Source organism: Quercus robur, chromosome 1 (genome assembly GCF_932294415.1).
Source record: "Quercus robur chromosome 1, dhQueRobu3.1, whole genome shotgun sequence".
Lineage (NCBI taxonomy): Eukaryota > Viridiplantae > Streptophyta > Magnoliopsida > Fagales > Fagaceae > Quercus > Quercus robur.
In genome coordinates, this window is record NC_065534.1 from 13,172,335 (window position 1) to 13,244,423 (window position 72,089).

At 34.4% G+C, this 72,089-nt stretch overlaps 1 protein-coding gene and 1 pseudogene across 1 annotated transcript; one reads left to right on the forward strand and one right to left on the reverse strand.

Moving 5' to 3' along the window:
- Positions 1 to 18,254: 18,254 nt before the first annotated feature.
- LOC126721954 (fatty acyl-CoA reductase 3-like) lies at positions 18,255 to 25,340 on the forward strand. Its single transcript, XM_050425099.1, has 10 exons — positions 18,255 to 18,383; positions 18,630 to 18,733; positions 19,734 to 19,936; positions 22,950 to 23,050; positions 23,170 to 23,362; positions 23,526 to 23,687; positions 24,022 to 24,103; positions 24,236 to 24,502; positions 24,714 to 24,841; positions 24,926 to 25,340. The coding sequence occupies exons 1-10, from the start codon at positions 18,305 to 18,307 to the stop codon at positions 25,077 to 25,079; spliced, it is 1,473 nt and encodes a 490-aa protein (XP_050281056.1). The 5' UTR covers positions 18,255 to 18,304; the 3' UTR covers positions 25,080 to 25,340.
- A 1,893-nt stretch (positions 25,341 to 27,233) lies between these two features.
- Positions 27,234 to 43,821, reverse strand: LOC126720090 (proteinaceous RNase P 2-like; annotated as a pseudogene).
- Between the last annotated feature and the right edge of the window lie 28,268 nt (positions 43,822 to 72,089).

Below are 72,089 nucleotides of genomic sequence, written 5' to 3' on the forward strand. Positions count from 1 at the left end.
CACAATGGTAATTGTATTTTTAGCCAAAAAAAAAAAAACTATTTTACCACAAAAGAAGAAAAAAAAATCATGTGTTATTGTAGAAGTTAAAGGCTAAAGCTAAAGTTTTTGCAATTACAGGAAACTCGTATAAATACCAGTTGATTGTAATAAGTTGTTAAAAATAAAATACAATATTTTATTAAGATTATATTTATTTCTTCTTTTAAAAACCTCAAATTCTCTCTCTTATTATTTTAATGAGTTGTTTATATTATTTTAAATGAAGTGATAAAAAAATAGAACATTTGATATTGAGTGTATTGTAAAGTGAGGTGGTAAAATAGATAAAATAGTTTTTTTTAGCACCACTACTGTAAATGTTCTAACTTAAAAAAAAAAAAACAAAATCCTAGCCAAGCCTTATATTTAAAAAAAAAAAATTTATTTTATTTTTATTTTTGTTTTTGTTGGTAAATGATTGCATCTTAATGTATTTAGAAACAATAATTTTATGTATATATAATTTTTTTAATACTATATGGATGTCTATTTGAATTTTTTTTTCTTTATACACTGGCCCCTGCTACCTTAAAATCCTAGGTTTGTATTTTAGACAATGTTTGGGGTCCTGCTAGATGAGCTCTATACTCTAGTAACCATATGGTTTGGGGTCAAGCTAGCTCTCTACTTGAGTAGGGTGATTTAGGAATGAAAACTGTCCTTGCATAGGGCTCTAGGCTAATGATATGAATTTTCAGGATAGAGAAATACTATGTTCACAATAAATTTTAAATGGTAGGTTGTTATTGATTATTATAGGTGAGCAAAAAAATAATTTTAGTTGTAGATTCAAATTAGAATCAATAACAATTAATCACATATGATTTGTTGTAAAAATGTTGTAGAGATACACTTATCTTTAACATAACAAGGCCACATTGGTTTTTTCTTTTCTTTTCCTTCTTTAAGTTGTGTTTGGATGAAAGATTGAATATATATAGGTAATGGAAAAAAAGGACATAAAAAGAAATGAATGGAATAAAATTAAATAATCTTATTTGGATGTTTTAAAATAAATGATTGGATTTAATGAAATGTAACTCATCTTGTTTGAGAGTGGCATAAAAAAATGGAATGAAATCATATTATACCAATATTACTATTATACCTATATTTGAAAATAAATGGTTGAATGTATAGAAGACTAGGCGTATTTTGGAAGTTTAAATCAAAATTTTTCATAAATTCAAATTCTATTCCTTTCGATTTCTCCCAATTTTGGCATGATGAAAATTTGAGGTTTTGAGGGAAAATGGAGGTATGAGCATGCCCTCTAACCCATTCTATACTCTCCCACTTAATCTACATAGTAATATCAATCTTGGGTCTTCTTCAAAGTTGATAAAAGTTATTCTTTGATTACATTATATTTGTATTTTCAGAGTAGCAAAGCAATTGGAGAAAAATAGTTTAAAAGAGAAAGCTTCAACTCCAATTCCAATTGCGACTAAAGCACTTAATGAAGATCAAAATCAAGTTGCACCCTCCTCCTCCTCCTCCAACCAATTAATTAATACCAATCTCTCTCTCTCTCAATTTTTTTTAAAAAAAAAAAAAAAAAATTGGGTTTAACTTTAATTGTAATTTTTCTATTTTTTTTATCCTATAAGGGTAAATTGCAAATTACACTCCTAAAGTTTCGAGGTGTTTGAATTTTACACTTTGAAGTTTTAGAATTTAGGTTTCACTCCCTAAAGTTTGGGGGTATTTGGATTTTATACCTTTAAATTTTGAAATTTTAGGGTGTAAAATCCAAACATCCTTAAATTTTGGGGAGTAAAGTCCAAACACCTATAAAATTTAGGGGGTAAAATCCAAAATTTGAAATGTTAGGGTGTAAAATCCAAACACCCCAAAACTTCAGGGGTGATGGTGGGTCTATATGGAGACACCCTTCTACTAATCACAACTTGTCACATGGACGAGTTCTGACAAAAGTTGTGCCACAATTTATGGCACCAGCATTAGTCCTCCATTTTTTTGCCTTTTCTTTGCTTCTTTCTCATTTGTCTTTTCTTTACTCTCTCTCTTACGTAGCAATGTTCTATTTTTTATATTTGTTTTCTCTTTCTCTAAAAATTAAAAGCTGAAGAAATGTATCAAGTTATCATTCATTTTCCTCTCCAGGCACTATAGTTTATTTTATTTTATTTTAAATATATTTTGACTATAAAATATATAAGATATTCTATTAATTGATACTGAACTGATATATATAATAAATAATACGGTATATATATATATATATATATTTTTTTTTTTTTTTAAAGAAATGGTATACATTTGGTTATCAATTTTGAATTTTGATTTTGAGTAATTTTTTAAAAATGTTGTTTGACACTTTGTGATATGTGGATTTGTGTTTAATTTATAATTTATACAATTAAACGGTGTCTTTTCTTTGAATTGATGATTTTATGTTGTATGAGAATATATATATACACACACACACATAGTTTTTTAAGAAACCTGAAATACCTTGAAACAGTACATCGAAATAGGTCGATACTGAAATATTTCATTCTATTGGACAAACCGAAACGAGATACGGAACAGTATTCATAACATTGCTATTGAGAGCTTCCTATCCTACAAGCGGTGTAGGCTTGAAGGATAATTAGCGAAGGTGGCTTGGTTGTTGTATCTCAAAGGCGGCACACACAATGTTTAGTCTACTGTATCGGAAACCCTGTAGACACTTGTATCATCTTATGACAGTGATTTGGTCCACATCTCAACCCCACTATCTAAAACATTTATGAATTGATGGTAATTTGCTTCTAATGTTATGAGATTAATTTAAAGCATCATCGAGGTAATATTTCTCTACTATTCTCTAATTTTATGGTATATTCTAATTTATGTGAATTTTATCATTTTTTTTTTTTTTTTTGCTGAATGTGAATTTTATCATTTATATGATATCTTGAATGTAATGAAATTCAATTTATTTATTAATTATTGTTATTAGGAACAACATAATGTATACCTATACATATACAATAGAGAAGCTCTCAAACAATTGGCAAGGCATTAATGGTTACATATACATATACAATACAATATTTGTTTAAATTTCAACCTTTATAGGCATTAATACCTATACATATACAATCCAGTTACTCAAACGAATTTCTCGCAAGGCATTAATGGTTACATATACATATACAATACCATATTTGTTTGAATTTCAACCTTTATAGGCCTTAATACCTATACATATACAATCCAGTTACTCAAATGAATTTCTCTTCTCAAACGAATTACAGTACGTAGCCACCTTTGTAACTATTAATGCCTTGCTTATTGTTTATAAAGCAACCTTTATGGATAAACAAATTTTTGTTCTCACAGTATGTAGCTACCTTGGTAGGGTTTGGCTTAATTACCTCCGGTATTTTTTTTAATTGGAATATCTTTTTGTTTTAATGAGAAACAGTCACATCACCTACTAACGAAATAAAATGTGGAGATTAGAACCCACTATCACTTGCCATTGTGTATTTAAAACAAAAGGAAACTTTTAGTTAAACAAAAAATACTGAAAGTAAGCCAAATTTACATTTGTAGCCATTAATGCCTTGTCAATTGCCATAACCATAAGCCAAACCCACATTTTTTATTTTTATTTCTTATTCTTGGCCACATACGCCTTGAAATCTAACTTTTTTTTTTTTGAGAATCCAGTCAAAGCATTTTATTTAGGTAGGCTAGTCATGTCAGCCTCAAAGATGGGTACAAGGTCTGGTGGCACTTCGTCCATCCAGACAGTCATAGAGGGTAAAAATTTGGCCTTACGAGCTAAAGAATGGGCCAACTTATTGCACTGTCTACGTACAAAGGACACATTAAAAGTTGAGCAATATGAGCTAAGAACTAAAATATCCTTTATGATGTGACCATGTTGCGCCAAGCTGTTGTCTCCAGTCTTCAAGGCTTTAAACAGAGTCTCGTTGTCACCTTCTAATATGATATTTGCAAGGCCGATTTCTAATGTATACTCCGTCACTCTTCGTGCTGCGAGTGCTTCAGTCTCAATCACAGTGGTTGGCAGTGGGATCTGTTGTGTCAATGAGGCCATTACGAGACCTTCACTATTTTAGATTACAACTCCTAGTCCAACCTTACCATCTTCGGCGAAGGTTGCCGAGTCATAATTAATCTTGTATCTTGGAGCTTCTGGCAGAGCCCAGGCCACCTGTCGTTGACCTCGATGCAGAGAAGGGATTGCTGGGGGGTCCAGTGCTTCAAACCGCCGGTCCCGAGCATGCTCTATTATTTTGTCTAGTGGCAGAGCAGTCTTGCCAAGTCGGAGGTTGTTACATCGATTCCACAGATTCCAAATAACAAGGGAAAATAACTCCGGCTCCTTATTACCTACAAAAACAAAATCCATAATATCAGTAAAAGTCCTGCTGCCTTTGAGTGTGTCGTGAACCCATATTGGAGTTTGACTCCATAGTGGGTTCAGCATAGGGCAGCAGTACAGGGCATGGTTCGTGTCTTCCTAGTGCAATCTGCAAATATCACACAAGCTGTCAGAGATAATTTTGCGTCGAACAAGGTTCACTTTGGTGGGTAAGGAGTTTGTGCACGCACGCTAGACCAGGTTTTTAACCTTGTTTGGCACTTCCAGGCCCCATATTTTTTTCCATAGAGGCTTCATGGCTTTAGTGTTAGAGGGTCCCGGTTGTTGGAGTGTGGATGCTTCTTGTAAGAATCTATAGCCCGACTTTACAGAGTACACCCCATCTGGATTAAAAGGCCAAATCAGAACATCTTCTTGAATGGAGCGACACAGAGGAATGTTTTTAATGATAGCTGCCTCAAAATCATAGAAGACCTGGTCCACCACATCCTCTTTCCATGTTCTATTCACTGGGTCGATCAAATCACTCACCCATATTGTACTCTCCACATCTGGCTGAGGTGATAAAACTCTGGGCTTGTTTTTCATAGGGAGTTAGTTGTCCCCTCACACCCTAATTGAATTTCCCAGTACCTATTCTCCATACCGCTCCACGGTTTATTACCTCTCTTCCCTTTATTATGCTTTTCCAGGCGTATGAAGTATTATTCGGGGATCGTGCTTCCATCACAGAGGTATTTGGAAAAAATTTGGCTTTGAAGATTTTGTAGAACAGTGATTGGGTATCATGTAGCAGTCTCCATGTTTGTTTAGCCAAAAGTGCATCATTGAACATGGCTAAATTTTTGAACCCCATGCCCCCTTGTGTTTTAGGCTTGCACAGATCCGACCATTTCACCCAATGGATTTTTCGGTTGTCACCTCTTTGGCCCCAAAAAAATTTCCGGATTAAAGCCTCAATCTCATTGCACAGAGTGGTTGGTAGTTTAAAACAAGACATTGTGAAGGTGGGGAGAGCTTGAGCAATAGCTTTAATAAGAATTTCTCTACCTGCCTGAGACAAGAGTTTTGATTCCCAGCCTTGTAGTTTCTTCCAAATCTGTTGCTTAATATGAGTGAAGCTCTCTTTCTTGTTTCTACCAACCAAAGAAGGAAGACCCAAGTACTTCTCATATTGCTGAACCATCGTAACTCCCAGCATATCTTTGATCCTATTTTGCATATCAATTTTGGTGGATTTACTAAAGAAGAGTGTGGTTTTTGCTCTGTTTATTTGTTGGTCAGAGGCACTCTCATAATTAGCAAGAATGTTCAACAAAGTTTGGCATTCATTCTCCGTAGCCCTGCAAAATATTAAGCTATCATATGCAAAAAGCAAGTGGGTTAGTTTAGGCCCATTGTGATAGATTGACACGCCTCTAATTTCACCATTATCTGCTGCTTTACTTATCAATCCATGCAGCCCTTTTGTGCACATGAGAAAAAGATATGGAGATAGGGGGTCTCCTTGTCGAAGTCCCCTTGATGGTGTGATGTGGCTGTGGGGTTCCCCATTTATCAAAACCGAGTATGAAGCCGTGGTAATGCATGCCATCATCAGTTTCACCCATCTATCTTCAAAACCCATCTTCACCAAGACTTTCTCCATAAAAGACCATTCCACCCTGTCATATGCCTTGCTCATATCCAACTTCAATGCCATAAAACCAATCTTACCCTTATTATGATTCCTCATGTAGTGCAGTGTTTCAAAAGCCACCAGGATATTATCTGAAATCAAATGATCAGACATAAAAGCACTTTGGTGTTCCGAAATGAGTTGAGGCATAATAAGTTTCAATCTGTTAGCCAAAACTTTTGAGAAAATTCTATAAAGCACATTACTCAAACTTATTGGTCTAAATTGAGCCACATATTCTAGGTTTTTAACCTTAGGAATTAGTGTGATGAAAGAGTGACAAAGTGACTATGGTAACACACCACTGTTGAGATAATGCAAAATGGAGTGAGTAACATCAGACCCAATCAAAGACCAATAGTTTTGGTAGAACAAAGGGGGAATACCATCGGGGCTAGGAGATTTCAGGGGGGCCATCTGCTTGATTGCCACCTCCACCTCTTCAATAGTAAACTCTCTATCAAGCTACACATTCATGTCGAGTGTAATCACATGTGGAATAACTTCAATCACTTTGGTCAGACCACTCGGTTCAGCAGATGAAAATAAATTCTGGTAAAAGTGTAAAATAGTGTCATTCACATTCACATGCCCATCACACCAATTACCCGTGGCATCCCGTATCTTGGTGATGTAATTTCTTTGGTGTCGTTGGGAGGCTTTACTGTGGAATAATTTTGTATTACGATCACCGTCTCTAAAACATTGTATTCTTGAGCACTGGCCCCACATCTTGGATTCTTTATCTAGCAACTGATTTATTTCCCTTTCAAGCAATTTCATACTGATCGAGTTTCCAAACCAAGCTGCCATCTTTTCTGCTTGTTTTAATTGCTTCTGTTTATTTTCCAGTTCTCTTTTGACACTGCCAAAACATTTCTTACTCCACCGAGTCAGTTCTCTACCACACTTGTCTATTTTGTTGAGAACTCTAATGTCCCACGGGTCTACAACTCTCTCCCTCCACACGGCTTCAACTGTATTAGTGCACCTTTCATCCGTTAGCCACATCTACTTAAATCTAAATGGTTTATGAAAGCTGGAGTCCATCTCTTCCGGAGTTATCCGCAACGGTTTATGATTAGAGGTAGTTACGTCTAGGTGATGGATTTTGGTACCTGGGAACCTTGTGAACCACTCAGCTGTGGCAAAACCTCTGTCAAGTCTCTCAAAAATTGTGTAGTCAACAAAATGCTTATGCCAAGTGTAAGGAAAACCCATGTATCCCAAGTCTATGAAGCTACAATCATCCAAGGCGTCCGTAAAAAGTTGCATCTGTGAATGTGGCCTGGTTCTTCCTCCTATTTTTTCGGACTGGCGAGTGATCTCATTGAAGTCTCCAGCACATAACCATGGTGAAGTGTTCCTACTTCTCAAGTTTCTTAACTTATCCCACGATTCATGTCTTTTTTGGGTGTTTGGTTCACCATAAAAACCGGTGAATCTCCATTCATCAGGTCTATGCTTGTTAATTGTGGTGTCTATATGGTTCGGGGAGAAAGTTTCAATGTCTAAGCTGAAATCTTCCTTCCAAAAAATTGCCAGACCACCTGCTTTATTTCTTCTTGGAACCTCAAACAGATTCTTGAATTGAATTTGTCTTTTCACCCATTCTAGCCTAGCTTTATTTGCTCATGTTTTGGCTATAAACACAACAGAGGGATCTTTTGCCCACACCAAATCTGCAAGCTGATCTTCTGTCAATGGGTTCCCAAGCCCATGACAGTTCCATACAAGGAGACTCATTGCTTCTGGTAGGGCTGATAAACAGCCTCTGCCAATATCTGAACATTTTCGTTACCACTCTGAGAAACCACAATTTTCTTATTGGGTAACCCAGTATGGTGTGTAGGGTTGCTAGCTGGCCTTTTCTGACCTAGAACTTCAAAGTTATCAGAGGTTGGTTCTCCTCCAGGTCTGTGTAAACTTTTCCAGGTTGTGGGGTTGGCTTTGTTTTGTGAAGGCTCTTTGAAATTTGAAATATCAGAGAGGGGGTTGGGTGGTGTTGGTGGCGTGATAGTATTTTTGGAGGGAATAGTAGGGCAATGAGTTGACGTTGTATTATGGGCTAATGTGGTAGTAATTTTGGAGGGAATAGTAGGGTAGAGGGTTGATGTGTTATATGGGTTAACGTGGAGTTGGCTATGTTTTGTGGGGTCACCGTTAAGTTGGAAATATTAGAGAGAGGGTTGGTTGGAGAGTGTGACGTGGTATTATTTTTGGATGGAGTGGAATAGTGTTTTTGTGTGATATTTTGGGTTAGCGTGGGGTGGGCTATGTTTTGTGGGGTCACCATTAAGTTGGAAATATTAGAGAGAGGGTTGGTTGGTGAGTGTGACGTGGTATTATTTTTGGATGGAGTGGAATAGTGTTTTTGTGTGATATTTTGGGTTAGCGTGGGGTAGGCTTTTTTTTGTGGGGGCACTGTCAAGATAGGAGTTTTAGAGAAAGAGTTAGGTGGTGTTGATGGCATGGTAGAACACTTGGGTTGAATAATGGGGTGATGTGTTGCAGGGATGGTATGGTGTGACATGGGTGGAGAGTTATTTTGAGGTAAAGTGCTGTGGGAGTTGATATCTGTCAGAGGTAATTCAAATTTGCTTAGATCATGGTCAATATCATCAATAACCTTTTGGAAAGAATCCCCATCAGTAAATTTATGCATAAAATCCGTGTGTGAATGAGGCAGGTCATTTGTGGACTTACCAACAAGGAAAGTATCCTGATCCTGCGGATTCGGAGTCTTTCCCGATTTAGTACCTTCCATCTCGGGCTGGGTTGCCGTTTCAAACTGGTTTGACTCAGCTGTCACTGGTGAGTGATGGGTGGGCCCTAGGAAACGTTCTGCAGTTCGTGTAAAAACTAGGGACTGATACCACGGATTTGTTTTTTCCGTTAAACGGCGGCGCTTTAATCCATGACCCGTATTGCTTCTCCGTTTCAGCTAAGGTGCCTTCGCTCTTGATCCACAGATCACAGTCCTTGTCGCTATGTGTCAAACAACCGCACCAGTAGCACAAGTTAGGTAGCCGTTCATAATTGAACGAGACCCACTGTTCCCTATTATCTTCAAAAACAATCACACATCCTCTACAGAGAGGTTGTGAGATATTCACTAAGACGCGGGCCCTCATAAAACTACCCCATCCTCTGTTGGAGCAATTGGTAAGCGGCACACTTGCCCCACTGTTTCACATAAGCCTTCCACCACCTTCTTGTTCATAAACCGAACCGGAATACCATGTACTTGAACCCAAAAATGGGTAAGGTCAAAGGAGAGCTTCTTTACGTCTGAATCCGCTTCAAACCGTTGCAGCACCATAAGGTTTTTATCATAGCTCCACGGTTCATTAGCAAGTATATTATCTACATCATCCTTACTATCAAAAATGAATAGCACTATATGGTTACCAAGATTCTTCAGCCTAAAACCATTTTTGGATCGCCACAAAGCTTGGAAAGTCACTGCAATGGCATCCATATTCAAAGCTCGTTTCGTTAGGAATTTGGCTGCGATAATGTACTCCGTTGTAGCCAAATCTAATCTCATTTAGAACTTAGGGCCTTCCCTTTGAGAAAGAGAGAGTCCCTTCCATTGCTTCGTGAGATCGTCCATGGAGGTGTAGTGTAGTGTTTCCCTAAACCCCAGGAAGAAAAAAGACCCAACAAACCTTAGTGTAACCTTGTTATTTTAGGGGACAAAGACACCTCCAGTGAGGGACGACGATTCTACAACCTAGGAGAAGTTAGGGTTCCTAACTTTCACTAGCGACAGAGAAACGAATTCTACACGCCTTGAAATCTAACTTGTGTTAACGACTAGATTATAACAATTAAGAAGCATTGGTGGGCACCGATTTCTCTATCCATATGTAAGTAATGTAGTCCAACTACTACTAGCTTCCACCTTATTTCTTTATTTCATTCTTCTTTTTTGTTTTCTTCTTTTTATTTTTAATTATCAGAACTAGCGAGTTAGCAATGAAGTTTTGGTAAACCCCACATTGGGCTAATCTCCTTGGCGGTAATATTTAACATATAGTTTTATATATGAGTTCTAATGGCAATTAGCTTAACTTGTAAAGTTTTTTGTAAAAGATCTTGATAGTTTTTAGACCCCTTACAAACACAATTGGAATAACCTAGGTAATTAGCCAAGTTGTTACTTAGTCCAATTTAACAAATACTAGGTTATCACAATCAAAACAATCATATCATGCAAAGTAGCGGAAAGATAAATAACACAAAGATATGATCACCTAGGAAACCAAACCGGTAAAAACCTGGGGAGGATTTGACCTAGCTATCCTTAAGGTAAACTTGAATCCACTATCTTGAAAGAATCGAAGTTCATACAATAAGACTTACAAGCCCCCACACTCGACTTCTTATTGCTACCCACCAGTAGAACTTACTGACACGACCACGTGCAAGCTTCGAATCCACAGACTCCTTTCTTGGATTCACCACTAGATACAAGCACACCCGCTTGTGTTTTCTTTAACCTTCAATGGCAGCAAAAGAGTTGATCATCAAGGTGTAGATAAAATCTTCTCCTTGAAAACCCTAAGTTTGTGTAAAGGAAAGCTCTTCTAGATCTCACAAGAGATTTACACAAATAGTAATATGAGTAACACTAAAACGTGGCTAGGGTGCCTTTTATACTTAGGACAAATTAGAAAACCCTAAATGTTTTAAACCACTAGGGCTAAGGTGGAAATCTGCAGAAAAACGCATTCTGCCCGAGATTCGATCGATTGAGCCTAATTTTCGATTGATCGAGCCAGGCCAAAATGCATAGTAACTTCTGCATTAGCTCGATTCCAACTTTACATAAAATATATAGCTTTGAGCAAGACTAAAACACTTCTAAACACATTGTTTTGATTATGGTTTGCCAACAATGCACATTAGAGTTCTAAATACATAAATACCTAAGTCTTTAGAACCTAACAAACTCTCCCTTTGGCAATCCATGACAAAACACAACTAGAAGCTCAAAGTTTACAAAATAAAAGCCCTTTACACAAATAATGCTCATAAAACAAATTCAATCCTAACTACTATCCATCAGTTGCAAGTGTAGACAGTAGCTCAATTAAATCAACCTGTATATTTCCTGAAATACTAAACAAAATGCATAACCGCATGTGTGGGAAAAATACAAGTAAATAAGGTAAATTCTTGATTTCAAACAACACACAATAAAGACATATATCAATGAAAAAACTCATAAATATAAATCAATAAACAGTTTAAAACAAGAAACATATAAAGCAATAAAAATAGCACTCTCCCTAACATGAATATCCCATCAAAAATATGGCAAAAGCTAAAAAGATAAAATACAATGTGAAGCACCTAGATACAATCTAAACTCCACAAGCTCCAACCAACAAAAAATACTCTCCCCCTGAAAAAAAAAAACTCTACAATGTACTCCCCCTTTTTGTGACGGAATGCCAAAGGGCAAACAAAATCCATCATCAAAAGGGAGGTGGCGGTGAAGAACGTTTAAACTGTGCCAACTCCGCACGCAAAGCACGGATCTCATCGAGCACGTCTACCAAAATCTGTCCATGAGCCGCCTGAGCGGTCAAGACATGATCCAACGTATGTCAAATGTCTGAATCATCCGAAGTAGTCGGTGGAGGAACATCAGCATCAGCAGCATCAACACCTGTAGAAGAGGGAGGAGGGGGAACAATACTAGATAACACACCCCTAGGACGCGAAGGAGCAACTCTCAAGTGAGCAACCCTCTGTCTAAGAAAGGTGGCACCTATGGGAGCAACAACATGAACAGGCTCACCAGAAGGGAAACCATCTTGACCCAGAAAGAGCAGAATCCTATGAATGAAAATAGGATGAATAAACGCATGCCCTACGGCAGAGCTCCTATGAACCTCGTTCAAAGAACGAAGGAATAGATGTGGGAAATTGATAGACGCACCAGAAATGAACGCATACAAAAACACATATCGCTTTAGAGGGATGGTGTGGAGATGAGAAATAGGCCACAACGAATGACACGCTATCCTAAAGAAAAGATAGGTAGTCTCGGTAAGCTCAGCGGACGTGATTTGAGGATCAGAACCCCACTAGATAGATGACCCAGTGATGTATGACATGACAACATCTAAGGGAGGAGACTCATCATAGGGATAGTCAGGCTCCCGAACAACCGGAACCCCAAGAGCCTCAGCCACTACCCGAGGGGTAATGGTGAACTCAACACCTCGTATCCAACTCCGAACAAGGGTGTTGGAATCATAGACGTGGCAAGAGAGATTCGAGAAGAACTCTCTAATCAAGGCGGTCGGGGGTGGATGATCTATCTCTAAGAGAGACAACCAACCTCTAGACTCAAAGTTAACCTTAATGGCCGGATCAATCTCATCTAAAATCACAGCACGCTCAGCCCAAATCTTACGCTTACAGTTCAAAGTCTCAAAGGCCTCTCTGCTTTTATCATTCCTAAACATCTCACTCCTAGAGGGAGACTCAGAGGAAGTGGAAGGAGTCCTATGGGCTCTAGTTTTCCTTGGCATGGTGCTAGGATAAGGACCAAAACACAAAGCAAAAAAAAAAAAAAACACCAAGGGTAGACTGCAAGTTAGCACACAAAAAAAATATAGAACAAAAAATCTATATGATGCATGAACAAATTCAATAACATGAAGCATGGCCTAATGCAGTGCAATTAAGTTCAAATAGGTTCAAATTCACAAAATTGGCTTGAGCATAGAGTTTCTAACACAAAAACCCCAAAATTTTTGAAAAACCACTTGATAAATTTGAAAGATATTGACTAATTGATCATCATACAAGATAGATTTCAGAAAATAATGACCAATTACATCAAATCAACAAGCCAATTTCATCAATTTAGCCAAATTTGAACAAAATTCCCAATTCGGGTTAATTACAAGCCCTAGAATTTTCAATTCCTCAAAAACCACAAAATTGATCAAATTAAACCACAAGGATCATGATTATAACATTCTAGAACAAAAACCCAATGATCAATTTCACAAAATATGATTTGAATCATCAAAAACCCCAAAATATTGCTAAGACCGAAAATAACCCTTCAATGCATGAAAAAATGCATGTAATTTAGAAAATAAATGAAAAAGAGAGGGTACAATGGACATACCGGCTTAAGGAGAGAAAAACCTTGCAAAAAGATTGGTCGAAAATGACAAAAAATCTCAGTGGAGCCTTGCCAAGTCGGAGAGAGAGGAAAGTTTGAAAAAGTTTTGAAAAAGTAGTTTGAACAAGTCAAATCTGAGTTTTTAAAAAACCTGATTCACGAGTTTCGATTGATTGAAAAACAGTTTCGATTGATCGAAACAGATAGAGACTCGTTAAAAAAAATTTTAAAAAATTTCGATTGATCGAAAAATAGAATGGATCAATCGAAACTGGTAGAGGCTTACTTAATTTGAGGAAAAACACAGTTTTTGAAAAAAACATTTAGGAACAACTCAAAGCATTGAAATTGAGGAACAAAATGCATGAGTATGTGATGATATGATTTTCAAATACAAGAATTTAAGCCCAAAAATCCAAAAATTTAAAATTTCTTGCATTCTCCATAAATTTTCAAGCATCAAATTAATTTTACACAAAATTCATAGTATTTGCAAAACATGGTTGGTCAGACCATAAATACACACAATAACATGTACAATGTTTAGCAAGGAGTAACTTGTGTAGTGTGTGCAACTAGCAAAAACTTGAGATACATGTGAGGTGATATGTGAATAACAATCAATCACAAAGTCTACAAAATTCATCACATAGAATTTAAAAGAGACTATCACCTAAAGAGTTACATCATATAACTCCTACATCTCCTAGATCATAAGCTTGCAATCACGTAAGTTTCTTGAATTTATGCTTCATAATATACACACCAATTTTAATTCATTCAGAAACTTATTAAAAAGCCAGGATAATGTACACACCATTTTTAATTATGTGAGTTTGGCATCAAGCCTAATAGTACACACCAATTTTAAGTATTAAGCAATTAAACCGAGGCTTCACCTTATGTTCTTTTTGTGCATGTGCTACACTTTCTCAAGCACGAAATCTTATGATATGCACTAAGGTGTTCATGATTGGCTAGTGAACAGTGATGAGATGGTTATTTATGCATTTCTCTAAAAATTCAAGTCTGACAGTCAAAAACATGTGACTTCAAGATCAAGACAAAGTGATCAAAAATCATACACATCTTTCCCACACAACATGCACTCCAAAGCTTCAACTAGTAAAGTGCAATAAGTAAGCTCATCAAAGCTAAACAAGGTAAAAAAGACATGTTATGTGAACATAAATTGACCAATCTTGTTCTCAAAAACCAAGAAAATAGAACAAAGCACAATTTGCTTCCTTTTTCTTCCCTTTATTTATTTATTTATTATTATTATTTAACAAAAAACATCTAGAATGAAATTCATGAATGTTATGCAATGCAATTCCTAGAAAAGAAAAAAAAAAAAAAAAAACAGAACCAAAGAACAAAGGTCACAAAGGGTAGAGTAATGAAGCGCAAGGACCATGTCAAGAAGACTCAATTAGTTCGAGTCTTTTGCATCCAAAACCTTTTAGATGCACCATGAGCATTGGAGTTCTTATTCACATGGGAATGATTACCAACTCCAGGATTGGAATAAAGGTTTAAAGCCTTTACCAATTCACCAATGAGTACCATAGGATCTTGTGCTTGAGGCACAGATACTTTTGGTTTGTTTGCTCTCTTTGCGGCTTGCAGCTTGTAACAGTTTGGACGTATGTGTCCAGACTTTCCACAAAAATGACAAACCCATGTAGGTTTATCAAGTGTCTTGTCCTTAGATAGGGTAGTCTTCTTAGGCTTAGATTCTTTCAAATTAACCCTAATCTTCCTAGATGATGAAACTTCTATGAGTTTGACAACCTCACTCACAGAGGGTTTGGCAGTTTCACTCACAGAAGGTTCAGAAGAGGATGAAGGGACAAAGTTTGTGGAATGGGGAGCAGACATAGAGATGCTTTCAACATAACCTAATCCAGATTTGTCAGCATGAGACTTTTGAACACTCAATATTTGATCAAGTTTAGAACTAGCAGATCTAGCAACAAATAAATCAAGTTCCAAATATTTAACTTTATTAAGCAAAAGCATATTCTCAGTTTTCACATTGTTCAAAAGTTCATTAGCATCAAACATTTTTACAAGCAAATTCTTCTTATCAAGCTCAAGAGATTCAATTTTCTTCAGGCCAAGTTCAACATTCATAGCATCCTTTGCAGCAACTTTGCAAAGTTTATTATAGGTCTCTTGAAGATCTGCATTCTCAGAGAGTTCCCCATCAGAAGGGTTCTCTTCAACAGATATGCTCTCATTGACTACAGTAGTAGTAGTGAAAGCAATGAAGTTTTCATCCTCGTCACAATTAGACTCATGATCAGAAACTTCACCATCACTAAGGGTTACAGCCATAGCCTTACCCTTAGACTTCAAATAGGTAGGACATTCAGATTTCATGTGTCCATACCCTTGACACCCAAAACACTGAGAGCCCAAGGAATTATTAGAAGATTGGCCTACTCTTTCTCTAGGCTTATCATTGTTGTTGACCTTAGTAGGATCATGCTTCCTAAAATTTCTAGGTTCAACAGTGTTTGTGCCTCTTGCCTTTCTGTTGCTATTCCTGAGAAAGTTTCTAAAGTTCTTGGCAAGATAGGCAATCTCTGTAGCAGAGAGCTCATCATCAAATCCACCACTATCAACATCATCAACTGACTTAAGAGCCATTGATTTGGATTTGGTAGTTTTGGGTAGATCCAACTCATAGGATTGAAGAGATCCTACAAGCTCATCAACAGGGATGGAGTCCACATCCTTGCTTTCAGTAATGGCAGTCACCTTGGGTCTAAAGTCTTCAGTCAAAGATCTAAGAATCTTCCTAACAATTTTAGGTTGATCGTAGATTTCACCCAAGTTAAAAGCAGAATTAACAATATCATTCAATTTAGCATAGAATTCATCAAAAGATTCATTATCAGACATCCTAATGCTTTCAAATTTAGAAGTCAATTTCTGCAATTTATTGATTTTGACAGCCTTTGTGCCTTCATACATAGTCTGGAGGATATTCCGAGCAGTATGAGCAACCTCAACATTAGAGATTCTCTTAAATTCCTCCATAGAAACAGCGTTAAAGATAGCATTCATAGCCTTGCTATTGAATGCAGCTGCTTCTTTTTAAGAAGTTTCCCACTCACTAACAAGAGTAGTGGGCTTCTCCCACCCGTATTCAACGGAGTTCCAGACTTTCTCCTCAATCGATTTCAGGAATGCTTTCATCCTTACTTTCCAATAAGCATAATTATTCCCATCAAAGTGAGGAGGAATAACTAGAGAGTGTCCGTGTTCCATGACAACAAGGGTCAAGGATCATCTCAATGATCAAAAGATCAACAACAAGAGAGCAACTCGCTCTGATACTACTTGATAGTTTTTAGACCCCTTACAAACACAATTGGAATAACCTAGGTAATTAGCCAAGTTGTTACTTAGTCCAATTTAACAAATACTAAGTTATCACAATCAAAACAATCATATCATGCAAAGCAGCGGAAAGATAAATAACACAAAGATATGATCACCCAGGAAACCAAACCGGTAAAAACCTGAGGAGGATTTGACCTAACTATCCTCAAGGTAAACTTGAATTCATTATCTTGAAAGAATCGAAGTTCATACAATAAGAGTTACAAGCCCCTACGCTCTACTTCTTATTGCTACCCACCAGTAGAACTTATTAACACGACCACGTGCAAGTTCCGAATCCACAGACTCCTTCTTTCTTGGATTCACCACCAGATACAAGCACACCCGCTTGTGTTTTCTTTAAGCTTCAATGGCAGCAACCGAGTTGATCATCAAGGTGTAGATAAAATCTCCTCCTTGAAAACCCTAAGTTTGTGTAAAGGAAAGCTCCTCTAGATCTCACAAGAGATTTACACAAACAGCAATATGAGCAACACTAAAACGTGGCTAGGGTTTTCCTTTTATACTTAGGACAAATTAGAAAACCCTAAACGTTTTAAACAACTAGGGCTGAGTTGGAAATCTGTAGAAAAACGCATTCTGCCCAAGATTCGATCGATCGAGCCAGGCCGAAATGTACAGTAACTTCTACATTAGCTCGATTCCAACTTTATATAAAATATACAACTTTGAGCAAGACTAAAACACTTCTAAACACATTATTTTGATCATGGTTTGTCAACAATACACATTAGAGTTCTAAATACATAAATACCTAAGTCTTTAGAACCTAACAGATCTGGAATTCGAACTCTGCCTACACCAAAAATTAGTTAGTATCTTAACATGATAATAAGAATAATCATTATGAAGTGAACGCCATAAGTTAAATTAATGCCTTGCCAATTGCCATAGCTATAACCAGTAAGCCTTGATTTGTTTTGGGCTATTTTAGCGTATATGATCAAAGCTGGCCTGCTTCATCTTGGCCACATACTCCCTGAAAATCTAACTTAAACAAACGACCTGATTATAATAATTAGGTTAAGCGCCGACCTCTCTATCCATATGTACGTAAACAATTTGTTTTTATTTGCTGAATAAACATTGATGGTTTGTGGTCCAACTAACTTTCTACTTATTTCTTTCTTTCTTTTTCTTTTTTATTTTTATTTATCAAAACTACTCAGCTGGGCAATTCAGCAATAAAATTTTGGTAGACACGGCATTGGGCTATAATCTCCAACCACCTTGGTGCGAATATTTAACATACGAGTTTTATTTATGTGTGTCAATTGCCAAATAGTTCAATTTGTAAGTCTCTTTTTTGTTGAATAAAATATTTGAAATTTAAACTCTATTTATACCGAAAATTTATTGATATCTTAGTCTAATGATAAAAGCAAATTAATCATTAATTCTCATGGAGTAGACACTATAAGTTGAACTTTTATGGTATCTATAAGAATAAACAAATAATACAAAACATATTTCTATTATTTTTCCTTAAAAAAGTTGTGTTTGGCTGAAAAATTTTAGAAATTATTTTGGACAATATGTATTTGGCAATTCTATATAAAGCAAGGCAACTCTGAATTTAGAAGTCATCCACTTATTGCTTTGAGATCATCTTCATCTACTCCCTCCCTTTCTCATTTCTTCTCTCATGGAGTTGGAAGGCATACTCCGATTTTTTGAAAACAAGACCATTTTAATCATTGGTGCCATAGGTTTTCTAGCAAAAGGTTCTCTCTCTTTGTGCCCGCGCTCCTGAAATGCATTTATTTATGTTTGTTCAAAGCTATAAATATAAACAACCTAGCAAGCAAATTGCTTGTATGTAGTCTACATTGACTCCATTCGTTTATGTGTGTATGTGTATATATCTATATATTCCTATGTTTGTGTTATGCTTTGTTTATAATTCTATGTATGCGTGTGTTGAAAGGATGTTGGTGCTAGTGATAACTTGCTTGCATAAATGAACGCAGTTTTTGTGGAGAAAATACCAAGGGTCCAACCAAATGTAAAAATGATCTATCTTCTTTTGAGAGCTTCAGACAATGAGTTTGCTACACAACGGTTTTGTCATGAGGTACCTCATTTAGTTTTTAGTTTTTTATTTTTTTTTTAATTTTTTTTTAATTCTGTAAGCAGGAGATTTTACGTGTCACATATATGATTTTTTTAAATACTAAAAAGTAAAATACATCCTTTTAAGTTTGAGGGAATTGATTGTGTGCTATGGGGAAGAATAAAATCGTGAGGGGTATGAACCCCAAACGGACAATATCTACACAGTTGAGGTAGGGTTGGTAGTGTAATCATAAATGTGGGGAACTGAGAACTAAAAGATGAGAGAGATGAAAAATAGGGGAGAAATAGCTAAAGAGATAGAATTAAAAAAAAAAAAAAGTAATATAAATATTACATATAAATTATTTTATTTTATTTTTTATTTTTTATCTTGAACAAAATGATATAGTTTTAATTTATGAGTTTAAATGGCATTTAACAATAACACATTCCTTCAAATGGATGGAATGACAAAAATAGGAACAATGTTCAATGTTAAGAACTAAAATAAAGCCCACTCTACTACAAGAGTTAAACTCTTTTGTAGTAGTACTTTGGGTTAAGCAATGTGTTTGAATTTGGTGAGAGAGTGTAATTAAGTGTGTGTGTGTGTGTGTTTAATAGTTAGTTTGTTTCTCACTGGTTAAAGCCCCACTCTACCGCTACAAGAGTTAGGCTATTTTGTATTAGTACTTTGGGTTAAGTAATGTGTTTGATCTTGGTGACAGAGTATAATTAAATGTGTGTGTTTAACTGTTAGTTTGTTTCTAAAAAAAAAAAAAAAAAAAAAAAACCCTAAAATAAGGACTTTTAATCATTAATAACCAAAATAAAAATTATCTCAAATTTAACCGGTTTAATTTACAATTTAGTCTTCTTTTAATGTCAAAATAATTTTTATTCTTAATAGCAAAATAAGGGTAAAATAAATTTATCTAATTTCCCAAGGTTTAGTTACAATACAATATTCATACTAAATAGGCTTAAATGGTTTTGTTTTTCATTGGTTTAATCTACAGGTAATAGGACTGGACCTATTTAACGTTCTAAGAAAGAGTTTGGGTGCAAATCTAGAATCCTATGTATTTGAGAGGGTTACTCCTATCTCTGGTGACATTTGTGACGTGAATTTGGGAATCAAAGATTCTATATTAAGAGAAGAGATGTGGAATGAAATAGACATTGTCTTAAATTCTGCTGCTACAACAAACTTTGATGAAAGGTAACAAAAATGATTCATATAATTAATCTCTCTCTACCGTGCTATTCATTTTCATAAAAACAATTGATAAACATTCACGATATGAAGGAAGACATGACAAACAAATTTAAGCAAACTAGACGTCAAATTTGTGAAATAATCATACATGATCCACATCTCCATATGCATATTTTCCACCAAGCTTGAGCATAACTGATATAAGTGTCTCCGAAGCATTTATCTCTCTGTAGAAATATCAAGTAGGACAACCTAAAAGCTATTCAACAACTAAATCCGGTGTAGTGCATGTGTAAATATACCTTGCACTACAAAAAAATATTTTCAAATTTCTTATAAAATATGATCACAAATTGATGACGTTATACATAATTTCAGGACAATAATTAGAAAAAAATCTGAGTTAAATTATGATGCTAGAAATTGTGTTAAAACATTGGACAAAGAAACCTTGGTGAAGTTGGAGAAATTGTTGCTTTCCATTTAAATTAAATTAATCCTTAATGTTTGCACGGTCCACAAACAACAAAATCATATAATTATAATGGAAATTCTCAACTATTAATTTTTTTTATGAGTAAAAATTGCATTAAAAAAGTTGAAGGGGTGGGTTCCAGTTAGCTCAACTGGTAAAGTCTCTGGTGGTTGTATAAGAGATTTATGGTTCAGTCCCTCCACCTACACTAAAAACTGATTGGTGTCTTGATCTGATGATAAAGAGGTATCATTAGGAGCGGACGCTATAGGTTGAAACTTTGTCAAAAAAAATAGTTGAAGGGTACAACTACGAACCCAAACTGCCAGTGCCAGACATTCAAATTAAAACATGTGGGGGTACTTACTAACAAATCACAATAATTAGAAGGATTATTTTGAAGCCAAAAAAAAAAAAAAAAAAAAAAAAAAAAAATTCAATCTAAACTTTCTTGTTTAGATTGATTCAAAAGTTCCTCAAACTCTTTTTTTCACTATTTCTTATTCTTATACAACCATCCTAACTATACTTTTACTTTAAATCTCTCTATACTGTTTTGTCTTATTTTTAGTAACCAAACAAACTTTTTGCACTTTCTTGTATAGATTCATTAATGCTGTAAAAAATAATTAAAAAAAAAAGACTTTTTACTTTATCAAACCCGGATCCTTCTATCCTGCCTAACTCATCAATATTTATATTTATAACATGAGGAATTTATTGTTGCCTGGCCTGCAGGTATTAAATCTAAATGAAAACAGAGAGAAAAAAACAAATTACCTAAATTTATGTCCTGTTGAATATGCGGCTAACGTGTCTGTAATTTAATGAATTTATGGCAGTGCTTGCAAGTTACAACAATACCCAGACATTCCTCCTTGCTTTTGATGGTTGTCTTTTTTGAGGTTGCTAACTTGCTATTAAAGATATATGTAAAGAGCTTAAATTCAGTCAGGATTTGCCGTAAACACTTGGGTTACACCCTCCAATGAGCTAGTGCCACATCATTATTTTACCAAAATATGAATAACAATAACAACTTACAATATCATTTTCAAAACAAAATCAAAACTCAACCTTCCTCCTCACATTCAAACCAAACCTGCATAGCTCCACCACACATGCCGCCACAAAAGCTGACGGAGTCACATCTGGAGTTAAAAAAAAAAACCGGAGAAGCCACTCCACTGAGTGTAATTTACAAACAAAAATAAGAAAAGCCATAAGAGTATAAGACCCATCTCATTTCTAGTGCTCATCTCAAAGACGTAACCAAACCCAAAAATCTATAAACACCAATATTAATTACAAAACAAAAACCCATCAGCTTGTTTCAACCCAAATGACAAAATATATAAATTAACAAAAATGATGAGGAAGATGACCATGGTGCTTGGTCCTTTGTTCGAGATCCAATGGATGCAGCGTTCTTTTCATGCCACCTTATAGACCCTCACTAGGCCTTTGATGAGTGAGAGTTTTAGGTTATGGGTTTGATCATTTTTAATGACTTCAAAGAGAGAGATGAGATGATTTTGGGTTTGAGAGTTATTGTTTGTGGCTCAGGTGATGGCGCAGTAATAAAGCTCCACCACAAATTTCAATCCATGGTGATTCCAATGGTTTGTGGAATGGAGGTCTGGTTTGAACGGGAGAGGAGGACTGGATTTTGTTTTTGTTTATTTTATTTTATTTTAGATCTGATATTGTGTGCTAGTATTGTGTGTGAATGTTTATATTCATCTTTTAAAATGCTAACGTGTCACTATCTTATTGGAGGCATAAACTCTTGGCTTTACGCCAAGACTGGACCGAATGTAAACTCATATGTAAATCCTGTAGCAACCCGCAGGAATTCCATAGCTCGTGGAGGTTAGAGAGTTTGAGAGAGAGGGTAAAGGATTATGTTACATTCGAGTGTTTTAGAGTTTTAGATTCATGTTACGTTTACCTTTACAGTTTGGTTTGGTTTTTATAGAGTTAAAAACCAAATAAAAAACTAATTAAAATAATTAAAAACCAAATAATAAATTAATCAAAATAATAATAATGATGTGTAAAATTTGTGAGACTACTAAAAGTTATGTGGCAAAATTTTATGAAGTCAACTAATTGGGCCAAAATGGACACTTGTCCTTTTTGCCCAAAAGATGTAGCAAAATGCTCATATTTTGAAACTATTTAGCAAAATGTCTCTATTTTGAAACTCGATTTGATGAAAATCAAGTTATTTGGAAAAATTCACATGGAACTCGAGTTTCACAATTTTTTATTTTATTTTATTTTGTTTATTTATTTATTTTTTTAAGTTTGATTGCTTATAACTCGATTTTCTAAAAATCAAGTTTCAAAATAGGGGTATTTTGCTAGATAGTTTTAGAATAGGAGCATTTTACTATATCTTTTGGGCAAAAGGGGCAAAAACCCATTTTTGCCCAACTAATTGTCAAATGTATTCAGCTTTATATATATATATATATATGTATGTTTGTATATCTTTTTTTTTTCTTTCTTTTTCTAATGCTTTCTTTCCATTTTAAGATATGACGTTGCATTGGGCATCAACACATTTGGAGCTTTGCATGTTTTGAGCTTTGCAAAGAAATGTATTAAATTGAAGGTCCTTCTCCATGTATCAACTGGTCAGTGTAGACTTGATTACTGCCCTTATACACTAATAAGCTACTTTGATCACCCATATTCTTCATTGCAATCATAAAAAATGAGCTCTCTTCAATAGACTATTGATGTTGTTTCACAGCTTATGTGTGTGGCGAGAAGGGCGGGCACATACTAGAGAGCCCAATTTACATGGGAGACACGCTAAAGGGAACTTCAAGATTAGATATCAATGTCGAAAAAGAACTTGTGGAGGAATACCTAGATAGATTACGAGTACAAGGTGCCACGAATGAAGAAATCACATCAACCATGAAGGATTTTGGCACCAAAAGGTTTTTAAGAATCTTACAAAATATGTTACATGCTTTAATAACATTTCAAAATAACATAATATATATTTACTCAAACATTTTGTGAAGTAATTATAAAGTCTTTCTCCACATGATTTCTCCCCCTTTTTGTTAATTTTATTTGTTTCTTTTTATTAATTGCTAGGGCAAAACTATACGGATGGCCAAACACCTACGTGTATACGAAGGCATTGGGGGAAATGCTTTTAGGACACTTTAATAAGAATTTGCCTGTAGTTATCATACGCCCCACTATGATAACAAGTACTTACAAAGAGCCATTTCCAGGTTGGATTGAAGGCGTGAGGTAATTATAATTTGACAAGGAATTATAGAAGTTCACAATTTTGTGAAATTATTATTCACGTTTGGTTGGATAATAATTAATTAAGAAGATTAGGTGATCAAGAAAATAATGAGATTTAAGTAATAGTTTATTTAGTGTTAATGACATTCTTTGTAGTGCCTTATGGTTTGAACCTCACCTTCCACTCTCCACTATTTACCTATGAAAAGAAAAATTCAAGAAAATAACATTGAATTGGTCCTTTTGTTTTTTGTTTTACAACCCCCCCCCCCCCCGCGGCCCCGAATTATCGTGATTGAATCTTGCTTGGTTAAATTTAATTTTCTTGTTACAGAACCATTGATGGTGTAATTGCTGCCTACGGTAAAGGGAAATTGAAATGCTTTCTTGGCCATCCTAAGACAATCATGGATGTTGTGAGTTAAATTCATTCTTCACTCTTTATGCAAGCAGTGTAGACAAATCTATTCATCTGGATTTTAAGCTTGTGTTTGCCCATTTAAGTCTTTTCAACGATCTTCCAACATTGAATTTTGAAAGTAATGCAGATACCAGCAGATATGGTAGTAAATTCTATGATTATGGCCATGGTAGCTCATGCAAATAAGTCTTCTCAGATCATCTTCCATGTGGGTTCTTCAATGAGAAATCCGATGAAACTCTCTAGTCTTTCAGATTTAATCTCTCTGTACTTCACTCAAAATCCATGGATTGATAGAAATGGAAAGTCAATCAAAGTCAGCAAGTCGATAGTCTTTAGCAATATTGCTATGTTTCAAGCATACATGGCTATTCGATATAAACTGCCGTTGAAGGTATGTGGCCACCAAACACTGTTAATTATTTTTAGTGGTATTTTATTCTTGGCAACAAAAAGAAAATATAGCATATCCTTTCAAAGGTTCCTGTGAATCAGACAGTACTATGCATGCAATATCACAGAGAAAACGTCCCCTCAATATGTGTATTCTCTATACTATTACTATAATATCACTATTTTTTTTTTCCTGGCTTTATTTTTTGAAGGTGTTATGGTTAGCAAATCTGGTGCTTTTCCAGTATTATCGGGACATATATATTAATCTTAACCGGAAGGCCAAAGCAGTGATGCGATTGGTTGACCTCTACAAACCATATGTATTTTTTACTGGCTGGTAGGTATTGTTTATTTTCATGATTAATTTTTCAATCATGTTTTCAATGTATGCACTGATAATAATATTTTGTTTTCCGTACAGCTTTGATGACTCCAACACAGAAAAGCTGCGAGTACCGATCAGAGAGAACGATGTCGACATGCATTTGTCTGACTTTGATCCAAAGTGCATTGACTGGGAAGACTACATTTTGAACACTCATATTCCTGGCCTGATAAAGTACTCAATGAAATGATAACTTTGAGGGATTGTTTGTTTTTATTTCGAAAAATGCTGTGGTTTGGAATTTCTTTCATCAATAAGGCAATTGCAACCTACCTAGCTAGTTGCCATTTTGTTTAGAATTTTACTTGGAGTGAATTAGTGTTCAGAAATTAAATATGCAAGAAGTAAATAAATTGATGTGAGGAGCTAAATAAATGTACGTTACAAATAAATGAAGTGTGAAAAGGGAGTTAAAGGGTTGTATTTGGAGTATACATACCCCTTGCATTTAGCGATTTGTAACCTTGTGTGTGTTTGGTAATAGCTTATAAGCCATTTTTTTTTTTTTGCTTTTTTGGAATGTGAGTTCAAATAATAATTTTTAGTATTTAAATATTGAAAACTGTTGATCAAAAACAGTATGTGTTTGGTAGAAGGGTTTGAGCAAGATTCAACAGTGTTTGAGTCAGTTTTCAATTTAGGGTTTAAACACTATATTTTGAGAACACATCTAGAGTAGTTTTCAATTTGAGTAATAATGCTGAATGATATTGTTATAAAAATATTTTGAAAAGCATGATGAGACCCACTTATAGGAAAACACACAACCTTTTTATTTTCTCTCTCATGCATGGCTTTTTTTCCCTTCTCTCTTGCACGAACGTGCATTAGTATTTGTCTTCTCTCTCTTGTTTTGTTTTTGGTGTTTTCTGGTGTTCTTCTCACAAATCAATCAAAACCCATTTGAATTCAATTTGCACCAACAAAACAAAACCTAGAGCAACAAAACACCAAACCCATTTGAGTTTAATCACCACCCTCAAAGCATAAACCACATCAAACATCTAGAGCAAGCAAAAGAAAGAAACAACTAAGGAGAAGCTAAAGAGAGATGAAAAATAGGGGAGAAATAGCTAAAGAGAGAGAATTAAAAATTAAGAAATAAAAATATAACTTTTTTTTTGTGGTAATGACAGACTATAAAAGTATCCAATTATAATCTTGTACATTTATGAGCCATTATAAATGTAATGTGTTATTCAAGATGGGACTCCTCCTCTCCCCTTTCCTTTTCATGTGCCTTGAAGGTTCCAAAAACTAATAGGAAGTTGATCTCATTTTAATGCGGAAGAAGATCCAAAAAAATGACCTTAAGCTCCGTTGTTATGAAATATATGATAAATTGCAAATGCCCAAAATCAGAAACCACAGGAAGTCACAGAGAACATCTAAGAATATTTTTACTTTCATTTGAAAGAAGTTAATCACTTAATTGGATTTAGATTCTACTCTCTAGTATATCATGGAAATGTAATACCATGAACAACCACCAATATGGCTTGAAGTCATCAAAATTGTTGAACGTGTTCAAATTAAAATGTACATGGAAGTTACTAGAGGTATATATAGGAAACTAGCAAAAAAGGATTCTATAAGAGGACCAAAAATTTTGTTCAATAGCACAATGTGATAGATATGAACTCCTAAATGGCCCTTCCAATTAAATTCCCCAAAGTGTATGCATAAAGTCGCCCATAGTTTAATGGCTATGAGATACATTGTACAACTTTGTTGAGTGCTTAAGGACTCATTATATATTACAAGTCATTGTGAAAAAAAAATTTCATCGAGGTCTTATGTGATTGCCCAACATCATTCTTGCTATATATGCCGTTCAAATTTCAAACTCACACAAAATCATCTAAATTTCTATCAAATTCCCAATCTTACCACATTTTCCCTCTCCTTTTAATATATCAAGATCATAATCCTTTTTCTTTTTACAAAGTAAATAAGGATTTTATTGAGTACGACTACTTCATAGTTCATATACAAGGAAATGAACACAAAGGAATCTAAAGAATTACTGAAGGTTATGTACAGGTTGACAATCATTTAAAAAATCAGCAATGGAGATTGACCATGTGTGGATTTAGATTTAATATATAAAAATGAAGACAATATTGTGGCAATTTCAGCATGCCAAAATGCATAACTGTTCATCCCTAAAGTAAAATTTCAGCATTAAAAATGGAGCCTGTGTAGTGACCAAGGAGACAAAAGTGACAAACATGCACAAGCACACAAACTTACACATTCACGCGCTTGTGCACACACACACACAGAAAATTAATGGTGAAATGGATTATAAAGCCTAGAGAACAAATCTCTATAAAGACCGTCATCAAGTTGAGAAAACAATAGATGAAACTTTTTTTCTTAGGCACATATGGGAATTGTTTTTATTAGACAAAAATTTAAAGAACCAAATTGCAAATGGTACCTGGATGACAGAAGAATATGGAGGCGGCATCTGAAGTTTCAAGTTACCTTTCACAAAAGTATACTGAACCTGGAGCGCGGGATGCAACAAATGCTTATTCATACAACGAAATAGGGATCTAACATATGATTCTCATCAAATTGATATCTAAGACTTAAGAATACATGCTTTGAAGAAGAATCCTAAGCAAATTTGATATTTGTACATCTGAACAACTGCTTCCTATTCCAAATATTAATTTCAGCTAAGCTCAACCAACTCACATTGTTCAATGTCTTTTATATTCTCATTCTCAAGATGTGTATAATATAAAAATGGCTGTGTCTTGATAAGAGGGTGTGATTATCCATCTTATGTGTGAAACAGACAGAATTTTCTGCATCTTAGAGTGTAGTGAAAGGAGAGCCGGGTGCTAGCCAAGATGCCCGGACGAGGCGAGGCACCACTAAGGTGCCTTTAGTGAGGCTCTTGCCTTTACAGCCTAGGTGAGCAAGGTGACTGCCTTAAGCCATGAAAAGGCACTAAGGTGAGAGCCTCAGTGTTTTTAATATTTATTTATTTATTTTTAAGTTTTAAATTTTGAATAGAAGGTTGTTGTAAAACCTATCATTAGATTATTATTATTATTATTATTATTTTTTGATCAGGAATGTAAGTTTTATTAGAAAAAACCAACCAAGTACGCTGGAAGTGTACTAGAATGGCACAAATCAAGAGCCCAGATTTATCATTAAATTATTAATAACTTAAAAAAGCATGTTAGAAAACCTATTGTTAGATAAATTATTTTACAAGAGTTTTTTTTTGTAAAACTTATTGTTAGATTAATTAATTTCTAGTAGGAGCTTGTTATAAAACCTATTCTTAGAATAACTAATAGAGCCTAAACCATGTTAATCCTATTTTGAAATCATTTGGTAGACCTAATTTTTCAAGCAACACATTTAAAAACACTTTATTATAATATTTCAATACACTAGGAACATATGATTTAAGTTATATATGTATAATAAAAATATTTAGACTTTTTCATCAAGAAAAATATTTAGACTTTGGTGCCTCGCTTTACTCGGGCTAACGCATTTTTGTTGCCTCACGCCTCAGGCAAAACAAGGCCTTGGCACCTTAAGGCCGCCTTTTACTTTTGACTACCTTGTCTTAGACATGGTTATAAGTCAATTCTTTGACCATATTAAAACAACAGATTTGGCAATTCATAAATGAACTTTTTGGACAGGTCTTATTGAGAAGGATTTGAATTTGAATTTTTAGTTTAAATGACTAGAAAAGATTATGAAATGGCTTTTTTTTTTCTTTTTTTTTTTCCCTTCTAATGATGAAATTAATAGATGGATTTGAGCTTTATTAATATGTGGATTTGAAATGATTATGCATAAGATGTCATTTCAAATCTATAATATTACAAGTGTTATTGATTGAGCAAAATCTTAAAAGCTCAAATCATCAGTATGGTAAGATTTATATTAGCGTTTGCTCTTCAATCAAATGATTTTAAATCCTTGAATACAATGTGTGGGGGCCAGTTAGTCAGGAGGTATTATTAAGGCTGTACGAATTGGGCCTATGGTCTAATCTGAGGACATTAACTAATCTGAGAATGGCCAAATGAGGTTATAATGGGAATGGTATAAAGAAAAAAATAAAAATAGTATGAGATAAGCCCAATACACGTCCGAGGAGAAAAACCATCTCGGGAACAAGGATCTAAGGTCAGTAAGAGTATCATATCACCCTAGACCTTCTTCAAAATTACATCACAACTAGGAGTTGGACGTTGGACAAGCAGTAAGTAAAGGGAGGCAACAAATATCTTCAAAAACTGCTACATCCACATTAAATGCCTTCCAACTAACTTTCTGGCCGCATTAATGTGGATGTGATACCTGAACAGTAACTAAGCAGCCTTACAGCTACTATTTAATGGTTCTGGGAGGTGTTGGATGGGACAAGAAGGAGCTCCTAGAATCCAACCTACACGTGTATGGTAGGGATAACACCAAGATTGTAATATATAGCATGGGAAGGTGACCTAAAAGAGGGATTGAGAAAAATCATAAAATCTAAGCAATAACATTGTGGATTCTTGTAACTGTGTTCATTAATAAGATATTATAAGATAAGCTTCTTAGGCTGTGCCGAGAACAAATTTTCTTACTTTACTTATGCTTAACAATCTTAATTCAACAACTTTTATGATCCATCTTTTAGAGTAAAACCAGTTCTTTCACCCACGCTCTATAAATTCATTGTTTAGGCTTGTTGGGCTTAAACTCAATCCCATACTAGGCCTAATCCAAATACTGTCCTTACACAATGAAACTAAACAATACTGAGCAAAAGGAAATACAGTTTAATAATGTAAAACCAAAAGTATCCCCATATCTAGGCAAAGGCACACTCTTCTTTTTTGACAAGTAATAAATTTATTGATAAGAAGGAACTACCCTACATATACAGGATGTATACATAAGATAGGCTAAAGAGTTACAAAATGTGTATCACAATTGAAACAAAAGAATCTATGAGATCTACAATAGAAGATATATCATTAGGACTCAATACACATGACTATTCAAATAGCCTAAGGCACCCTTTACTAGAAATATAATTAAAGAGAGAGATATAATTATAATTAATATAAGCACAGAAAAAATTTGAAACAAAAATGACTATGTATAGTGTAGGGATATTGGGCCCAGGAGCTCACTATCTATGTATACATTGGGCCTGGGGCCCAATTCGAGGACGTAAAGTTGTCCATGGAGGAGTAAACTTTGTCAGGAGAGTTTGTGTTAGTAATTGGAGAAGTTAGTTTTGGTCATAGGGGCCTAGGAGGATGGGTCGAGGATGAATATACCTCCTTGGCTAATCAAAGCCGAAGTCAAAAGAGTTGGTCTGTTGTCCAGGGGAGCACTTCAAGAAAGTTTTGTTGATACAGATAAGCATTATAGGAACACAGGACAGGGAGGAATCCTAAAATATCTAAAGAGAAAGCTGCTACCGCCACATTGAATGCTCTGCAGCTAACTTTCTAGATGCATTAATATAGAGAAGACTCTTGAACAGTGCTGCATTGGCTACCCCAACACGCAGAGGGCCTGAGAAGGTGTCCGATGGGATAAGCACTCAAGTAGTAGCTTAGATGGTCAACAAGTGGTGGGCCAAGATCGTCTAAAAAGAATTATATAATGAAAGAGACCCTTCATAAAGAGGGGATTAAGAAATCAAGAGAAAAACATTGTAGCCATTAGGAACTGACTTTGTAATCACACTTGAAAGAAATATATATAAGAACTGGTTTCCTCGGACTGTGCCAAGGACGATTTTCTTTAGCTTAAATCAGTTTGTCTTCCTTTTCCTATCTCTTGAATCCATTATATTTATTGTCCAACTCGTTAAAACCCAGTTTTCCAACCCACTCTCTACAAATTCATTATTTTGGACTTTTTGGGCTTGAGTCCATCCATCTTTTAGGCTAAGATACTCCAATCGGGTCCTTACATATAGGATAAGCTTTTCAGGCAGCACATACTTGATGTTGTTCTTTCCATTTGAGAAAAAAGCTACTTCCAAGGAGTTCAAAAATGTGATCTCGCATTTCATCATTTGTCACAAGTAAACTCTTGACTTTTACAGCAGCATACATCCAATACCTGAATTATATAACCCTTCATTAATAAAAAAGAAAGTGATATAAGGGCAATACACACAAGCTATTGAAAACTGACTTGAGTCCTAATTCATACATTCAAAATCAAAATGACATAAAAATGGATGTGGTGGTTTAAGGGTAAATACCAATCATCATTGGAACTAGTTGGTGTCGTATAAAGAATGCCGTTATCCATCCACTCCTTTACCAGCTTTCTTTGGGAAGGGTAAGGATTTTCCAGAAGTGCCCAAAGACGTTTGTTATGCAAGACAACCAGCGGCCATTTGTTTCCACTCCAATTATACAATTCTTTCACAACAACAACAACAAGTTACTCTATTGCAATTTGCAGGACATAAACATTAATTAAAGATACAAAAGTCAGTGGTTAGATAGAAAGAGAAGAGGGGGAAGAGGGGAAGGGAGGAAATCAACACAAATAGAATGTACAACCAGAGAGACACTGAATTCACCATTTGCAAAATTTTGTTGGTAGGGCCCAATATTTGCTCCATCCACTATATATTCAAAATCACCATGTTTTTTTTCAACCAAATCTTGAATAGGATATTTCAGTGAAGAAAGAGTATAAGCAAAAAGTTAGAAGAAATACAAAGTATAAAAGACTTTAATAATTTGTTTTTGAGCAAATAAAGTGAAATATTAAACCTTTCATATACCATATCAAAGATTAGGTGGTCCATAAGGTTAGAAGCATAACAAGCAATAAAACCCTGTACACCTACATTAATTAGTCAATGAGTTAACAATTAGCCAAACCACTGGAACCAGACACTAGTTCTATCATGCTGTCCAAAACAGACTCAACCAGTAATATTCTAATTAATCTGAAAATCAAAACCAATGATCAATTTGGTGACAGAAGTAGTAAATCAAACCCATTTCAATTCTTCTAATTCAACATAACTATATACAAATAACTGTTAGGTTCTAAAGACTTAGGTATTTATGTATTTAGAACTCTAATGTGTATTGTTGGCAAACCATGATCAAAACAATGTGTTTATAAGTGTTTTAGTCTTGCTCAAAGTTGCTCATTTTATGTAAAGTTGGAATCAAGCTAATGCAGAAAGTATTATGCATTTCGGCCTGGCTCGATCGATCGAAGCTTAGGCTCGATCGATTGAATCTTAGGCAGAATGTTTTTTTCTGCAGATTTCCAACTCAGCCTTAGTTGTTTAAAACATTTTAGGGTTTTCTAATTTGTCCTAAGTATAAAAGGCAAACCCTAGCCACGTTTTAGTGTTGCTCATATTGCTGTTTGTGTAAATCTCTTGTGAGATCTAGAGGAGCTTTCCTTTACACAAACTTAGGGTTTTCAAGGAGAAGATATTATCTACACCTTGATGATCAACTCGGATGCTGTCATTGAAGTTTAAAGAAAACACAAGCAGGTGTGCTTGTATCTGGTGGTGAATCCAAGAAAGAAGGAGTCTGTGGATTCGGAGCTTGCACGTGGTCGTGTCAGTAAGTTCTACTGGTTGGTAGCAATAAGAAGTCGAGCGTGGGGGCTTGAAAGTCTTATTGTATGAACTTCGATTCTTTCAAGATAGTGGATTCAAGTTTATCTTGAGGATAGTTAGGTCAAATCCTCCCCAAATTTTTACCGGTTCGGTTTCCTAGGTGATCATATCTTGTGTTATTTATCTTTCCGCTGCTTTACATGATATGATTTTTGTGATTGTGATAACCTAGATTTGTTAAATTGGACTAAGTAACAACTTGGCTAATTACCTAGGTTAAATCAATTGTGTTTTAAGGGGTTTAAAAACTATCAAGTGGTATCAGAGCGGGTTACTCTCTTATTGTTGATCTTTTGATCACTGAGCTAATCCTTGACCCCTGTTGTCATGGAACACGGACACTCTCTATTTGATGGGAATAATTATACTTATTGGAAAGTAAGGATGAAAGCATTCCTGAAATCGATTGATGAGAGAGTTTGGAATTCCGTTGAATATGGATGGGAGAAGCCCACTACTCCTGTTAGTGAGTGGGAAACTTCTCAAAAAGAAGCAACTGCATTCAATAGCAAGGCTATGAATGCTATCTTTAACGCTGTTTCTATGGAGGAATTTAAGAGAATCTCTAATGTTGAGGTTGCTCATACTGCTTGGAATATCCTCCAAACTGTGCATGAAGACACAAAGGCTGTCAAAATCAATAAATTACAGCAATTAACTTCTAAATTTGAAAGCATTCGGATGTCTGATGATGAATCTTTTAATGAATTCTATGTTAAATTGAATGATATTGTTAATTCTGCTTTTAACTTGGGTGCAATCTATGATCAACCTAAAATTGTTAGGAAGATTCTTAGATCTTTAACTGAAGACTTTAGACCCAAGGTGACTGTCATTACTGAAAGCAAGGATGTGAACTCCATCCTTGTTGATGAACTTATAGGATCTATTCAATCTTATGAGTTGGATCTACCCAAAACTACCAAATCCAAATCAATGGCTCTTAAGTCAGTTGATGATGTTGAAGGTGGTGGATTTGATGATGAGCTCTCTGCTACATAGATTGCTTACCTTGCTAAGAACTTTAGAAACTTTCTCAGGAATAGTAACAAAAAGGCAAGAGGCACGAACACTGCTAAACCGAGAAACTTTAGGAAGCATGATCCCACTAAGGTTAATAATAATGATAAACCTAGAGAAAAAGTATATCAATCTTCTAATAATTCTTTGGGTTCTTAGTGTTTTGGATGTCAAAGGTATGGTCACATGAGATCTGAATGTCCTACCTATTTGAAGTCTAAGGGTAAGGCTATGGCTGTAACCCTTAGTGATGGTGAAGTTTCTGATAATGAGTCTGATTGTGACGAGGATGGAAACTTCATTACTTTCACTGCTACTGCTGTAGTCAATGAGAGCATATCTGTTGAAGAGAACCCTTCTGATGGGGAACTCTCTGAAGATGTAGATCTTCAAAAGGCCTATAATAAACTTTGTAAATTTGCTGCAAAGGATGCTATGAATGTTGAACTTGGCCTGAAGAAAATTGAATCTCTTGAGCTTGATAAGAAAAATTTGCTTGTAAAACTGTTTGATGCTAATGAACTTTTGAACAATGTGAAAACTGAGAATATGCTTTTGCTTGATAAAGTTAAATCTTTGGAACTTGATTTATCTGTTGCTAGATCTGCTAGTTCTAAACTTGATCAAATGTTAAGTCTTCAAAAGTCTCCTTCTGACAAATCTGGGTTAGGTTATGTTGAAAGCATATCTGTGTCTGCTCCCCATTCCACAAACTTTGTCCCTTCATTTTCTTCTGAACCTTCTGTGAGTGAGATTGTAGGTGAAACTATCAAACCCCTTGTGAGTGAGGTTGTCAAACCCATAGAAGTTTCATCATCTAGAAAGATTAGGGTTGATCTGTAAGAGTCTAAGTCTAAGAAGCCTACCCTATCTAAGGACAAGACACATGATAAACCTGCATGGGTTTGTCACTTTTGTGGAAAGTCTGGACACATACGTCCAAACTGTTACAAGCTGCAAAGAGAGCAAACAAACCAAAAGTACCTGTGCCTCAAGCACAAGATCCTATGGTATTTATTGGTGAATTGGTAAAGGCTTTAACCCTTTATTCCAATCCTAGAGTTGGTAATCATTCCCATGTGAATAAGAACTCCAATGCTCATGGTGCATCTAAGAGGTTTTAGATGCAAAAGACTCGAACTAATTGAGTCTTTCTGTCATAGTCCTTGTGCTTCATTGCTCTATCTTTTGTGACCATTGTTCTTTTTTTTTATTTATTTTTTATTTTTTTTAAATAAAAAAAAAGGAGAAAAAGGAATCAAATTGTGTTTTGTACTATTCTTCTTGGTTTTTGTGAACAAGGTTGGTCAATTTATTTTCACATAACATGTCTTTTGTACCTTGTTTAACTTTGATGAGCTTACTTATTGCACTTTACTAGTTGAAACTTTGTAGTGCATGTTGTATGGGAAAGATTTTTATGGTTTTTGATTACTCTGTCTTAATCTTGAAGTCACATGTTTTTGACTTTCGGACTTGAATTTTCAGAGAAAGGCATAAATAACCATCTCACCACTATTCACTAGCCAATCATGAACACCTAGTGCATATCATAAGATTTTGTGTTCGAAAAAGTGTAGCACATGCACAAAAAGAACATAAGGTGAGGCCTCGGTTTAAATTGCTTAATACTTAAAATTGGTGTGTACTATTAGGCTTGATGCCAAAATCACATAACTTAAAATTGATGTGTATATTATGAGGCAAAAATTCAAGAAACTTATATGATTGCAAGCTTATGATCTAGGAGATGTGGGAGTTATATGATGTAACTCTTTAGGTGATAGTCTCTTTTAAATTCTTTGTGATGAATTTTGTAGACTTTGTAATTGATTGCTATTCACATATCACCTCACATGTATCTCAAGTTTTTGCTAGTTACACACCCTACACAAGTTACTCTTTGCTAAACATTGTACATGTTCTTGTGTGTATTTATGGTCTGACCAACCAAGTTTTGCAAATACCTTGAATAAAATTGACTTGATGTTTGAAAATCTATGAAGAATGCAAGAAATTTTGATTTTGGGAATTTTGGGCTTAAATTCTTGTTTTTGAAAATCACATCATCACATACTCATGCATTTTGTCCTTCAATTTCAGTGCTTTGAGTTGTTTTTGAATTTTTTTTTTTTTCAAAAAAAACTGTGTTTTTCCTCAAATTTTGTAAGCCTCTGCCAGTTTTCATTGATCCATTCTATTTTTCGATCAATCGAAATTTTTTAAAAATGTTTTAGAGAGCCTCTGTCTGTTTCGATCGATCGAAACTGATTTTCGATCAATCGAAATTTTTTAAAATTGTTTTAACGAGTATCTGTCTGTTTCAATCGATCGAGGCTATTTTTCGATCAATCGAAACTCGTGAATCAGGTTTTTTTTAAAACTCAGATTTGACTTGTTCATCTACTTTTTCAAAACTTTTTCAAACTTTCCTCTCTCTCTCCGACTTGGCAAGGCTCCACTGAGAATTTTTGTCGTTTTCGGCCAAACTTTTTGCAAGGTTTTTCTCTCTCAAGGCCGGTAAGACCTTTATACCCTTTCGTTTGCATTTTTTTTTCATGTTTTCATGCATAAACTCATGCATTTTTGTGGGATTTTCAGTACTTATCAAAATTGGGATTTTTGTTGAATCAATCCTCCTTTTCTGAAATTGACCATTGGGTTTTGTTCCTACATTGTTATATTCATGATATATGTTGGTTAATTTGATCAATTTGGGGCTTTATGAAAAATTGAAAATTCTAGGGCTTGTAATTAACCCGAATTGGGGATTTTGTTCAAATTTGGCTAAATTGATGAAATTGGCTTGTTGAATTGATGTAATTGGTCATTATTCTCTGAATTCTATCTTGTATGATGATCAATTAGTCAATATCTTTCAAATTGATCAAGTGGTTTTTCAAAATTTTGGGGTTTTTGTATTAGAAACTCTATGCTCAAGCCAATTTTGTGAATTTAAACTTATTTGAACTTAATTGCACTGCATTAGAACATTCATCATGCCATTTAAACAGTTCATGCATCATATAGTTTTTGTTCCATATTTTTTTCTTGTGCTAACTTGCAGTCTGCCCTTGGTATTTTTTTTTTTTTTTTTTTTTTTGTTCCTTTGCTTTGTGTTTTGGTCCTTATCCTAGCACCATGCCTAGGAAAACTAAAGCCCATAGGACCCTTTCCACTTCCTCTGAGTCTCCCTCTAGGAGTGAGGTGTTTAGGAATGATAAAAGCAGAGAGGCCTTTGAGACTTTGAACTGTAAGTGTAAGATTTGGGCTGAGTGTGCTGTGATTTTAGATAAGATTGATCCGGCCATTAGGGCTAATAACTTTGAGTCTAGAGGCTGGTTGCCTCTCTTAGAGATAGATCATCCACCCCCGACCGCCCTGATTAGAGAGTTCTTCTCGAATCTCTCTTGCCACGTCTATGATTCCAACACCCTTGTTAGGAGTTGGATACGAGGTGTTGAGTTCACTATTACCCCTCGGGTAGTTGCTGAGGCTCTTGGGGTTCCGGTTGTTCAGGAGCCTGACTATCCCTGTGATGAGTCCCCTCCCTTAGATGTTGTCATGTCATACATCACTAGGTCGTCTATCCAGTGGGGTTCTGATCCTCGAATCACATCCGCTGAGCTTACCGAGACTGCCTGTCTTTTCTTTAGGATAGCATGTCATTTGTTGTGGCCTATCTCTCATCTCTACACCATCCCTTTAGAGCGATGTGTGTTTTTGTATGCGTTCGTTTCTAGTGCGTCTATCAGTTTCCCACATCTGTTCCTTTGTTCTTTGAACGAGGTTCATAGGAGTTCTACAATAGGGCATATGCTTATTCATGCTATTTTCATCCATAAGATTATGCTGTTTTTGGGTCTAGATGGTTTCCCTTCTAGTGAGCCTGTTCATGTTATTGCTCCCATAGGTGTCACCTTTCTTAGACAGAGGGCTGCTCACTTGAGAGTTGCTCCTTCGCGTCCTAGAGGTGCGTCATCTGGTGTTGTTCCCCCTCCTCCCTCTTCTACAGGTGCTGATGCTGTTGAGACGTCTAGTGTTGCTGCTGCTGATGTTGATGTTCCTCCACCGACTACTTCGGATGATTCAGACATTGGATGTACGTTGGATCATATCTTGACTGTTCAGGCGGCTAATGGACAAATTTTGGTGGACGTGCTCGATGAGATCTATGCCTTGCATGCGGAGTTGGCACAGTTTAGATGACCACACCACCTCCCTTTCGATGATGGATTTTGTTTGCCCTTTGGCATTCCGTCACAAAAAGGGGGAGTACATTGTAGAGTTTTTGTTTTCAGGAGGAGAGTATTTTGTTGGTTGGAGCTTGTGGAGTTTAGACTGTATCTAGGTGCTTCACATTGTATTTTAGCTTTTTAGCTTTTGCCATGTTTTTTATGAGATATTCATGTTAGGGGGAGTGTTATTTTGTGTTACCTTATATGTTTCTTGTTTTCAACTGTTTATTGATTTATATTTATGAGTTTTTCATTGATATATGCCTTTATTATGTGCTGTTTGAAATCAAGAATTTACTTTATTTACTTGTATTTTTTCCACACCTGTGGTTATGCATTTTGTTTAGTGTTTCAGGAAATATACAGGTTGATTCAATTGAGCTGCTGTCTACACTTGCAACTGATGGATAGTAGTTAGGATTGAATTTGTTTTATGAGCATTATTTGTGTAAAGGGCTTTTATTTTGTAAACTTTGAGCTTCTAGTTGTGTTTTGTCACGGATTGCCAAAGGGGGAGTTTGTTAGGTTCTAAAGACTTAGGTGTTTATGTATTTAGAACTCTAATGTGTATTGTTGGCAAACCATGATCAAAACAATGTGTTTAGAAATGTTTTAGTCTTGCTCAAAGTTGTTCATTTTATGTAAAGTTGGAATCGAGCTAATACAGAAAGTATTATGCATTTCAGGCTGGCTCGATCGATCGAAATTTAGGCTCAATCGATCAAATCTCGGGCAGAATGTTTTTTTCTACAGATTTTTAACTCAGCCCTAGTTGTTTAAAACGTTTTAGGGTTTTCTAATTTGTCCTAAGTATAAAAGGCAAACCCTAGCCACGTTTTAGTGTTGCTCATATTGCTGTTTGTCTAAATCTCTTGTGAGATCTAGAGAAGCTTTCCTTTACACAAACTGAGGGTTTTCAAGGAGAAGATATTATCTACACCTTGATGATCAACTCGGTTGCTGCCATAACACAAGCGGGTGTGCTTGTATCTGGTGGTGAATCTAAGAAAGAAGGAGTCCGTGAATTCGGAGCTTGCATGTGGTTGTGTTAGTAAGTTCTACTGGTTGGTAGCAATAAGAAGTCGAGCGCGGGGGCTTGTAAGTCTTATTGTATGAACTTCGATTCTTTCAAGATAATGGATTCAAGTTTACCTTGAGGATAGCTAAGTCAAATCCTCCCCAGGTTTTTACCGGTTTGGTTTCCTGGGTGATCATATCTTGTGTTATTTATCTTTCCGCTACTTTGCATGATATGATCTTTGTGATTGTGATAACCTAGATTTGTTAAATTGGATTAAGTAACAACTTGGCTAATTACCTAGGTTAAATAAATTGTGTTTTAAGAGGTTTAAAAACTATCAATAACATTCCAAAAAAACAAACATTCGAAGTAGCCATATCTAAAATCCTTCAGAAAACATAACAAAATTGGAAACACACACACACACACACACACACACACCGGAAACTCACTAAAGTTGGCCTTAACCTCACTTTCCAACGCCAATGTAGCCACGGATTGCGCAAAACTCTCAGTCTCAGCATCATCAATGTCTACACACGCCAATTGCTCCCCACATCCACCACACTGCTCAGCCGAATCCACATTGGCTCTCCCAATCACCCTTCCAAATCCACCCCAAACCATGCCACCCACCCCCGTTTTTCTCCACCACCTTTTTGACTCTCTCTACGTCCCAATTCACCTCTCCCACCTCTCTAGCCTTCTCATCACAAAATTAATCCTCAATAGTCGTCGCTGTGGTCGAATCCCCAACACTCCTCACGACATTCCTCAACTTATGCAAATACCCATAAACCCTTTCTCCATTCCCAGTCTCCGAGCTCACTTTCAACAAAATCACAAGCTTCGACTCCTCTAAACTAACCCCAACTTTACCCATGTGTTCCTCCAACTCATAACTCTGGCTCCAAATTCTCAAAAATTAAAAATTGATTGATTGATTTTTGAGTTCTGTACATTTTAGTATATGCTATTTTATGTGTGAACTGCAAAAAATATTTTTTTGAGATATGATGGTGAATTTTTATATTATTGAGATCTATATTATATAGTCTTAACTGATTGTGCTTGAAGTGTTTGCATGTATCTGTTTATGGTCATATAGTGTCAAGTTTGTTTATATTGAAAGAGAGAATATTCTTATTCATATGTATCCTCAGCTCTTTTTCTTTTTCTTTTTCTTTTTCTTTTTCTTTTTTTTTTTAAGTCAGATTTGTGTTTTTCTAGTTTTCCCACCTCTTAAATTTTTCCAAAATTATTTTTCCCAAAACTTGTGTTATTTTCCTTATTTTTATAGGGGAAGAAAGTTGCTTTTAAAACCTATGTTGTTCTTAGGGGAGATGTTGCTCTTCATAGGGGGAGTTGCCTCTATTTTCCATAGAGTTGAACTCTTTAATGTTCAATTGGTTCTCTATTTTCAATTATTCTTTGTTGTGTATGTTTACTGTCTACCTTATGATTGGATTGTCTTTGTCAATACATAACATGAAGGGGAAGAAATAGATGAAATTTGGGAATCATGTTGATTTGGTAATTTTTTATTTATTTAGGGGGAGATGAAAGTGTTTTTTTGAAAAGGGAGATTTTTTTTTTTTTTTTTTTTTTTTTTTTGTATCTAACTTAGGGGGAGAGTTAGTTTACATATTTGTTATTTGTTGTTATTGCATATCTGTTATTTGCTTCTGGTTTGATATTTGTTGTTATTTATTGTTTATCTACCTTTATTTCCACACATGCAGTGATGTGCTCTTTTGAGTATTTCAAGAAAGATAGGTACATTTTGATCAAGATTTTTTCATCTTCTTACAACTTCTAGGTTAGGTGTCTGAGATTGGGATTTGTGATGTATTTGGACATTTTATTGTATATGGGCATTATGTTGTATGTATGTTTTGTCATGGATTGCCAAAGGGGGAGATTGTTAGGTTTTGAGTTTGCAGTGTTGGCAAACCATGACAAAAAGTAAGTATTATTGAGTTAGAATGGTGTACTTTCAAGTCCAAACAAAAAACCTCTAGTTTAGGATGAAAAAAGTGAGTTGCAATCTGGTTCTCTTGATTGCTGTTTGATTCCTCTCGATTGATCGGAAGTCGCATATTAGCAAAAAATCAACAAATGTAAAAAGCTCATAACTTGTTCGTTTGAAGTCCAAATTGCAATTCGTTTTTTTCTAGTATTTAAAGGATATTATAAGTTAACCCTAGATGGGTTTTTAGAGGGTTTTATAGAGAAAAGAGTGCCTTTTGTGCCTTCAATTGTAGATCTAGGGTTTTTGTACCCAAAACTCTCTAAAGTCTTCTACCGACGATATTCCTTGAAAAATCTCAAGATCCGATGTTGAAAAAGTTACTGCTACAAGATCAACAAGTGAAGGTGATTTGAAACCTTTGAGTGAGATCTTAAAGTCACAAGCAAGGGGGCTAGTGTTGCTATAAATCCAAGGAGAAAAGGAGTTTGTGCATTCGAAGCTTGCACATAGTCGTGTCAGTAAGTTACTACATGAGGTTGCAATAGATTTAGGGTTAAATTTTTGTAAAAACTTCGATTCTCTTTTAATGGATTTACTTTACCTTGAGGATACCTAGGTCAAATCCTCTCCAAGTTTTTACCTTGAAACGATTAGTTTCATCAGTTTTCCTAAGCCATCATATCGTGGTGTTATTTACTTTTCTACATTTGTGCATGATATGATATATACTTGTTTAACCTAAATCTGAATAATAAACCTAATAATCAACTTGGTTAATTAATTAGATTAAACAATCTGGTTTAAGAGGTCTAAACGAACAAACAATTTTGACTAAAATAATCATTTGGCCTGACATGTACATATAATTTTACTTAATAATCATTAATGTGGGGTAGAAATGGCAAAGGAATAAAACACTTTATGATTTGTTAAATTCAACATGTAGCAACCTTTGTAATCATTTTTAATTTTGAGAGCACCTTTGTATAATTAATAATGTCTTGTTAATAAGCACTGCTTTAAAAACTAGACTGAACTAATCAATTCAACCAAGAATCAGGCATCAGTTTGGTCTGGTAAAATGCCCAAAACTGGTAAAAAGCAGTAAAAAATTAGGTACTAAGTCAAAATTGGTTCTTTGACTGTATTAGTTTTTAAAACCATGCTAATAAGTAAAGTTGTAAATAAGCTAAGTTGTTTATGTTTGTTTTTACAACAAATAAGTTAAGTTCAAGACTAAGTTTAAACTTTACTATTAAATGAGTTTTACGAAAAAAAATGTATTTGTGAACAAACTTGTAAATAAGAAGCATAATTTAACTATATATGATATTATATTTTTATATATATATTTTTATATTTTTTCTATTTTTATAAGACTAAAGGACTTATAAATTTAAGTTTTCTTTTGCAGGCTAAATACACATTATTTGCAATAACTTTGGATTTTTTTTTCTTCTGAAAGTTGTAAGCTTAGCTTGAGCAAAGTAAGTAAATTCTAGTTAAAAACTTATAAAATTTTATACTTGTGATGTTGGAAATTGGATTTCTGGTGGTATGTTGTGTTGGAGCAAGCAGGTGGCTTGTATGATATTATAAGGTGGTTTAAATACATATTTGGAGTGTTTTACATTCTTTTGAATTATGATTGGGTATTGTTGATTAGATGTGATGAATAGTAGAATTCAATACTTGTAAGCATTATAATTGTGATGTTTGTGTTTGGTTTTCTTGTGGATTGTTGGTATGAATGAGTATTGTTGATTAGATGTGATGAATAGTATTTTATTTGATTTAAATACTTGTAAAACTATATACTTGTGATGTTGGAAATTGGTTATTTGGTGGGTTGTTGTGTTGGAGCAAGCAAGTGGCTTGCATGATGTTATAAAGTGGTTTAAATTCATATTGGAAGTGTTTTTCATTTCTTGCAAATTTGAATGAGTATTGTTGATTAGATGTGATGAATAGTATTTTATTTGGTTTAAATACTTGTAAAACTCTATATTTGTGATGTTGGAAATTGGATTTGTGGTGGTATGTTGTGTTGGAGCAAGAGAGTGGCTTGCATGGTGTTATAAGGTGGTTTAAATACATATTGAGAGTGTTTTACTTTTTTTTTTAAATTATGATTGGGTATTGTTGATTAGATGTGATGAATAGTAGATTTCAATACTCGTAAGCATTATAGTTGTGATGTTTGTGTTTGGTTTTTTTTGTGGATTGTTGGTTTGAATGAGTATTGTTGATTATATGTGATGAATAATATTTTATTTGAATTAAATACTTGTAAAACTCTATATTTATGATGTTGGAAATTGGTTATTTGGTGGGTTGTTGTGTTGGAGCAAACAGGTTGCTTGCATGATATTATAAGGTGGTTTAAATTCATATTGAGAGTGTTTTTCATTTCTTGCAAATTTGAATGAGTATTGTTGATTAGATGTGATGAATAGTATTTCATTTGGTTTAAATACTTGTAAAACTCTATATTTTTGATGTTGGAAATTGGTTTTGTGGTGGGTTGTTGTGTTGGAACAAGCGGGTGGCTTACATGGTGTTATAAGGTGATTTAAATTCACATTGGAAGTGTTTTTCATTTTTTGCAAATGTGAATGAGTATTATTGATTAGATGTAATGAATAGTATTTTATATGATTTAAATACTTGTAAAAGTCTATATTTGTGATGTTGGAAATTGGTTTTGTGGTGGGTTGTTATCCTTATTTTACCTAAGTAGCTTATAGACTTAGATGTTAGAATACATTATGCATGAATTGTCTTTATTTTGCTAAAATAGCATTCATCTTGCAATTGTAGTCAAACACGAATAAAAGTTAGATGACAATGGGTAAGACACTTGATGGCAGATTGAGTCGTCCATATATTGAAGGGGTCAATGCATTTATTAATTTTGCAAAGGCGGTTGTGGACTTGAGTGGTAATATTCTGTGCCCGTGTATTCACTGTGAGAATTGCTATTGACAATCTCTTCATAATGGGCGTATCCATTTGCTTCATTGTGGGATTATGCAATCTTACATTAATTGGTATAATCATGGAGAATCTCATGTATTGAATGAGAACATTCATGATAATGAAATGTCGGATGGTGATCATATGGATGGTATCGATGCCTTGGTAGGTGACCGAATTAGAGGGGAACCAAGAAATGCAATCGAAGATGAGGAGGTGCATCATTTTGACAAACTTGAGGAAGATGCAAAGTGTGAGTTGTATCCAGGTTGCACTGATTATTGGGTATTGTATGGGTGATATTGAAACTGAGGTTGTTCCTGAAGGGGGAACTTCAAGAGACGCTAATCAAAATGAAGAGCATGACATCCTGATGTTGATCTTGATATGGATTATGATATGTAGAGTTCATAACAATTGTCTTAAATGTTGTGTGCTTGTCTTAAAGTTTTATGCTTGTCTAAGTAGTAATTATTATTGAAATGTTTTGTGCTTATCTTGAACTTGATATGGATATTGATGTGATTATTTGTTGTATTGAGTTAGTAGCAATTGTATTCAAATTTAGCACTTGTGAATTGCTTGATATGGAGAATGGTGTGGACTATGATATGTAAAGTTAGTAGTAATTGTTATTGAGATGTTTTGTACTTATCTTGAACTTGATTTGGATATTGATGTGGTCATTTGTTGTATTGAGTTAGTAGCAATTGTGTTCAAATTTTGCACTTGTGAATTGCTTGATATGGATAATGGTATGGACTATGACGTTAAGTTAGTAGCAATTGTACTTATCTTTCATGTCAATACATAGTTTCAAAAAATGCCCAAAAAGGCCAAATACACTTATAATATACCGAGTTATGAGATGGCAAGATTGGATAGAATGAGGCAAAACCAAGAGAGAATTGATGCTTTGGGATTGAAGCACATCTTAACTTCTCTAAAGGATTCTGCTCAGTCCAATTATGCAAAAAGGAAAAGAAATAGAGCTAGTGTTGTGGTAGATGACGATTATGTACCACCTATTGGTGACGATGACAATGATGATGAGTCATCTAATTCTTTAATCCATAAGGTACAATAGATATTTCATAGGATACAATAGATAATAACTTTGTTATTCCATTATTTGTAATGACTTTGTTGTTAAATTATATGTATGTTTGTTAGTTACAGATAGCACTAGGACGACTTACACACTCACGAGGTGAGGCATCTATCCCGATGGTCCAATCTACGGTTCAATCTACAAAAACATCTCCTGAAGTAAATCCTCTCGTCCAAAGTTTTTCTAGTGCGGAGGCTACCGACGCATTAACTAGCACGACTGGTAATTACATAGAACATACTTAATTACAACTGCACCCTATTTTTACTATTGATATTATACTAAATCTACATGGAATATATAATTTTTTAATATTGATAATGTTTAAATAGGATCTACTAGCAGAAATACCTGTGGAACAACACGTGGTATAGCAGTACGGGCATTTGTTGAAAAAAGTGGTAAGCTACCAGTACATATAGCTGCAGAGTATGATGCTCCTGTTGGGAAGAATGCGTGCAAGCTTGTCAATCAAATTGGTGTACAAGTGCGAAGTAATTTGTTCAGTTACAATGTGAAAAATTGGAAAAGTGTTGATGCTGCTACTAGAGATGTGGTGCTTCAAAGTATCACGGTAAATTTACATTCATAGCGTCTAACTCGTCTTTGTTGTCACTAAGCATATTAAGTACATATAATAATATTTTTATAATACGTATACACTTCATTTTACAGGATCAGTTTGAGCTATAAGGAGATTCCAACTTGGTGACAAAAACAATAAATACAAAATGTGGAAGATTATTGAGTTGCAGCTCTAACAAGTTGTATCAGACTTATAAAAAACTTGTACAATCTCATGGTGTTGACTATGCAAAAAGCCACCCACCAAAGAATGCCACACTTGAGCAGTGGACTGAACTCATTGAAGGGAGATGGACCAATAAGGACTGGCTGGTAAATTATTTATGCGTATATTATTATTATCCAATATTTACTATATTATGTTGTCAAATGATTAGATTAATACTTAGATGAAGTAAATGAATACTGTTTTATTCATGATCTAATAAATATCTTGAATGTTCTTTATTAGGAAAAATCAAGAATTAACTTTGAAAATAGGAGCAAAACTTCAGGCAAACATAGATGCGGGACAAAGGCACCTGCTGTTAGGGTTGATGAGGAGGTGTGTGTTTTTTCATTTTCTTAAACCTTAGTGTATTACATGTTGTGATTAATTAACTATAAATAACTAACACTCGAATATTAATTAATTAGACAAATAATAATGGCGGTCAAGTTCATGAATTGGCAAAAATCTACAAAGATGTTCATTTCAATCCAAATACAAATAGGTGAATACACCATGAGTATGAAGCGACATATGAATGTGTATCATTCCATCCCTATTATTCCATCTTTATCATGTTTGTAAAGCTATAACATATGTATTATTAATCTTGTGATTGCTTGTTTTTTTCTCTTTCAAATGGTAGGAAACTATTCTCAAAGTGCAAGAGGATCATTGTCAAGATCCTAATGCAATTCCCCTTACACAAGAGGAGATCTCAAACTTGGTTTTTAAGAAGAAATCCGGTATTGTAAAAGGACTTGGCATGAGATCTTCCTCTTCTCTAATAACCACTGTCTCATCTAGTTCCTCGGTGGAGTATATTCATCGGTTAGAAAGTGAATAATTGAGCTCAAAGAGGCAAGAGCTAGGGACGAAGAGGAGCGAGCTAAGGAGCAAGAGGCGCGAGCTAAGCAAGATGAGGTCCAAAAGAATATTCTTAATTTTTTGAGGAGCAAGGGTTATGATGACGCTTTTACCTATGGAGGTGGTTCATCTTCATGCTAAATCACTTATTGGTTAGTACCTTATCTTTAAGTTAAAACACTTCATTTTTTATGTATCATTTGAAACTAGTATTTGTCACGTGATAGGTTATTCAATCTTTAGTTTATGATACTGAACATAGAGATGTGAAATTTCTGTTGGCACTGTGTAGAATTATATTTGACTAAAGATTTATATTTAACTAAAGATTTATATTTGTGCAGATTTCTTATTAGTGGCTTTAGGGGATTTCCTTTAGGCATTATTTGAAGACATATGAGGACATCTTCCATTGGTTCTAATTATATTATGCTACATTTTTTGTATTGTTATAAAACATCTTAAGTTATTATATGTGTTGCAAACAATTATTGTATGGAAGGAGTTTGAATTGGATATTTATTTTAATTTTAACTTGTGGAATGTATGGATCGATTTTTTATAAATGTGTTGTTGAAATAAATATGTTAATCAAATGTGAGGTTTTAATAATGTAATGACAGGTTACAGGTTAATATCAACGCCATGAAAATAATAAAAACAGAAAATAAGTTTCAGTGACGAATTTTTTCGTCACAAATATGGCAACAAAAAATTATTTTAGTGACGAAATATTTTGTCACTAAATGTAGCGGAATTTTGTAACAAATGGTTTTAGTGACGAAAATTTTTGTCACTATATGTGTCTGGATTTTCTTAAAAATAGTTTTAGTGACGAATTTTTTCGTTACTCTATGTACCTGAAAATAGTTTTAGTGACGAAATTGTTCGTTACTAAATATGATTTAATAAACTGAAATGGTTTTAGTGACGAAATATTTTCGTCACTAAATACTCTTTTTAGTGAGGAAAACATTTAGTGACGAAACGTTTTCGTCGCTAAAAGTTTTTTTTTTTTTTTTTTTAAACAAATTGGACTTTTAGTGACAAAATTTTTCGTCGCCAAGACTTTTAGTGTCGGGGCTATAGCGACAAAACGAATTTCGTCACTAAAAGTCCAATTTCGTCACTAAAGGTTCTTAGTGACGAAAAACAAGACTTTTAGTAACGAATTTTTTCATCACTAAAAATACATTTTCTTGTAGTGGTTTATAATAGATTATAATATAATATCAAATAATTATTAATAGTTTATTGATAATATAAACATACCATTTGTTGTATAAATTCATAAATTTGTAAAGTGATAAACAAATTTAATCATAATACTATTATGAATAAGAAAATCAAGAAGCTAATGAACAAACTCATGCCTTTTCAACAATAAATTAAATGGATCAAATTTGAACATATATTTTTGTTTGATTATGAGCTCAAGCTCAATTTGTGTTTGAAATAAAATTAAATAAACAAGTTTGAATTTTCAGTACTCGTTTACAATCCTATCAATAAGTCCTTGATGGTATATATACGATCCAACTCCCTAGGTAAGTAAGCATTCAAATCTAACAAAATTTTACTAACAACTAATTTATTATTGAAAAACTAACAAACAACTAGTAAGTACCAATTTTTATTGACCTAGACAACTTGGTACAGCCATGTAAATTAGGCACCGAGATAATGTCGACTTGATGGTTTGTGGTCCAACTCACTTACTATACTTCAATTGAGTGACCATTTAGCATCGAAAATTTTCCCAAATTGGGGCTAATCTCCAACCACCTAGGTAAGAAATTTAATCTACAAACGGTTAGATTTGGAAATTGTTGGATAAATTGATGAAACTCCTTTAAGTTCATGGCATTCTGTAACAATGCAATTAATTATGAATACCTAAAAAAGTAAAGAAACATAAGAGGAAGATGCATGGGATTAATTGCAACTTAATACAGGGACGAAGCTAGAACTTGGAGTTAGGGGGACGGCTTTGCTGCTTGTTGTGTTTAGCGATTCTGGCATTTGACTCTACTACTTAACCACTAAGAATTTTTGTTTAAAACTTTTTAAAGGGCCAGGTTGTTTGTTTTGTGTAAAATAGGTTGATTGAGCTTAATTTTTTTTATCTTTATTATTGGTAATTTTTGTTGTTGGACTAAATTTTTTGGGCTAATATATTTTGTTTTAGATTAAATCTATCAATTTTTTGTGACCTTTAAAGGGTGGAAAATGCTAAAATTACAAAAAATTTACAAGTTGCTAATGTGGTGGGTGGCTATTGGTAAGTAAAAAGTGATGCAAGTGTGCGAATCAATCAGAATTTGCTACCTCAATAGTTTGTGAAAATGTTGTAAAAAAATTTGCGACTATAACATTACTCTTAAAAGAATTGATGGCATTGTTAAGAGTGGGTAGTGTGTAATTTTATTGAACAAAATTGCTAGCTGTCATGTATGCATTAGCCCAATTGTAACTGGAAGGGAAAAAATTATCTTCCTTTCTCTCTCCAATATGTCTTATATTGTGAACGTTTTAGAGTGTGAATATGTTAAACCCACCAACTTGTAACAAAGTGGTTTCAGAGAGAAAATGTGTGGTAGGAAAAGTAATTGCTAAGTTTTTTGGACATACCAAATAAAACTTCGATAACTCGGCTGTTTATGTGGATAGACTTACTCATATTCCAAGATGCATAGGAGATAATGGAAAACGTTATATAGACTATAGAGTTCCAGGAATTTTTTTTTCTTCTTTTTTTGACTCCAAATAAAAAAACAATCATTGCTAATGCTGATCTATTAGGTTTTTAATGAAACCATGTTTGAGAAATTCGTATGTAACTTTGTCTAATCAAGCATTAGAAATTAGTCCTTCATAACTCTCTCAAAGGAGTTGATAGTTGATCAAAGTTCCCCTTTGATTTCTTGTTACATTTTAAAAATAAAAAATAAAATCGAAAATATTTAATCTACAACAAATTATCTAAATTTGAAGATTAGATTATAAAATAAGAAGGTATTAGACACCCATTCTGCTTGACTAAGTCGGTCTTTTAGGAGATAGGTCATTATTTATGTCATACATTGAACAATCTATCACATCTTAGCATACCAAAAATTATAAGACTTTTATCATTTCATTATTTCATATGAATAAGATTTTTTAGAGCATCATTTTTGCATATTCGAACCCTATATATATATATATGTATGTATGTATGTATGTATGTATGTATATTTTTGACAAATGAGGATATTCAGACCTCTTCGAATATTTGACTATTCCCTCAGGTGTATGCAATTTCTTGTCCTACATGTACTAAATTATTATAAGGAGGAATCTCATGGGGGTGGCCCTAAGATGTGGCAAAAGGTTTTTAACTTAGAATTTCATGGATATCATGAGGACTTAGAAACCATTAAGTCCTATTTTAAAGGTACATGATCACAATTTCACTCATCTACTAGCTTCAAAGCAAATTTCAGTTAGTTTAATTAGTAAAGTCTCTTGTCGTTAAATAAGAGATCGGTGGTTCAATTCTCACCTACACTAAAAACCAATTAAAGTCCTTATCTGATGATAAATAGCAATCACCGATTCACTGGGAGTGGAAAATTAAATGCGGAAATTTAAAACCAAGGTTTTATTTGTTTATTTTTTTGCTAAAAAAAAAAAAAAAACTAAGGTTTTAGATATTTATCAGCTCCCTAAAATGATATGATTTCCCTCTTATGCACGATTAACTCCCTAAAATGCTCTCTCATAAAAAAAAAAAAAAAAAAAAAAAAAAAAAAAAAAAAAAAAAAAAAATACTCCCTAAAATGCTCAATTAATTGTTTGCCATGATTTCGGTTAGTCATGTCCACTATCATTAATTTTTTACTATTCATTTCAATTACTGTTTTAAAGCGTTGAATACATGTCTCCTACCAGGCCCACCTTTATCTTTTTTGGGCTAAATACTGAATACATGCATTGTTGTTACCTTAAAGTAAAAAGGAAATGCTAAAACCATACTTTGTTAAATAATGCTAGAGATATAAACTATTTTATAAAAAAAAATATACAAACTATTGATGTGGTGAGTGATTATTGGTAAATGAAAAAGTGATATTAATAATAGACTTAAATGAAAACCAATAAGAGGTTGACCACATCAACATTTTGTAAAAATATTATAAAATAGTTTGTATCTATAATATTACTCTTCTTTGTTAACTAACTAAATTAATTGTTCGTCATGGTTTCAGATAAACTATAAATGGCTGATGTGATTTCCCTTGTATGCACTATTAACTCCCTAAAATTCTATTTCAGCACCAAAAAAAAAAAAAAAAAAAAAAAACAAAACAAAATCCCTAAAATTCTATTAATTGTTTGCCAAACAAATTTGGAGATTAAAGATCGTTTCTAACAAGGTCAACTCTTTGCCCGCATGGCTAGGGGAGAGTGTGGTGGTCACTCCTTGGCCCAATGGGTCCAGAATAGGCACAATTATGGCTCGCTCTCCCCCAAAAAAAGAAGAAAAAAAAAAACAATGTACACTTTAGGATTTATTTAGACCAAAGATGGACTCAGGTGGGGCCCAAAGAGGCCCCGGCCCCCCTGGTCCAATTCTTTTTTTTTAGTCATTCTATATTTCATTTTATAGTTGGGCTCACTTATCCCCGATCAATCTAACTAGTCTATATATATATATAAAACCGAAACTTTTGCTGACACCACAATTTTCCACGTCAGCACAATATTTAAAAAATAAATAAAAATTATAACTCTTCAAACAAAACCCTAGCAACCTTACCCCTCTCTCAAGTTAAGAAATATAAAGCCACGGTTTCTGCAAACTCTCTCTTTCTCCAGACGCAGGAAGCCCTAAAGCATTCAAGATCTACAATGCACGGTATAGATTTTAGCTTATAAAGTTCAGCTTTTGTAAGGTTAGTTTTGTTTATATATTAATTAATACATAGTACTTTGTTCACCATTGAATACTCATATAATCAATTTCCAATTCAGTGTTCAAGAATTAAACCAAAATTCTAACTGCGCTATCATAAAATATTATTATTAGTATGAATTTTATGGAGTTGCGGTGTTCAAGAATTAAACCAAAATTCTTTTAAATTATCTATAATATTTTGTCCTCTGAAAATTTTATCTCTTTGATTTTAGTATATTGTGTTTCTTAAGCTATAGAGAGATTTTCTTTGGTTTATGCAAACTCTCTCTCTTTCCAGATGTAGGAAACCCTAAACGTACGGTATAGCATTCAAGATCTACAACTCACGATATAGATTTTAGCTTATAAAGTTCAGCTTTTTTAAGGTTAGTTTGTTTATATATTTAGTCCTTACGTTTACGTTTAGGTTTAGGTTTAGGTTTAGGTTTTAAGAGATTTATATATTACTACTATGTGGTTGAATTTCTCGTGACATCAGTTTTATATATATATATTTTTTTTAAAATTTGTTTTATGTAAGGTTAGTTTGTTTACCTCAGTTCTTTATCTCAAAGATAAGACTTTTATTTCTACCGCAAGAACTATTTATGTATGTATCCCTTGCAAGTACACATGAACTTAAATTGTCTTTTAATATATGCATGCTTTATTATTTTCTAATAGTTTTCCCGTGCATCGCACGGGTTAGCGACTAGTTTAATCTAAATAGGAACTATCTAACGATTCCAACCTAAAAACTTAACAAAAATAATAAAAATATTCACAATGGTAATTGTATTTTAGTAAAAAGAAAAAAAAAACTATTTTACCATAAAAGAACAAAAAAAATCATATGTTATTGTAGAAGCTAAAGGCTAAAGTTAAATTTTTTACAACTACAGTAAATAGGTATAAATACCAATTGATTGTAGTAAGTTTTTTAAAATAAAATAAAATATTTTATTAAGATTATATTTCTTTCTTCAATTAGAAACCTCAAATTCTCTCTCTTATTATTTTAATGAGTTGTTTATATTATTTTAAATGAAGTGATAAAAAAAATAGAACATTTGATATTGAGTGTATTCTAAAGTGAGGTGGTAAAATAGATAAAATAGTTTTTTTTTAGCACCACCATTGTAAATGCTTTAACTTCAAAAAAAAAAAAAAAAAAAAAAAATCCTAACCAGCCCTATTTTTTGTTTTTTTTTTGTTGGTAAACAATTGCATCTTAATGTATTTAGAAATAACGATTTTATGTATTTATAATTTTTTTAATATGATATGGATGTCTATTTGAAGTTTATTTATTTATTTATTTATTTTTTATACTCTGGTCCCCGCTAACTTAGAATCCTAGGACTGTATTTTACACAATGTTTGGGGTCCTGCTAGATGAGCTCTCTACTCTAGTAACCATATGGTTTGGGGTCAAGCTAGCTCTCTACTTGAGTAGGGTGATTTAGGAATGAAAACTGTCCCCGCATAGGGCTCTAGGCTAACGATCCGAATTTTTAGGATAGAGAAATACTATATTCTCAACAAATTTTAAATGGTAGGTATGTTGTTATTGATTGTTATAGATGGGCAAAAAAATAATTTAAGTTGTAGATTCAAATTATAACCTTCTCCCCTCTCCCTGTGTGTGTGTGTGTTAAAAAATACTTAGTATTCTAAAAAAAAAAAAAAAATAGAATCAATAACAATTAATCACATATGATTTGTTGTAAAAATGTTGTAGACATACACTTCTCTTTAACATAACAAGGCCACATTGGTTTTTTTGTATTTTTTTATTTTAAGTTGTGTTTGGATGAAATATTGAATATATATAAGTAATGGACAAAAAGGAAATAAAAAGAAACGAATGGAATGAAATTAAATAATCTTATTTGGATGTTTTAAAATAAATGATTGGATTTAATGAAATGTAACTAATCTTGTTTGAGAGTGACATAGAAAAATGGAATGAAATCATTATCTACCAATATTACTATTATACCTATATTTGAAAATAAATGGTCGAATGTATAGAAGACTAGGAGTATTTTGGAAGTTTAAAACAAAATTTTTCATAAATTCAAATTATATTCCTTTCGATTTCTCCCAATTTTGGCATGATGAAAATTTGAGGTTTTGAGGGAAAATGGAGGTATGAGCATTCCTTCTGACCCATTCTATGCTCTCCCACTTAATCTACATAGTAATATCAATCTTGGGTCTTCTTCAAAGCTGATAAAAGATATTCTTTGATTACATTATATCTATATTTTTAGAGTAGCAAAGCAATTGGAGAAAAATAGTTTAAAAGAGAAAGCTTCAAGTCCAATTCCAATTGTGACTAAAGCACTTAATGAAGATCAAAATCAAGTTGCGCCCTCCTCCTCCTCCTCCAACAAATCAATTAATACCAATCTCTCTCTCTCTCTCTCTCTCTCAATTTTTTTTTTTTTTAAAAAAAAAATTGGGTTTAACTTTAATTGTAATTTTTTCTAATATTTTTTTTATTTTTTATTTTTTTATATCCTATAAGGGTAACTTGCAAATTACATTCTTAAAGTTTCGAGGTGTTTGGATTTTACACCTTGAAATTTCATAATTTAGATTTTACCCCTGAAGTTTGGGAGTGTTTGGATTTTATATCCCAATGTTTCAAAATTTGGATTTTACTCCCTAAATTTTGGGGGTATTTGGATTTTATACCTCTAAATTCTAAAATTTCAGAGTGTAAAATTCAAACATCCTCAAATTTTGGAGAGTAAAATCCAAACACTTATAAAATTTAGGGGGTAAAATCTAAAATTTGAAATGTTAGGTGTAAAGTCCAAACATCTTAAAACTTTAGGGGTTATGGTGGGTCTATATGGAGACACCCTTCCACTAATCACAACTCGCCACATGGGTGAGTTGTGGCATAAGTTGTGCCATAAGTTATGGCACCTGCATTAGTCCCCCATTTATTGCCTTTTCTTTGCTTCTTTCTCATTTGACTTTTCTTTATTCTCTCTCTTATGTAACAATGTTCTATTTTTTTATAGGAGAAAACCACATTTTGTCCCTACATTTTTACGCAATTTCTACTTTGGTCCCTATCTTTTATTTTCACTGCTTTTAGTCCCTATTTAGAAAAACGCCATCCATTTTAGTCCTTTCCATCAGTGCCCTAACGGAAAAGTCCTATGTGGCAGACGGAACTATTGAAATAATAATAATAAATTTTATTTTGGCATTAAAAAATGCCATGTCAGCATCTAAATTAAAAAATAATAATAATTTATTAATTTTAACTAAATAAAAAAATTAAAATTAAAAAATGCCACATCATCCAAGGTTCATTCGGAGGAGGAAACGACAACATTCAAGACTATATTTGGGTTTGTGTTTTGTGTTTGTTTTCATGTTTAATTTCTTGTTCATGTTTACTTTGATGTGGATCTATAGTTTAATTTTCTGGATTTGTGATTTTTGGATTTTAATTTTGTGTTCTTAGATCTGGGTTTGTGTTCTTGTTGTTCTTGTTCAAGACACACTTAGATCTCAATTAATGTGATTTTTTTATTTTTATTTCTGTTTTTTATTTTTTTTATTTAGTTAAAATTAATAAATTAATTTTTTTAATTTAGATACTGACGTGGCATTTTTTAATGCCAAAATAAAATTTATTATTATTATTTTAATAGTTCCATTTGCCACATAGGACTTTGTCGTTAGGGCATTGACGAAAAGAATTAAAATGGATGGTGTGGGGACATAAGGCCTAGTGACATACATCCACCTTTCGTACTGGGCCTGAGACCAAGGCCGAGGCCCAGAATCGTATATGAGGAAGACAGTGGTAAATCATTTTGACCCAGAAAACCGTGCTGAGGACAACGCTGTCCTCGGTTAGCAAAGGCTTAGGTGGAAGAAAATTTATTTATCGATAGAGACAATCTTCCAAAGCATCCCAAGGAAAAGATAAGTACAAAAAGTAAGCACACTAGAGCATGACGGTAGAGCAACTCCAGGAAAGACTGCTGCCTCCACATTAAATGCTCCACAACACTCTGGCCGCATTAATGTGGAAATGATACTTGAGCAGTGGCTTTTCAAACTCATAGCTACCACCTAAGAACTTTGGGGGGAGATTGATGTGAAAGGGCCAACAACATCAGATCCGACCTGCATGTGTACGGTGAAGATGAAGAGGGAAAGTAGTATATAAAGAAGAAGAAGCTCTGAGGAAAAGGATTGGAAAATCGAACTAGAAGATACATTGTAGTGATCTGAGCCAACTTTGTAACCATTACCATTGTCACAGAAGACATATATAAGAAAAAGCTCCTCGGATCAGTGTCGAGGATTGAATTGTTCGCTCAAGTCCACATTTGTTTTACTTGTTCATTCTTCAAATCATCCCTAACTGTTGTTGCATTCATTAAAACCGAGTTCTCCTATCCACTCTCTACAAATTTATTGTATTGGGCTTGTTGGGCTTGAATTCACTTATCCCTTAGGAATAGTATTCAAACCCGGTCCCTACAAATGACATTTTTCTAAATAGGGACTAAAAGCGGTGAAAATAAAATATAGGGACCAAAGTGGAAATTGCGTGAAAATGTAGAGACGAAAATGTGATTTTTGCCTTTTATATATTTGTTTTCTCTTTCTCTAAAAATTAAAAGCTGAAGAACTTTATCAAGTTATCATTCATTTTCCTCTACAGGCACTATAATTTTTTTTTAAAAATATATTTTGACTATAAAATATATAAGATATTCTATTAATTGATATTAAACTGATATATATATATATATATATATGTATATATATATATATATAAAATAAATAATATGGGGTCTATATATATATATATATAAAAGAAATGGTATACATTTGGTTTTGGATTTTGAATTTTGATTTGTGGTATCTATGATTTGTGTAATGATTTTGATTTTGAGTAATTTTTAAAAAATGTTGTTTGACAACTTGCGATTTGCAGATTTGTGTTTAATTTATAATTTTATACAATTAAACAATGTCTTTTTTTTGAATTGATAATTTTATGTTGTATGAGAATATATATATATATATATATATACACATAATTTTTGAAGAACCCTGAAATATCTTGAAACGGTACATCGAAATAGGTCGATACCAAAATATTCCATTCTATTGGACAAACCTAAATGGGGTACGAAACAATATTCATAACATTGCTATTGAGAGCTTCCTATCCTACAAGCGTTGTAGGATTGAAGGATAATTAGCGAAGGTGGCTAGGTTGTTGCATCCTGGAGGTGGCACACACAATGTTTAGTCTATTACATCGGAAATCCCGTAGACGCTTGTATCGTCTCAAGATAGTGATTTGGTATACGCTTCAACTCCACTATCTAAAACATTTATGAATTGATGGTAATTTGCTTCTAATGTTATGAGATTAATTTAAAGTATCATCGAGGTAATATCTCTCTACTATTCTCTAATTTTATGGTATATTCTAAATTATGTGAATTTTATCATTTTTTTTTCTGAATGTGAATTTTATCATTTATATGATATCTTGAATGTAATGAAATTCAATTTATTTATTAATTATTGTTATTAGGAACAACATAATGTATACCTATACATATACAATAGAGAAGCTCTCAAACAATCGGCAAGGCATTAATGGTTACATATACATATACAATACAATATTTGTTTGAATTTCAACCTTTATAGGCATTAATACATAGGCATTAATACCTGTACATATACAATCCAGTTACTCGAACGAATTTCTGGCAAGGCATTAATGGTTACATACACATATACAATACCATATTGTTTGAATTTCAACCTTTATAGGCATTAATACCTATACTATACATATACAATCCAGTTACTCAAACGAATTTCTCTTCTCACAAGTACGTAGCCACCTTTGTAACTATTAATGCATTGCCTATTGTTTATAGAGCAACCTTTATAGATAAACAAATTTTTGTTCTCACAGTATGTAGCTACCTTTGTAGGGTTTGGCTTAATTACCTATAGTATTTTTTTAACTAGAATCTCTTTTTATTTTAATGAGAAATTGCCACATTATCCACTAACTAAATAAAATGTGGAAATTAAAACTTACTATCACTTGCCATTGTGTATTTAAAACAAAAAAAGACTTCCAGTAAAAAAATATTGAAAGTAAGCCAAACTCACATATGTAAGGCCAAAATGGGCAAATGCCCTTTGTTCGGAAATTAAACATCTTTGTGCCCTCATTCTGAAACTAAATAGGGAAATGCCCCTCTTTTGTAACTCGATAATACTAAAATCGAGTTATATGAAATACTCGATACTCCTATGATCGAGTTATATACAGGTTTTTCCCGCACTGCTGGCATTTTTTTTTTTTTTAATCTCTACATAACTCGATTACTTAAAAATCGACTTAGTTATGCTGTTATAAACCCTGATTTCGTACTGTCTTTGTGTCAGGTGGAGTGTTTCAATGTAACTCGATTCCTGTAATATCGAGTTATAAAGTATACTTGATATCCATAAAGTCGAGTTATTCTCTTATAATTTCTGCACACCTTCTCCCACTCAGTGTGCCTTGCTCTCTGCTGAATTGAGGACGCTTTCTACTGAACTGAGTTGGAACTCCTCCACGGATCAACAGTGGCTTTCAAACTCAATTGAAATTTGTATCACCTCAGGTAAAAAATTCACATCACAATTTTAGGGCAATGTTATTTTCATTTGATATTGTACTAAATTTTGACTTTTTAGGTTGAATGAATGTGAAGTAAGTACATTGGTGTGATTTTGGTTATTTGTTGTAGTAAACGTTGGTCAGAAGAGAATGAAATAATTTCTTTACTATAGCAACATTTTGTATTGCACATAATCATCATTGGTCAGACATTTACAACAACATTTAGTGTTGAAGACAATGTGTAGACATTACCAACAATGTCTATTGTTTATGGTCAAATGTTGGTGTTAGTGTTAGTATTTCATTTTTAGCATGCAATAGTACACAATTTTATGAATGTCTTTGCTGTGTACCATTCTATGCAGGATTACATTATTTAGCAACAGTTGATACACACTGTTAACTTGATCATTTGGTGTTATTGTGTTCAGTGTCAATGTCTGGTTTTGGCAACCCACAACTCTATAGGCCTCATGATGTGTTCACTACTATGGGTCGTTGTTGGGTATTGGAAGATGAGTTCAGCTATCCAATCAATCCGAATTTGTGAAATAGTGCTTACGTTCACAATACCATGAGACAGGAGTGGGCTTGGTTATTTCATGAACAGCAAATGTTTTATGATGAGTTAGTTGGTTTTAAGTTGCCAGTGCCTCGGCGACTCGCATCACAGATGCCCAGAGACAGCATCGATGAACTTCGTAAAGCATTGAACCGCATAAGAGAAGAAAATAATCAAATGAAGATACGTCTTAATCGATATCGGACCCAAGTCGAGATTCGAGAGTCAGTGCAGGAAGGGTGGTACGAGCATGCACAGTTCATGCAATCACTTCTTGCTGATCCCATTTATCAATCAGACGTGGAGATGTCAGATGAAGAGTAATCGTGTCGTATCGTGTCGTGGTGTAATTAGATTTTGTTGGAGAACTATTTTGCTTAACTATGTGTTATATGTATGGTTGCATTTGTACTATGTAAACCTTATTATTGGTTATGAGAAGCATGCACGTTATTCGTAATGTAGATTATTCTCACATAAGTCATAAAAGTCAAATGTTCTCACACATGATGTTTTTCAATAAGCACGTACGACATAACACAGAAAACATAAAATAACTTACACTAACATTATTAACTTAACCATAGACATAACACACACACACACACACACACCACAGTGGCATTCATTCTGATAGGTAGTCCTTGTAGTTGAGGACATTGTTACGTTCTACCGGAGTGAGTTACCTGTTTGTTGCAACGGCTTGCTCCTCCACCAATTGTAGCATATGATACCTGGACCTACGAAGTATCATAAGACTGTTCTCTTTTTTTATTTTCGTCACTGCACGCTCATATTGGTGCATGTTTTGTCGTGGCAGTGTGAGCGAGCTATGCTCAAAAAGAGGCGCTCCGAGTTGCAGGAGATCATTGTGCAGAGCGTTGGACTCGCTCACGCGAAAGTCCCACTCCTGTTGCAATCCGGCATAGTATTCCCTCTCGTCAGAATCTCTTTGCGTTCTATAGTTATTTGGAAAACGAGGTAGCATCCAATTACGCATTGACATTGGAAAATGTGACTTTAGATCGGTATGTGTAGAAGTTTTGCAAGGGTAGATGTATGTAAATGGGACTTCGGTATGTGTAGATGTTTTGCAAGGGTAGATGTAAATGGGACTTTATATAGGGGTTTTGCAAGGGCAAGTATTCAAGTGGATGTGACTATAAGTATTCACGTGAATAAAGATGATATGGCTTGACAGTATATTGTTCAGTGGCGTCTGTTGGTGCATGTGATTCGTTGAGGTAGCTGTTTCATATGGCTATAGCTTGTGCTACAGTAGCGGGCTGGTGATGTGTACTGCAAAAGAGGTTGCGTATTTATTCACGTGAAGACTATTCAACATTGATGTGCTTCATCTGACATGACTTAACGAGACAATGTTGAGCTGTGTTAAATGTATCATAAACTTCTCAGGGATGCTATAGGTACATCCTTTAAAAATGCTGCATTGCAAAAGGATGCATAGCTGTGTATTGACGTGCGTGTAGGTGATATGACTGGACAAGGTTCAACAGTGCAAAGCTGTTGAGCAGCGCTACGAACATCAATGTAGCAATAGGACCAATAACACCCGAAATTGATGCACAAAATTTTTTGCGCTGCTATGTGTATTGACGTGAGTGTGGATGGGTACTTCTGGTCAGGGTTCAACAATACTGAGCTATCCACCGTAGCTACAGTCATTGCTCCCTATGGTGGAATTTGGCAAGTGTGATTGAAGAAAGCTGATAACAACATTTGGTTTTGTAATGGTTGGCAGGATTTCGCTGAATACCATTCTATCTGTTATGGTTATTTTTTAGTCTTCAGATATGAAGGAAATTCAAGTTTCCATATTGTTATACTTGATAAGATTGCCATTGAGATTCAATATCCACCTAGGAAGAATTGTAAATTGGAAGATCATCAGGTAAAAATATCAAAAACTTAGATGAAGATGATACAAACATTTCTTCCTCAATGTACAGACCCATAAAACATGAAGTCAGAGAAAAGTTTGTTCTTAAAAAATTACCAATTATGTCCAGAGGAAGAGAGAGAGAGCAATCCAAGCAGCCAAAAAGTTCAAGCCTAAAAATCCTTCTTTCATGGGTATCTCGTGGCCACATAATATGGTGAGCTTTTATACATAATGTGATTATGCTGTTCTCTTAAATATGGCTTGGAAACATATATGGGAAGCAAGTATATTATTGGGAAGCAATTTGTCACACATCAATGTCTTGTGCTATTACCCTCCATCAAAACATATTAAGCAATGAGATTTGGGAAAGGCTGGGTTGCATTTTCGAAAGACAATAATTTAGAAAAAGGAGATGTCTGTGTCTTTGAGGTGATCGAAAGGACTCCTATTGTGATTAGTGTCTCAATATTTCACTTGGTTGACCATCAGAGTTTAGACAAGGATAACCTGTTTAAAATTTAAATTAGTGATGTTTATGCTTATATTTAATTAGGGACTTTGATCACTATTATGGTTTATTTCTGATGGATGTGGTTTTAAGACTTTTCTCTGACCAGTTTGGTATGTTTTGTTCAAAACTATTCAGAATTCCTGTGCTTCATCTGACATGACTTGTTGAGACAGTACTGAGCTGTGTTCAATGTATCATAAACTTTTCAGCCATGCTCTGCATCCTTGAAAATGGTGCATTGCAAAAAAAGGCATATCTGTGTATTGACTGGACAGGGTTGAACAATGCGAAGCTATTAAGTAGCACATGTAGCACTACGAACAGCATCTGTTAGCAATGGTGGACAGCTCACACCGAAAATTGATGCATAACCAATTCAGGGATGCTCTGCCTCTTCGAAAACGGTGCATTGCAAAGGGTTGCACATATGTGTATTCACGTGAGTGGGGATGGGTACGTGTGGTCAGGGTTCAATAGTTTCGAGATGTTAAGTATCACATGCAGAACTACATCAATCAAGTGTAGCAATGATGGACAGCTTACCCCCAAAAATTTGCTTACACTTTTGAGGGGTCCTCTGCATCCTTGAAAATAGTGCATTGCAAAATGTTGCATATCTGTTTATTCACGTGAGCATGGATGATATGACTGGACAGGGTTCAATAGTGTCGAGTTGTTAAGCAGCACATGCAGAACTGCGAACATGACTTCGCCGAACAGTGCCGAGCTGTGTTAGCCTTTTCCAACCTCACTTGCCAAATGCTAGTATTACGAGCAGTGAGTGTAGCAACAGTAGAGAGTTTTATCCCCCTGTTTCCCTACAAACTTTTCAGGGAGTCTTTGCAGGTAGAAAATGTAGTTACATTTTCTCAACATCAATTTAAAATTACATGAAGAAAACTATGCTTCCAAGTTTTACATCAATGGCTTCCGATCATCACAATTGCAATATTAGGGAGCTTTCAAGCAATGCTACAACAAACCAATAACTTGAATGAAACATTTTAAAGGCTGATCAGGCTTTTAGGCCTTTACCCTATTTTTAAGCAAACCAAATATCGTTGTGAGAGTGTGTTGGGTAAGCCATATGGATTTTCAGTAAGTGAGTGGTTAGTCTGGTTTGGACGAGTCTTTATGTAATGTATCTATATCAAGTAGGACACTATTACAACTAAGATACACAAATACGTGCATATTATATCGTGACTCAAACAACTCATATAAAAGAATTATTCGTATTATTGAATCATATGCGCGGTTGGTCTATGTGGTTGGGATCAGCCTGTATGTATTGAATCTATTAAATTTTCCTACAAGTAATGTGCAATAAATATAATTTGGAGGCATTTCACTTCCTAAGGTTTTCCCTACATTACAAAGCAAAGGACATTGTCTGTCCATGACCCACATTACTTGAATGTAGCAACAATGAACACGTATGAAAAAAATGAGAAAGTGATTTCACATAAACTTAGCCAAAAGTAATAAACAGTTAATCTTTAGAGTTGCAAAAGTTGAACATACATAATCATCATTTGTCACACATTAACAATAACATTATGTATTGCACATAATGTGTAGACATTAACAACAACGTCTAATGTTCGTAGGTAGAAATTTTTGGAAATCATCATTGCTTGAATCTGAGAAGTCTGAAATATCTGTTTCATCATCTAACGCAGTAATTTCATTAATAGACTTCATGGCTCGCTCTTGCGCCTTCCCCTTTAGATGCTTCCTAGCTTTTTGGATTGCGTGAAAACGGTCTAGTCGCCTTTGCATTTGATTATTCTCTTGTTCAAGACGAGCAAGTATGTTGGCAGGTTCATCTCTAGGTAACTTGGCAGAGCGTGCCTTAGGAACTCGTAACCCGTGCCATCGACAATACACCTCTAACTCACACCTCTTCTCGTATAGGGTTGACCATGGTGGTTCTGCTATAGTGAACTCTATTGCGGTGGTATCTGTACTTAGTTTTGTAGGTTTGTCGACCATGATGTGTCCGATGCTTCCAAGACTCTCATACGTGTATATTGGCATATTAACGAAATCTTTCTTCTTTCCAACCCATTTTTCTCCATAGTGGTCTGTGTATGTATGTAGTTATTGATCTATTGGAACTTGTGATGATGCATTTGTTGAAGTAGGTCCAAACTTGTTTCGCATTGTACGATTTGATGTTGAGGCATTGCGACTCATAGCTTAATCAATCTACGAAGTTAGCGGGGTAGAAAGTTAACATTATATCACTGGTGCATTTATAACCTCATTTCATGGTCCAGGCATTACAATTTCACTTATTAGGGCTTGTCATGTCAAACCCTTCAGGAAAAACGCTATATGAACAGGATTTTAAATGTTCCTAATGTCACATCAAAGGTGGGCAGTAGTTGCAACAGTAGATGTAAATGAGACATTTGTGCATCCAATTTCACAATTCTGTATTCACGTGAGTGTGGGTGTGAAACAGTGTCGACCTAGGTATCCACATCGTGTAAAGCACCGAACATGACTTGACTAAGCAGCAGCGTCTGTTGGCGCATGTGCTGCAATTGAAGGAGTTTGATATGACTATAGTTGGTGCTACAGAAGCAGGCTAGTGACATGTGTTTAGAGTTGGAACTTGGTCACCTTCAAACTTCGCTATATTAATTGTGTTTTGTCTTTCACCAGCAAGTTCGCAATATTAATTTATTAATTATGTTTAGTCTTTCACAAAACAAATTATGAAGATCACAGTGTTTTCTGTGATTTGGTCATTTTGAATGTCTGTAAACATCATGGTGTGTAAATATGACGGTGTTCATTATCTTTGGTCATTAAACATTTACAGGTTAAAAGCATCACTTTGGTCTCAGAACCATCACTCTTACAAATTACGTAGCGCCACAGGCTGAAACACTGAAATTTCTCTTGTAATCGTAACCAATTAATGTGACACTGCATTTGAGGGAATACCTACTTACTCGACTAGTCGATCAAACATCGTGGTCAAAGACTTGTCGGTTTGAAGCGAGGCCCAATTTGGACTGAATACCACATCTGTTATACCTTAGATGTTGGTGGCTTGAGCTCCTGGTTATATCTGTTTAATTGTGCTTGGTCCTTTACAAAATCTTAAACATCATGGTGTTTATTATCGTTGGTCATTTTCAAGGATGCTAGTCAAAGCGCTCTTCCCATAATTCGTGACTGTTGGTTAGAAGAGATTGCACATGGTAAAACCATGTTCAACCCTGAAACTAAGCTCTCAAACAAACGCGTGCCATAATAATTTACAGGTTGAAAGCACCACTTTGCTCTTAGAACTTTGATGTTAGTGCCTTGAGGTCACTGTTATATCTGTTTAATTGTGTTTGGTCATTCGTAAAAACATTAAACATCAGGGTGTTCATTATCGTTGGTCATTTTCAAGGATGGTAGTCAAAACACTCTTCTCATAATTCGTGACTGTTGGTTAGAAGAGATTGCACATGGTAAAACCATCTTGAACACTAAAATTGAGCTCTCAAACAATCACGTCCCATACACATTTACAGGTTGAAAGCACCACTTTACTCTCAGAACTTTGATGTTAGTGGCTCGAGCTCACTGTTATATCTGTTTAATCGTGTTTGGTCCTTCACAATAACATTAAACTTCACGATGTTTATTATCTTCAGCTCACTGTTATCTAATATATTATGTAAGGGGCTTCCCCTGTTTGGATTCCTCATATTTGATTAAAAAAAATCCGTTAGACCTAATGCTAGAGTGAATGAGGTCATGCCAAGTGTCACTTTTATCTTTTTCGACGAGTCTGCACTGCAAGGTTTCATCAATAAATTTTGTAATGAAAATATGATGCATGAGGAATAGTCCAGGCGAGGATCAAATTCAGAATAATATAATTGCTGATTTAAGATCGACAAAAATATCCAATTAGTGGAAAATACATGTAAGCTCAGCAAAACCTCCAATAAAAATAGTTGCCTGAAGTCAAGATATAGCTTCAGCCATTGTTCCAAGGAAAATCTCCTAGGTGGTTCATCGTTAATATCAAAACCTGTAAACGAATTGTGCTTTCACAAACCTTCCATTTGTATTAATAATTACTATAATCTAAAAACACGTGAGCATCGTACAGAATTATGAAATAAATGTTATTTACACTCAGACTTGGATCTACTTGATATTATATAGAATCACATAATAACATAAAAAATTCTTAGACCATTACATCCATTTCAATAATACTAATGATAGTAACGATGGGTATGAAACTAACCATCATATTAATATATCAAATTACTTTCAACGGATACCATGTTCTTCAAATTGCCACTAAAATAACAAAATATAGAACTGTCATACAATTCTCCAAATATGTTATAGCAACCACGAACTGAAAATCGTCCCCCCCTTGGGTACAATGCCCAATGGGAATCATCAAGAGTCAGATGGTGTAGAAGGTGGAACAGGACGTCTATAGTGAGCTAAGTCCGCTCGTATAGCTCCAACCTCGGCAAGAAGACCATGTAGAAGCTGACCATGGGCTGCCTGAGTCGTCATAATGGTCTCCATCATAGCATGAAGAGAGGGAGGAAGAGGGCATGTATGCGCTGCATCAACAGTGTCAACATCTATCTCATCATCACCATCCTCGGCAACAACAGATGTGGGATCCCCATGCATGTCCTCATCTTGAACATCTCCAGTAGTAGACCGTACTCGTGGTCTGTTGGATGGACCAACACTGAGGTCGACAACCTTCTTTTGGGCAGTTCGCTGTTTCAGAAATTTGGCTCCTATAGGGGCTTGGATGTGAACCAACTCGTGGGAAGGAAAGTTCTTTAATCCTAAATATTTGAGGACCCTATGGATGAGAACTGGGAAAAACAAAGCATGCCTCTTATACTTGCTCCTACGCACCTTGACAATGGTTTCGATGAAAAGGGAAGGAAAACAAATGGAACTATTGGTGACGAGGGCGTAAAGCAAGATACACCTGTCTACAGGGATTGTATGGATATGAGAGAGGGAAAATGTTGTGACAAGCTATCCTAAAGAAGATATAATTAAGCTCAATCAACTCACTTGAGCTAATACTTTGGTCAGAATCCCGATTGTTTGATCATCCACAAAGAACATCCATAACATCATCAATACGAGGAGACATAGAGTTTGGATAAGTAGGTATACAAATTATAGGTACATCAAGAGCTTTAGATACGTGCTCCCTAGTTATTGTAAACGGTACACCACGTATGGACGATGCCACCTTGTGACCACCAAGATGCTAATGCACCGATAAATTCGAATAGAATTCTCTAATCAAGTCAGCTGGAGGGGGTTGTATGTTTGTACATAGGGACAGCCAATGCCTAGACTATAGATTCTCACGAACAAAAGGATGCAGTTCCTGTAAATTGATTTGCCTTTCTCCCCAAATACGCCTACGCTTAATCAAGGTTTCAAAGATTTGCTCATTTTCTGGCGTGAGGAACCTTAATTGATCAAACACCACTTCAGGTTCGGATGCAGCTTTGCATTTTCCCCTCTTAGTCCTCTTCGGACCCATAACTAATCGATGGTCAGTAGTGCAAACACGATCAGCTCACACAAAAACAGAACCAAAATGAAGTTTGAAGTAGAGAACAAAAATTGGAGAGTAACCAGATACCATGTGTAGAAAATCATACACACAATATACTGTCTAGAGCAGTTTACAACAACACAATGAAAAAACAATATTCTTATTCACGGGTTGTTTAGTTGGTGCAATAATTGTAATGCATTTTGGTCCGAGTCAATAATTTGAAGTTAGAGACCTAGAGTATATAACAGAAGTTGTATTATATAGGAAACATACAAGTGGATTTAGGAACTGACATATTTTCGAAATTCGTAGCTACATGTAGTAAGTTTCACCAGCTTCTACAAAAAACAGAAAATAAATTGCACAATGTACAGTTCAGACATACAACCAGCATATATCTATACCACACACATATGGAGCCACTGGCAAGTTCATTTTGTGGAAGGAAGACAACCTATGACATAGGCAACCTTACTAACAACAATGCATTTGACTAGCCAAACACCCAATTTCATCACAATCTTCATAGACATAGACATAGAAGTGTGAAGCATCAAAATGCAAAATTTGAGAATAATGCACCAACAATGTGTAATTTCAAAGACAGCAACCGTTAAAAGAGTCTTACTATGTAAAATCCTCGAAGAATTTGCGCGGGAAATTGTGGGTTCTAGCCGGATGAAGCGAGAGCAATCGAAGATGTAATTTCGGACAGCTGCAAGTTCTGCAGAACTGGGGAAGAGTTAATAAAAATGGGTAATAGATTGTAATGTCCATATAACTCGATTTTCAAGAACTCAAGTTACATGCAATCCAAATTTTCAGCACAAGGGCTTGCACATAAACCGATTGTCCGTAAATCAAGTTATGTGTAGCACAAATAACAAGAATCCAGTTAATGGTGGAACGGCTTTCTCATAACTCGATACTGCAGACAACGAGTTAATTTCAAATAACTCGATTATACCTAACTCGAGTTATTTTTCTAGGCCCTTCACACCCAGCCCAGATATTTGGACTGGTCCAGATGCAGTCCAAGACGAATCGAAGTTTAAAGGTAGGCCTGCCACAATACTCGATTCTAATTGAATCGAGTTCTGTGCAGTGGACAATCACAAGAATTCAAATTCCTTGATATTTGGGAAATCGAGTTATGTTGTACACATGGACCCACCCAGCCCATATATTTGGACTGGTCCAGATGCAGTCCAAGAGGAATCCAACTGTATAGGGCTACCCCGCACAAAACCCGACTCCGGTAAAATCGAGTTATTTGTAGTAGAATATCTCAAGAATGCAATTTCTGTGTGTAATGGCTTGCACATAAATGGATACATCATAAAGCGAGTTATTTGCAGAGTCACTCAATTTTGTAGAACTTGAGTTATTTTCACTGGTCTCACCCATAGACCTCTTCTCCCTTAATCTTCCTGTTAGGTGTAATCATTTCTCAACATTAATTTAGTGTGGTATTGACAATAACAAGTTGACTGGGCTTGTTAATTATGACACCTCAATTCATGTGTCTGATCCTCAATTTCCTTGTATAATATGGTGAAGGTATTGTGCTGAAGCTAACATAAAGAATTGCCGTTCATGAATATTTTTGTGATGTGATGTAAGCATTACCTGCCTTCAATAAGAAATTTGTAGGGCTGCCCTAAATTCTAGTGTCATCATTCTGCCATTCTGGGACTGCTACAAGTAGTCTTCTAATTTGTTCCAAAAATCATGCGGAGCCTTTTTATTTAATTTTTTTATTTACTTTTTTTTTAGTGGTATGATTTTCAATAAAATGTAAGTTTCACAGTTTTCATGAAAATTTCTTTTTCATGAAATTTTCTTGAGAAAATGGATTTAGAAATAATCCAGACTCATGATTCCTTATGACAATGATAGAATTACTTGCATTTATGCCGGGATGGATGACCCACTTTGAACTCATTTAGTCCACACACACGTGTGTGTGTATATATATATATATATATATTCAAATTTTAAATATAAAGTTGAGTAATAAAAACAAAGTTACTGCTATGTTGGTAAACTTTTTTATGAAACCTTAAAGTGTCTAACCCTTTTACCCAAACAAAGAAAAATATAACACGATTGAATTCAATCATACCTCTTCCTATTGAATGCAGTACACCTAGATAGGAAATTGTAGCTAAGAACGATCCAATTGAACCCCTACGATTTTTTTTTAAGGGGAAAATAAAAATGAACTCCTCCTAGCCATCAGTGATGATGTTTTCGAGTTTTGTTTCAAGACATCTATCCAGATACTTTTATTTGCCTATCGGTCTCACCGACACTGGAAAAGTAAAAATGAACTGCTAGTCTTAGGTAGTAGTAGGTACTTATCCGTGCCTGTCGTTAGAATTCTTTGAACTTGCCATCAGTGATTACGTTTTCAGTTTTGTTCAAAACATCCAGTAGTCTCTAGCTCTTTACCTCTTTACTAGTACTACTATATATATATCTGAGATTTAATGATAATTGAACAGGGAAATTATCCTAGAAAGAAACAGATTTAAGACATTGAAAATAATCAAGAAAAGAAAAACACACAGTTTGAATGATGGCAGTACGGAACGAACTCCAAATTCCATTGGTGAAACTGGGCAATCAAGGCCTTGAGGTAAAGACCAAAGGCATTCCTTGAATACGTACCCATTTCAAAATTTTTTTTTTCAAGAAACTTCCCCGTTTTATATATGATCAACTCACATTTCTTTGAAAACCCATATGCCTACGCTTAATCTATTTGAGTTTTTAAAGTCACAAGAATCCATCTACTGTAACTCTCAGTATCATTAAGTACTAGGTATTTTAAAAAAAAAGTGAATTGACTATTAGTTTCAGTCTTAAATCATGCATATATTTTTGCGTCGGAAAATCAATAAATCATGCATATCCATTATCTATTTAATATTATTTTATTGTTATTATATATATATATATATATATTAAAGCAAAAGATCTTCTCAAAAAAATATATATATATATATATTAAACCGTTCAGTCCAATGACAAGTAACTTTTACCAAAAGTTACAAGTTGCAAGTTTAGCTGCCTATCATAATCTTTTCAAGAAAGTAAATTTAATTCTACTTTAATTACCTTTAATTCTGTATTGTACTTTTAGTCTAATCTATCAATAGTACCTAGCCATAATTGAATAAAATAAAGTATTTTACTTATGTTGATTATGATTTATGAATAAAAAAATGTAAATATCATATGAACTGCATGGCTAAAATCCTACATCAAATAGCATATTTTTTGCCTTTATGATTCATTTCAGTAGCAACATATTCGTACAGATTCAAGAGCTACTTCTCTTAATACATAATATAAATGAGATAACTTTTAGTAAAGAAACAAACGAGAAAGAAAAATAATATAGATCAAATTTCCCAGCTGTTATAGTATTATTCTACCATTTCATACAGTGTTCTACTTTAATGGGGACCTTTTAATCTCAACCTAATCTTAATTATGTCAAATAAAATAAAAGGAACGCATGTGCAATAAATTTAGAAGTATTTTTTTTTTTTTTGTGTGTAAAATTCTATCGCTTTAGAATCCATTATTCTGTTGGAACTAGGAATCTTAAGCAGTTGGAAACATAATATTGATCCAAACTGCAAAGTGCAACATTGGTTTAGACATATGGAACCCCCCACCACCCCCCCCCCCCCCCCAAAAAAAAAAAAAAAAAAACTTGTAGCAAATATTTGTTTCATAAGCAGTTAATGGCAACAGTTATGACAGGAGTCTGACAGATGTTGTTTGCAGGTTTGTTCAGTTCAAAGATGATGTTTTTCTATAAATTTTGGTGTCTTGAATGCTTCCATGTATCCTAAATCTCTCTCCTTTTTTATTTTCCCCTTATATTCATCCTTGCGTTTGCAACACTACTATTCTTTTGAAGGACTACTGCAACAAAAAAAAAAAAAAATATCATCCATTTTGTGTAGATTTGATTTCAATATAATTTAATTATCTTATCCAGAAGCATGAGTATGCTCTCTCGAATTTTAATGTTTTTGTACATGTAGGGAGCTTGGCATTGGAATAGTTCCATACAGTCCTCTTGGTCGTGGTTTTTTAGCTGGCAAAGGAGCTGTGGAAAATTTGGCTGCAAATAGCATATTGGTACATATTTCACCAGTATTTTGTGTTATTCATTTGTAAGATACAAAGATTTTTCAGGAAACAATGATATTTTTCTTTGAGCAACGATTCATCAAGTTCATTGAATAAAACAGTACCTATTTTAGTCCTTGCAGTTTACAAGAAGTTCCAATTTCATCTATAACATTTGAAAAATTGCAACCAAGTGAAATTTTGAAAATTTAGCTATCAAGCTTTTCAATTTGCCACATTATATTGATTGACACAATTGATGGATTAACTTCTCACTTATTTTTTAAACATCTAAATTTGCAAACATAAAAAATAATGACTAAAAATTTTAGATTTGGTGTTATTGTATTAAAGTGTTACAATATATACAAAACATACAACAATGTCATCTGAAAACAACAAAATCCTATAGCAATAACAATGTTGACCCCCCTAAAATAAAATCAAGAGTCGCCATTCAATGTAATATAATTGAATGACACGCAAAAAGGCCAAAATCCAAACAAAAGCGAAGAAAAAAATACAGCATCACATTCATTTTAAAATACATATGAAAGTTCATCATAGTAATTAAAAATTTTCCAAGAGTGAAACTCTAAACATCACAAAAGTACCCAATCAATAAAGTTGCAAACTGGGATGAACAAAATAGGGATGAATAGTAAAGTTGCAAAGTAAACACACTCTAAACATCACATAATATTATCATCACTTTGCATCCACCCTAACCACTTAGTCTTGGCACTTGAAAATGTGGACGTTTAACACAACACCGTCCCTCATAATCAGCTCAAATACGCAAACATCTCCTACTCGCAAACTATTTTCCCTCACAAATGCAGACCAACCAGCTGATACAACACATGATGAACCCCCACTTCATTCATAAATGTATAGCTTTACAGGCCATAATCGATCCACAATCTGGAGCTTGATAGGGAGTATACTTGCTTTGGTGTAGTCCTTGGTAAACCCGTCTCTCGGTAAGTAGTTGATAATTTCTTGGGGTAAACTCTGTACAAGGAACAATAATAGATATTTAACAAATATATTCCAGCAACAAGTATCTAATTGATCTACATCTTTTCACCTAAAAACACAAATAAGAAAAAATCATTACCAACAAAATGTCCAGCCACAAGTATCTAGTGTGACAATCTTTCTAATTGATCTATGAAAAATGATAGTTAATGGGAGTTGCATTTC

Coding starts and splice junctions, on each gene's coding strand:
- LOC126721954 (XM_050425099.1), top strand. CDS start 18,305: ATGGAGTTGGAAGGCATACTCCGATTTTTTGAAAACAAGACCATTTTA. Junction 18,734..19,733: donor CACAACGGTTTTGTCATGAG/GTACCTCATTTA, acceptor TTTAATCTACAG/GTAATAGGACTGGACCTATT. Junction 19,937..22,949: donor ACAACAAACTTTGATGAAAG/GTAACAAAAATG, acceptor TTCCATTTTAAG/ATATGACGTTGCATTGGGCA.